We start from the raw sequence: 72089 nt of genomic DNA, 5'->3' as shown, positions 1-72089 counted from the left end.
CTACAGAGACCTCCACTCACTCTCATAGAGATCTGTGAGCTACAAAGACCTCCACTCAGTCTCATAGAGACCTGTGAGCTACAGAGACCTCCATTCACCCTCATAGAGATCTGTGAGCTACAGAGACCTCGACTCACTCTCATAGAGATCTGTGAGCTACAGAGACCTCCACTCACTCTCATAGATATATGTGCGCTACAGAGACCTCCACTCACTCTCATAGAGATCTGTGAGCTACAGAGACCTCGACTCACCCTCATAGAGGTATGTGCGCTACAGAGACCTCCACTCACTCTCATAGAGATCTGTGAGCTACAGAGACCTCCACTCACTCTCATAGAGATCTGTGAGCTACAAAGACCTCCACTCAGTCTCATAGAGACCTGTGAGCTACAGAGACCTCCACTCACTCTCATAGAGACCTGTGAGCTACAGAGATCTCCACTCACCCTCATAGAGGCCTGTGAGCTACAGAGACCTCCACTCACTCTCATAGAGACCTGTGAGCTACAGAGATCTCCACTCACCCTCATAGAGACATGTGAGATACAGAGACATCCACTCACTTTCATAGAGACATGTGAGCTACAGAGATCTCCACTCACCCTCATAGAGGCCTGTGAGCTACAGAGACCTCCACTCACTCTCATAGAGATCTGTGAGCTACAGAGACATCCACTCACTTTCATAGAGACATGTGAGATACAGAGACCTCCACTCACTCTCATAGAGATCTGTGAGCTACAGAGACCTCCACCAACTCTCATAGAGATCTGTAAGCTACAGAGACATCCACTCACTCTCATAGAGATATGGGAGCTACAGAGACCTCCACCAACTCTCATAGAGATCTGTGAGCTACAGAGACCTCCACTCATTCTCATAGAGACCTGTGAGCTACAGAGACCTCCACTCACCCTCATAGAGACCTGTGCGCTACAGAGACCTCCACTCACTCTCATAGAGACCTGTGAGCTACAGAGACCTCCACTCACTCTCATAGAGATCTGTGAGCTACAGAGACCTCCACTCACTCTCATAGAGATCTGTGAGCTACAGAGACCTCCACTCACTCTCATAGAGATCTGTGAGCTACAGAGACCTCCACTCACTCTCATAGAGATCTGTGAGCTACAGAGACCTCCACTCACTCTCATAGAGATCTGTGAGCTACAGAGACCTCCACCAACTCTCATAGAGATCTGTGAGCTACAGAGACCTCCACTCACTCTCATAGAGATCTGTGAGCTACAGAGACCTCCACTCACTCTCATAGAGATCTGTGAGCTACAGAGACCTCCACTCACTCTCATAGAGATCTGTGAGCTACAGAGACCTCCACTCACTCTCATAGAGATCTGTGAGCTACAGAGACCTCCACCAACTCTCATAGAGATCTGTGAGCTACAGAGACATCAACTCACTCTCATAGAGATCTGTGAGCTACAGAGACCTCCACTCACTCTCATAGAGATATGTGAGCTACAGAGACCTCCACCAACTCTCATAGAGATCTGTGAGCTACAGAGACCTCCACTCACTCTCATAGAGATCTGTGAGCTACAGAGACCTCCACTCACTCTCATAGAGATCTGTGAGCTACAGAGACCTCCACCAACTCTCATAGAGATCTGTGAGCTACAGAGACCTCCACTCACTCTCATAGAGATATGTGAGCTACAGAGACCTCCACCAACTCTCATAGAGATTTGTGAGCTACAGAGACCTCCACCAACTCTCATAGAGATATGTGAGCTACAGAGACCTCCACCAACTCTCATAGAGATCTGTGAGCTACAGAGACATCCACTCACTCTCATAGAGATCTGTGAGCTACAGAGACCTCCACTCACTCTCATAGAGATCTGTCATCTACAGCCACCTCCATTCGCCACTTATCGCAGACGTTCACGGTTCGAATTCACCGGCCGCCCTGGTTATCACTGCAGTGGGCATTCACCGTCAAACGTCAACAATTGAAAGATTCTCCCGCAAAATACCCAGCACACCACCCTCCTCAAAAAGAGTCGTGAGACTTGAGTGATGCTGAAGAAGCTTAATGATGATAACAAAAAAAAGATGATCATTTAACGCCACTTGCCCCCCAAAAAAGTCAGTTAATGAGGGGGTCTTTGTCTGGTGTGGTGCAGTTGGGATCGGTAGAGCCCACTGCGCTCGGCAGCCAGCGACCAGAGTTCCAAGTCGCGCTCCTGACTAATAACAGTGACGCATATTTGAGCCTGTCGTTAGCCTCCTCTAGGTCAACTCAGCCTTAAAATAATTATAGGCAGCTGGTGCGGTGCATAAACATCATCACTTGAGGTGACAAAGGCGAGCCGGGTGTGGTGCTGCTGGCCACCCACCCGCCCGCCGTGTCGGTCTTAATAGGTGCTCGCTAACAGCACTTGCCCCGACAGTCTGTTAGAGGCTTAACAGGTGGGGGGGCTAGGGCGGGGGCTAGCGGGAGACCTGTGTCTTCGTACGTGTCCGCTATAATGAGTCAATGATTCATGCGTCTTAGTGAATCTCTCCCGGGTGCAACACGCGCACAGGAGTAGACACGTGTTGTGTGTTGTGTGTGTGCGCGCCTTGTGGTTTTGTTGTTTGTAACTGTTGTGGCATTACTGCTGCTGTTGTTGCTCAGAGATAGATAGGAGAGCGCGGAGAGAGAGAGAGAGAGCTGATGCGCCAGTGTTCTCCCCGCAGCTTCTGTTGTTGTGATTTGCACTCATTTCCCTATCGCAGACAGACAATTGGAGTTGGCGTTTTTTTTTTCTCGTTTCGTTCGCGATGGCTTCTGTTTCGACTAATGTCATTGCGCATCCGTGTACAGCCCGACGTCCTTATGTTCATACCGTTGTTGTTGTTGTTGTTTTTGTGAGCGTGTTTGTTGTTGGGGAATTGTGCCGTGTGATGTAACAACGCCCCGAGACTTGCGTTTGTCGTGTGAGTGCGGCGCGAGTTTGTTGGGTGGCTGAGTGAGTGCCCGCCGGGCAAGACGTGTTGTGTCCGTGTGGGGTGGACTGATGTGTGGGATGGACCGATACGTGTGGTGGACAGATATTTTGGGTGGATTGATACGTGTGGTGGACTAATTTACGACGTAGACTAATATGTGAGCCGGCATGATGTATCGGGAGTCGATCTCGGGGGGCCAAGTTCGTAGTGCGTTGCGCTAACTGCTGCACTACCACACACACAAACAGACTGTACACAAAGGGAACAAAATAATAATCTGACGTTCGTTTTAAATTTCGTATCTGACAACGCTCAGGGCTGGTGATGAACGTGTAATATTGTACAAGGGTTGACGTGTGTGTGTGTGTGCGTGAGTATGGGGAGCGGTGGCGCAGTGGTTAGCGCACCACAGCGCTCTCGGCCAATCACAACTCAGCCTAAACATGAGTACCCGGTGCGGTGTGAAGTTAACATCATCACTGGGGAGACAAAGGCGGTCGGGTGTGGTTCTAGCCACCCACTCCTTCGTGTGCCGTTCCGGCCTTCATAGGGGCTCAATAAGAGCCCTTGCCCCAACATTCTGTTATGGTTATACAGTATTGCGATGGGTTACGACATCACTTAAGGCTGAGTCGACCTGGGTGAGGCCCAGAGCGAGTATCGGACATCACTCGCACCGGAAAACCTCATCGGATCGCCGTAGTTAGTAGCGTAGTGCGCTAACCGTTGTGCCACCGCTCCCCACACAAACACAAAGACACCCCATCTCTCTACTCGTACAAAACTCCCCCGTTTAGCCTTCGACTATTAGCGAACACCGAAGTCACGGACCGTCCGCCTTTGTCTCCCGAGTGGCGATGTTTTACACAAGTAGCCACTTGAGGCCGAGCCGACCTAGGGGGAGCCCCAGGACCGGTTCGGATGATGCGTCACCGGCGTTGGCGGCCGTGAGCGGGAATCGAACTTGGGTTCGGCGGACTCGTACCGCTTAACGCGCTCACCGCTGCGCCACCGCTCCCCACACTCACACACGCGCGCACGTAGACATCACATCACAAGACGCAGCATGGCTAGAGAATTCATTGTTGCTGCTTCATGACCTTTTAGTGAGGTTGTGGTGGAGGCAGGGGGAGTGGGGGGAGGCGGAGGAGCCGGGGGGGAGTTGGGGGGTGAAGAGAGAGAGTTCGTCCTAATGAACTCCCTGTTCGGCGGCGTTATTGCTGTTATCGTTGTCGAGACAATGGGCCCGCTAAATGGGTAACAGATGAGGCGGTAAGATGATGTTAATTGTGGTGGTCGTCTGGTGGTGGAGTGGTGATGGTGGTGGTGGGGAGCGGTGGTGTAGCGGGCAGCGCCCTCCACTACGAACCCGGGGACCCGAGTTCGATTCCCGCTCACGGCCAGCATCGGTGACGATTATCTGAACCGGTCCTAGGCCTCCTCCCCTAGGTCGACTCGGCCTCAAATGAGTACCCGGTGCGACGTGTAATCATCGCCACTGGGGAGACAAAGGCGGCCGGGCGTGGTGCTGGCCACCCACCCCCTCGTGTGCTGTGCCGGCCTTCATAGGTGCTCGCTAACAGCACTTGCCCAAACAGTCTGTTGCAGGCTATACGGGGGATCGTTGTCTTTGGTGTTGGTGAGTGATGGTGGTGGCTGGAGCTGTGGCGCAATGGTTAGCGCAACGCGCTAGGAACCCTGCTGCTTCCAGAGTTGTATCTCCAGCCACCGAGTGTGTTGATTTTCTGTTGATGATGATGATGGATATTATGCTGATCATGCTGATGATGATTGTATGACGATAACGCGTGGCGGTAGTAGCAGGTTATCCCTGTTTATCATCATCGGTGCGATGATGATGATGGTGGTGATTCTGACTATTGGGCGATAACGCTGCTGATGATGATGGTGATGCTGACGATGCTCCTCGTGATGATGATTCTGATGATATTCATTGTATGATTATTCGGCGATGATGCTGCTGACGATGGTGGCGATGATGATATTATGCTTGTGATGATTTTGATGCTATTGCTGCTGCTGATGATGACGCTGACGATGATGATGCCGCTGCTGCTGATGATGATGTTATTGCTGCTGATGCTGCTGCTGATGATGATGCTAGTGATGCTGCTGCTGCTGATGATGATGATGATGCTAGTGATGCTGCTTCTGTTGATGATGATGCTGATGACGCTGATGGTGATGGTGCTGATGATAATGATGCTAGTGATGTTGCTGCTGCTGCTGCTGCTGCTGCTGCTGCTGTTGAAGCTGCTGATGATGATGCTGCTGCTGATGATGATGATGATGCTGGTGATGCTGCTGCTGATGATGCTGATGATGATGCTGATGATGATGCTGGTGATGCTGCTGCTGTTGAAGCTGCTGATGATGATGCTGCTGCTGATGATGATCATGATGCTAGTGATGCTGCTGCGGCTGCTGATGATGATGATGCCAGTGATGCTGATGATGACGAGTAGTGGCAGCCACCGTTCATCTGTTCGCGTCTCCGTCGCCCCGAGGCGCCGCAACAAACTCCGCGCGGAGGAGCGGAGCGGCGCATGCGCCTATCGCTCGTGACAGGAGGCGCACAGACAAAGGTGGCCCGTGTAGCCTCGGACAAGCTGTCGGGCGGGGGGGGGGGCAAGTGCTGCGGCGTTGTTACATACGCGGGGTCTGTTCTGCTGTGTGGACGCTGAAGGGTTTTTATGCGAGTCTATGGGTTTACGTGGGTGTCTCTAGCTTTGTAAATACCCTGGGTCTTTGTGTCAGAATCTGGAACTCTATGGATGTCTATGGGTCTCTCAATGCGAGTCTATGGGTTTACGTGGGTCTTTCTAGCTTTATAAATACCCTGGGTCTTTGTGTCAATATCTGGAACTCTGCGGATGTCTCTGGGTTTCTTTATGCGAGTCTATGGGTTTCTGTGGGTGTCTCTAGCTTTGTAAATACCCTGGGTCTTTGTGTCAATATCTGGAACTCTATGGATGTCTATGGGTCTCTCTCTGTGAGTCTATGGGTCCCTGTGGAAGCTGGACAATTACCCAGGCCCTCCAGAACAGAACATAGGCAACGTAAATGTGGACTTGTGCAAGGAGGATGCTACACATTTCACGGGCACAAGATGAGTGACGTAATTATGCCATGGATATCGGATAGTGTAACACAGCCAGCAACACAAACGAGCGAGTGATGAGACGAGGCCAGTGTTGGATTCCTTGGACGTGCGCAATGATGAGAACACGAGAGACGGAACGTGGATGTTGTATTGACGTGGGGCGATTATAGGAGCGGCAAAGAGGCCCCGGGGGGAGAGAGCGAGTTGAGTTCCCCTCCCCCCTCCTCCCCTCCCCCCTCCTCCCCCCGCCGCGAGCGATGAGAGTGACGGGGGATTGCGACTGCGAGGGGGTTCTGATGCCGAGTTGCTGAGTGGAGATCGTGGGGAGAGCTGAGCGCAGGGAAGGCCACGTCTCTGATAACGGCACGGCTCAGAGAGAGAGAAATACACTGACACTGCCCATAGACTAACATTGCCCATATACTAACATTGCCCATAGACTAACATTGCCCATAGACTAACATTGCCCATAGACTAACATTTCCCATAGACCAGCATTGCCCATAGACTAGCATTGCCCATAGACTAACATTGCCCATCGACAAACATTGCCCATAGACACACACTGCCCATAGACTAACATTGCCCTTAGACTAACACTGCCCTTAGACTAACATTGCCCATAGACTAACACTGCCCATAGACTAGCATTGTCCATAGACTAGCATTGCCCTCAGGCTAACACTGCCCATAGACTAGCATTGCCCATAGACTAGCATTGCCCATAGACTAGCATTGCCCATACACTAACATTGGCCATAGACTAACAAATGGTGCTCTCATTTCTACCGTGCACCCTCTCCATGCTGTTATAAGAGTAATGTTATAAGAGTAATGTTATAAGAGTAATGTTATAAGAGTAATGGTATAAGAGTAATGTTATAAGAGTAATCTTCGTGTTATTTTGTCTGCGTGGACGGAGGTTGTGGAAGCCGCGTCTGTTGGAACGATGTCAGCCACACACAGACACAGACACCCACACAGACACACAGACACACAGACACCCACACAGACACACACACACAGACACACACACACCCACACAGACACACACACACAGACACACACACACACAGATACCCACACAGACACACACACAGACACAGACACCCACACAGACACACACAGACACCCACACAGACACACACACACAGACACACAAACACACACAGACACACACACACAGACACACAGACACACAAACACACACAGACACCCACACAGACACAGACACACAAACACACACAGACACCCACACAGACACACACACAGACACACAAACACACACAGACACACACACAGACACACACAGACACAGACACCCACACACAGACACACAGACACACACACACAGACACACAAACACACACAGACACACACACACAGACACACAGACACACAAACACACACAGACACCCACACAGACACACACACAGACACACACAGACCATTAACATCGGCTCGGCACGTCCGAGACCTCCACTGGCGCTCTGACCTACGATGGCAATGGAACGCATTCAGAGCGCCGTGAGTCGTATCTGAGCGTGTCTCCGTGTGTCTCCACGTGTGTCTCCGTGTGTGTCTCCACGTGTGTGTCCTCGTGTGTCTCTGTGTGTCTCCACGTGTGTCTCCGTGTGTGTCTCCACGTGTGTGTCCCCGTGTGTCTCTGTGTGTCTCCACGTGTGTCTTCACGCGTGTCTCCGTGTGTGTGACCGCATGTCCCCATGTGTCTCCGCGTGTGTGTGTCTCCGTGTGTCTCCGCCTGTCCCCTTGTGTATCCGTGTGTCTGTCCACGTGTCTCCGCGTGTGTCTCCGTGTGTCTCCGCCTGTCCCCGTGTGTCTCCACGTGTGTCTCCGTGTGTGTCTCCGCGTGTCCACGTGTGTCCCCGTGTGTCTGTCCGCGTGTCTCCACGTGTGTCTCCGCGCGTGGCCAATGGCTCTAGCGCCCAGTTGTGGTTGGGTGCGTGTGCTCTGTGCCGCAGTCTCATAAGGGATCGGGAGCCAAGTTAGACTCCTCCTGGTCAAGGTCAGGGTGCCCTGGTGGCGAGATGTTAACACCCTCGCCTGGTATACAGGAGGTCGTGGGTTCGATCCCGACCATGGCGCCTGCTGCATATTTGGAATTTGAATGTCTATCTCTCTCTCTCTCCACGTGGTCGCGTTTATCCCTCAACATTTAGAATCAACATCACGCGTTTAGAGTCTGTTTGGCTGCTCTAAATGGGCACTTTGTTGAGCTAGCGTTCGTGACAGTCAGGTAGCTACTGAAAGAAGAGCAATATGTAGCTCAATGGGCCGTATCTGGAATTATTTTCAGAAGTTAAATAGTCAGATATTCATCACAAGATGTCCATGGATTATGACAGCGACTGCCGCCCTAAATTAAACAAAAATGTTTGCTGATCAACGAATCAGGGAAGAGACTGGTAACGAAATGGGAGCCAACGGCCCGGAGAACAACGGCGGGCAGGCACGTTCCTGTGCGGAGATGGAGCGATGAAAATGAGTTGATGGATTGATGATGGGTCGTTGGAAATCGGCGAGACTTTGCAGGATAAACCGGGTCTCGTGACCATCCTATAGATAGACCACGTCTCACTGTGTGAATTATGATGATGATAATGACGCTGGTGATTAGGTAATTCACGGCTCCTCTATCTGGGGAATAAATGCAACCCGCCAATTAAGAGACATGTTTGTCCATTCTTGATTTATATATCTGTTAATAATACTACTTAAAAAATAATAATCCATTTATTGTTACTACTATGACGGCGAGTCTTGCGTTATTTTCGGAACTCGCGGATGCGGCTGCATTATTAACGCGGCTGCATTATTGATGCGAACACAGTCGAGATCATTGCAAAGTTTAGACGTCAGCCTCGCGGCGCTGCTGACTCGAGGGTTGTCTGTCTGTCTGTCGGCCTCGCTCGCTCGCTCGCTCGTACACGCACCACCACACACAAAGACAAAGATCCCCCAGGTAGCGTTTAACAGACCGTAGGAGGCACGCGCCGTTTTTGAGTAGCACCTGTGAAGGTTGGCACGGCAGACGAGGGGGGTGGGTGGGTGGCCAGCACCACGCCCGGCCACCTTTGTCTCCCCAGTGGCGATGTTTTACACATCGTGTCACGTGCCTCTTTTAAGGCTGAGTCGACCGAGGGGGGGGGGGGATCCCAGGACCGGTTCGGATAATAATAGTAATAATAATTATCACTGATGGTGCCGGCCGTGTGCAGGGATCGAACTCGGATCATCGGGTTTCGCTCTGGCCACAAAAGACAACAATCCCCCGTATAGCCTTAACAGACTGTAGGGGCAAGTGCTGTTAGCGAGTGTCACCTATGAAGGACGGCACGGCACACGAGGGGGTGGATGGCCAGAACCACGCCCGAATGCCTTTGTCTCCCTAGTGGCACAATGTTTACACACCGCACCAGCTACTAATTTGAGGCTGAATCGACCTAGGGGAGGCCCAGGACCGGTTCGAATATCCATCACTGGTGGCGTCGGCCGTGGGCGCGAATCGAACTCGCGTGGCCGGGTTTGGTAGCGCGGCGCGCTAACCGCTACACCCCACACACACACACCACGGACCCCACGTACAGTGTTGCTTTGAGTGAGATGAGATCCATGGACAGCGCCTGCACATGCGTGACAACACGGACGTTGCAATGCTGGATCCGACCAGCTACACAATTCGCTGTCCACGGTGCTGAGTTCATTTCAACGAAATAAAACCAAAGACAAAGATTCCCCGTGTAGAAATTCACGGGCTGTAGGGACAAGCGCCGTCATAGCGAGTAAGCAGCCGAATAAGGCCGACACGGCGCACGAGGGATTGGGTGGCCAGCACCACGCCCGGCCGCCTTTGTCTCCCGAGTGCTGATGGTTTACACTCCGCTTCAGCTACTCATTTGAGGCTGAGCCGACCTACGAGAGGCCCAAAGAATGTCCACTGTTATTGGTCGTGCAGAGGGAATAGCTCTCGGGGCCCCCCTGTTCGTAGCGCATTGCACAAAACCACTGCGCCACAACTCCCCACTTAAATCACACACCGGCACACACACACACACACAGGCACACATGAACGCACACACAAACACACACACGCGCGCGCTCGCGGCGTTAATATTTAAATTCTGCGGCATTTCAAACTCGGGGCGTTGTGTGTATGGGGTGGGGGTAAGTTTGGAGACACGGACCATGAATACGCCCCACCCCTAACCTCTCTACTCCCCCCCCTCTATGCCCCCCACCCTCGCCCACTCCTCTCGCACCCCCAACACGTTCACCCCCTGCGGTGATTGCTCGTCGACTTGCCGAGCCGCGTAATAATTTTACCCTGGCCGCAGCAATCAGCTGCGCTCACGTGACCTCTTCTTGCTGCCACTAGAGGCGCTACGATTCACCGGCGGGTTTTTCTTTTATTCTTCTTCACGAAGCGAGCGGTCTGCACGCTCCCGTGTCCCTCTCTCCAGCAAATCCAGCCAGCCAGCCAGCAAGCCAAACTCGTGTTTTGTAAAATAGTTATGAGACGTAATGTCGTGACGATGCTGCGTTGGCAGTGGTGCACAACGCGACATCACCACGACACTTACTCGAACAGCGACCGTCAATACCAACACCGTGTGCGTGAGTGCGCGTGTGTGTGTGTATGTGTCCTTAACCGTGCAATAATATAAAATAAATACATTTTCGAACGATGGCACCTTTCTTCAGAGCACGCGACGAAGGGTCCCCCACAATCGGGTGCGGAATTTCCTTTTGGCGTCTATCAAATCGGTCCTCGGAATTTTATTCGAGACTCCGAATCGCGACGTTTTTTGTTTTGTTACCATCGAGTCGAAATCGGTGGAGGAAACGGGGGGGGGGTGTGAGGAGAGGGTTGGGTGCTGTTTGTTACTGGCCGCTTGACGGTTTTTTGTTGTTGTTGTTGTCGTCCCGACCTTCATGCCTGTGTTCAGCAAAGTTGTATTCACCGTTTAAAGAAACAAATCACAATTGTTAACAATCTTTACATTTTAATTTAAACCGGTTATTGGGCGAAACTGCAGTGGTGGCAGTGGTGAGCAAGCAATGTGCTACGGAGAAGGACCATTGCCCGAAACGTTGCCTATTATATGTTTTTATAGATTATAAAATCGTTTTACGTATATATTCACTTTAAGGCCACACTTTATATTTTGGTTATCATTTGTTATCGATATATCTATTAACGTGATATACACACGGCGCTTTGTAAATGCTGCGTATTATTACAGCAATAATTTTATGAAATCACAAAAATACGTAAAGCCTCAACTTCGCCGTCTCTCCCGTTTGCACCGCTCCTTGCCCCGCTGTTCGTTGCCAGGAGCAGTTGAGATGTTGCGTGCGCGTAATAATTTGCATGCAATTTGCGTTCATTGTAAATAATTAATTCTTAAGCACATGCTTAAATGCGCGCATCAATTTAGTGTTCAATGAGGCGGCGGAGACTACATTTGGTGGCTGGTGATGGTGGTTGTGATTACCACCGCATGCCCAAGCAGCTTCTGTTCGGCCGGATAGAGAGGGGGGGGGGGGGGGCGAGGGCTAATTGTGCGCGGCACTGGGCCAGAGAAGATAATTAGCTGATGCGGTACAGGAGGATGTGGAGCTGAGTGGATGAGCCGATGGCTGGTACCGGTGGTGTCGAGATCGGCCTCTGTGGAGGCGGTGGCTCGCGAGGAACGCTTCTGGGCAGTTGGAGGCAGTCGTCCTCCAGCAACAGCGGAGGGTGGAGGAGCGATGCTCACAACAACGAGCGGTGGCGACCGGGGGGTTAAAACGCAGCGGGCTGGCACAGCGGGGAGCAGAGGTGGTGCGTATGCCAGTGGTCATCTCAGTCAGTAAAACCCACGGCACCTGGGTCTGTCCTGTGACCTGTAGCGAGCACGCAGCCTGGCACAGACGCTGTGGCGACGTCACTGCCACTTAGTGGCGAACGGCGGTCGTCGCTGTTGTGATTGTGGTGGTGGTGTGATGTTGATGTCCGTTCTCGACAGCTCTGAGGTGGTCAGGAGATGGCAGTGCAGGAAGTGGGATCGTGAATCTGTCTGTGCGGAGTTGTCTCGGATTCATAAACCTCGCGCGCGTTTGTCTGCTGGGGATTTTGCTCTGGGATTCTCGGATTTTTCCTCCACCACACGAAGCCAAACTCTCATCACTCAGGGAATGCATGGCCCACACATCCCACTGTAGCAGCACCCTCCTGGGCAATGCATCAGAATGTGCATTTATTCTGGAGGAATCAGATGAGCGATGAAGCCATTTTTTCACAGATGTCCACTGGGGGCACGGGGTAAGAACGTCACAACACTGAACAATAATAAAACATATACGATCGTAGTGCAAAGTACAGGTAAGGTAAACAAATCCCCCAAAACACATACGAATAAAACTAAACCATCCCCATCCTACCAGGCAAAGCCCACTTCGGTCTTAAACAATTTTTTTATAAGCGACCTGGCCACACATTATAGCTCCTGGGACTCAGTGAGGCTCTCCTGGGGAACTAAATATGCACGTTTATAATATAACTTATTATCGTACACTCTGTCACGTGGGCATACGTATAAACAAATACAGCGTTGGGAGTTGGTGGATGACACAGGGATGGGAGTACAGTATCTCAGGTTCTAGTTTTAAGGGTTATTATGACACAGGTGGTGATGATCCTGATGCTGCTGCTGATAGTGATGATGTTGCTGATGGCGATGCTGCTGCTGCTGCTGCTACTAATGATGGTGGCGAACTGCTGCTGTTGCTGCTGATTGTGGCCTTACTATACGTATGTTGAACTTCGTTCGCACCGCACGTAGCCAACCGCGTTAATCGGAGGTGCGATGATGATATTGCTGCTGCTGATGATGCTGCTGATGACGAAATTGCTGCTGCTGATGATGATATTGAACCACTGCCATCCCTGTTGTTGCTGCCTGCTGCTGCTGCTAGTGCCACCGCTGTTGCTGATGGTGATTCTGATGGCGACGCTGATCATTATTCTCGCTCTCGCTCCCCCCAACCGCCAGTGAATTCCACGACCGTCAAATTCAAAGCTTCCCACAAGCCCGCCTGCTCGTCAGCAGCCGCGGGTCCTCGTTCTCCTCTACCACCACCAAGATCATCATCATCATCACCACCGCCAGTGAATTCCACGACCGTCAAATTCAAAGCTTCCCACAAGCCCGCCTGCTCGTCAGCAGCCGCGGGTCCTCGTTCTCCTCTACCACCACCAAGAGCATCATCATCATCACCACCGCCGCCCGTATTGGAGCACGACATATCTGGCTACAAGAGAGATGCGTTCGCCCGGGTTCGACCTCCCGCTTCTCGGGGGAGCTGTCCTTTTCCTTCTCGTCGTCGCCCTAGCCCCTCTCCAGCCAGCGACCGCAGCCTGGCAGGCGATCCAGCCAGGTCAAGGCCAGGCTCAGGGTCAAGGTCAAGGGCATGACTTGGGGCTGGCTCGGAGGAGCAAGCGGAGCTGGGTGTGGAATCAGTTCTTCGTGGTGGAAGAATTTAAAATGCCCGAGCCTTTCAAGATCGGCAAGGTGAGTCGGTGTGAGTGCGAGATGTTAACTACCTCACCTGGTATGCAGGAGACCGTGGGTTCTATTCCGACCCTGACGCCTGCTGTATATTTGCAGTTTGCATGTTAGTCTCTCTGCACGTGGTCGCGTGGATTTTTGCTCCGGGCCCTCTGTGTTTTTGTTCATTCCTTCCTCCACATTTAGAATCAAAGTGCTTTTGACTCTAGGCGGGGTTGATAACTGGCTGGGGCATCTTCTTGGTTCTTTCGGTAAAGTCACGAAGAAGGGAAATAATAAAATAATAAAAATAAAACATAATAAAATAATATAATATAATAAAATAATATAATAATATAATAATGGCTGGGTCGTGTCTAGTAGGCAGGGCTGAACGCACGTGTCCTGGTTGAGCCTCCAAGCAAAAAAAGCCCAAATCTTTGCCCCTTCACGACTCCTACTTGTCGAATGTCAAGACACGTGACACAACCTCTCTCTCGCTCTCTCTCTCCTCCACCCCTCCCCCCACCCCGGCCCCTCCCCTCAGCTCCACTCTGACCAGGACCCTGGGGACGGATCAGTTCTCTACCTGCTCACGGGGGAGGGAGCAGAATCCCTCTTCACAATCGACGAGCACACGGGCGACATCCGAGTGTCCCAGGCTCTGGACCGCGAACAACAGTCGCTCTACACTTTGCTCGCGCAGGTAGAGGGGGGGCGGGGGGTGGGGGGTGGGTGTGGGGGGGAGAGGTGGGGGGGGGAGAGGTGGGGGGGAGAGGTGGGGGGGAGAGAGGTGGGGGGAAGGTGGGGAGGGAGGGAGATGTGAGGCAAAGGGGTGGAGGGGTGATAGAGAGAGAGGGAATGAACAGGGAGAGTGAGGGAGGGAGGGCGCAATGGGTGAAGTGAAGGAGGGAGGGAATAAGTGGAGGGAGTGAGTGGAGGGAGTCAAAGTGAGTGAAGGAGGAGGGGGGTAGAGAGGTGGGGGGGAGTAGGAAACGGGGGGTGGAAGGGGAGGGTGGGGGGGGGAGAGAGGTGTGGGGAAGGTGGGGAGAGAGGGAATAAGTGGAGGGAGGGAGAGAGTGGAGGGAGGGAGTCAAGGTGAGGGATGGAGGAGGGGGGGGAGAGGGGTGGGGGGGAGTAGGTAACGGGAGGTGGAGGGGAGGGTGGGTGGGGGTAGTCCCGGGTGACAATCCCGAACCAATCATTCCCTTCCCTAGCAGCCCCAGGGGCAGCACTTCTCCACGCACCCTGCTGCTACACAGAGGAGCATTCGTCGCATGGCAGCCAAAACCGATATTTTTAATCCTCACGTCTGGAATTTAGCCAAAACGAAGTGCAGTGCCTACATTTAATATGACAGGGGTTGGTTTCGTATGCCTGTGTGCAGTGATTGTGATGCGATTCTATATAGTTCTCTCTGTGTAAGTCTATATGTGTCTATGTAAATGTGTGGTTTCTGTTTGGGTCTACGGGTCTCTATGTTGTCTATGGGTCTCTATGTTGTCTATGGATCTATATGTGAGTCTTTGGGTATATCAGTGAATCTATGGGCCTCTATGTGAGTCTATGGTTTTCTTAGTGCGTCTATGGGTCTCTCTGTGAGTCTATGGGTCGATGTATGAGTCTATGACTTTCTGTTTGAGTCTATGGGCCTCTATGTGAGTCTATGGGCCTATGTGTGAGTCTATGGATCTCTATGATAGCCACTGGTGCCCGGGCTTAGGCCATCAACTCGCTACACTAAGAGACCCACGCGCAAACGCTGCGGTTGTGGCCGAGACCTGGAATGGAACCAAGGCTTTGCAGCGGCGACTGATTCTTGTCTCTTTCCTCCGGGCTGCCACGCTCACACCCACCTCCTCCTGTGACAGACGGACATCCTCCGCCATGGTTACGACGTCCCTGCGTTGGTTGGCGTGGTTGTCTCGGAGATGCGATGTGGCAGCCTCACGAGCGATGCGGTTCACTCTAGAGTGACGTGGTTGTGACGTGGTTGTGACGTGGCCGTGACGTGGCTGTGACGTGGTTGTGACGTGGCTGTGACGTGGTGCAAGGTGGTGGACGCGGTGACCAGACAGCCCCTGGAGCCGCCCACGCAGTTCGTGGTCAAAGTTCAGGACATCAACGACAACGAGCCGCGCTTCCCCGACGAGCCGTACCTCGCCAGCGTGCCCGAGATGTCTCCCATCGGTGAGCCGCCGCTCACCACCGTTCGTTGTCCTTCCCCCCCTCTCACCTCCCATCAGCGCGGTTGGCTACGTGTGGTGTGAAAGAAGTTCAACATGCAATCATGCACACCACGCACCACACTCTCGGACCCACATTCGTTTGAATTTCGTCCAACGTTGGACCAATGTCGGGCCAACGTTGCGCCAACCACATTCCCAACGTTGCCCCAGCGTCGGCGTGTTCACCTGGTTTATCCGTGCGCATGATATTGAAACGCGTCTCTGCAGCTCCTTGGTGCAGTTCAGGTCGGGGCGGAATAAACGGAGTGAGAGACGTCCGCGCGGGCTCGCGTTTTTGAGGGAGGTAAATAGATAAATAAAGAAAAAGGGAACATTTTTAATTCGGCGGAGTGAAATATTTTGGGCGGAATAAATTTCGGCCGAGAGCGGCGGTGGGTGATGATGAATGCCCGGGCTCCGTGCTGGGGCTGCATTGCTGGATTCAGAGCGAGCAAGGAATATCGGAGAGATTATGCGTGATTGAGATGAGCCCAAGTGGGGAGTGTCAGTGCAGGTGATGGAGTGAGTGAGGGTTGAGGCGGTGGCGGTGTGTGGGGGAGCGGTGGCGGCAGCGGTTTGCACGCTGCGCTACGAACCCTGCGAGCCGAGTTCGACTCCCGCTCGCGGCCAACGCCGGTGACGATTATCTGAACCGGTCCTGGGCCTCTCCCCCCTAGGTCGACTCAGCCTCGAATGAGTACCTGGTGAGGTGTGTGAACATCGCCACTAGGGAGACAAAGGCGGCCGGGGGTGGGTGGTGTTGGCCACCCCACCCCCGTTGTGTGCCGTGCCGGCCTTCATAGGTGCTCAGTCTGTTAAAGGCTATACGGGGATCTTTGTCTTGAACAGGCTGTTGGGACACGTTCTGTTAGCAAGCACCTATGAAGGCCGGCACGGCACAGGAGGGGAAGGGTGGTCAGCGACACGCCCGGCCGCCTTTGTCTCCCTAATGGGTAATGTTTACTACACATCGGACTAGCTATTCATTTTTGATGCTGAGTCGACTTAGGGTGGCTCGGGATGGTTCAGATAATCGTCACGAATGTTGGCCCTAAGCGGGTATCGAACTCCAGTCGCCGGGTTCGTAGCGGAGCGCGCTAATCGCTGCACTTCCGCTCCCCTATTTAGCAACCACCCGCAACACCACATTTAAGGCTGATTCGACCAGTGGGAGATTGAGGATTGTTTCAGACATCCTCCACTCGACATCGGAGACCTTGAGCGGGAATCTAACTCAGGTGGCCAGGCTTCGTAGCGCAGTGCGCTAACGACTGCGCCACTGCTCCCCCACTCTGCCCCGCCCCCCCCCCCTCCCCCAGCCTCACCCCTCCCCCAGACAATTCACAAATCCATACCCTGCTCCGTTTATTTATTTACCGTTGCGTTCAATTAATAACATTTGTGTCGTTACGGGCCCGGAGATGATTGAGCAGAGACATTCACGGGTCCCCACTCTGCGTGTGGGCGGCGATGCTAAATTGTATAACTAAACGTTCGTCCAACGTTCGTCCAACGTTCGTCCAACGTTGGAACAACGTTCGCCCAACGTTGGTACACTGGAAAGACAAAGGCGTCCAGGTGTGGTTCTAGCCACCCACCCGCCAATGTCGGGTGCCGAGCCGGCCTTCGTATGTGCTCGCTAACAGTGCGTGCCCCAACGGTCTGTTAAAGGCACTAGGGGGATATTTGTCTTTGTAACAACAGCAATGATGATAGCGACTGATTTTATTTATTCGGCAAACCCTCGCCTAGTCTCAAGACGATCGTTTCAGGAGGGTCCCTCCAAATCGGCACGCGCGCTCAATTCTACCAATCAGTGTTTGGCTCCACGATCGTCTCTTTAAAGCAGCTCAATCCTCCCGTAAACCACGTGGCTTGTGTGACCACACCCCCCCCACACTCTGAAACCCCTCCCCCTCTCCCTGCCCACGGTGAGAACAGACGCCGCTCCACGCAGCAGCCTCTTCCTCCTCCCTCTCCGCATCTCTCCCGACCCCTTTCGCTCTCCCGCGTCTCCGTTCACTTTCCACCCTCTCCCGTCTGATTCATCATCTTTCTCTCGTCTGCTCTATGCACGTCAGACTTCTTTCGCACCGCACCTTGGCCAACTCTTCGTCCCTTCCCCCGCTCCTCTCCATCTCCCCATGAACCACCGCATCCTTGACTCTACTCCCCTTCACGTGGTGCAGTCACGGGTGCGACAGTGTTCACCGTAGTGCATATGCGATCGTCAATTCTTGAGCACCGCTATTGATTCTGGCCAGCGCCACAGCCTGCTGATTTCGTTTCTCCACTGCTGATGTTTACACTCCACACCAGGTACTCATCTGAGGCTGGGCCGACAGAAGGAGAGGCCCAGGACAGAATGTCTTTGTGTGTGTCTCTGTATCCCCGTGTCTCCTTGTTCCAATGTCCCCGTGTCCCCATGTTCCCTTTTATCCGTATCCCCGTGTACCCGTGTCTCACACGTACCCGTGCCCCCATGTCTCCATGTCCCTATGTCTCCGTGTCCCCATGTCCCCGTGTCTCACACGTACCCGTGCCCCCATGTCTCCATGTCCCTATGTCTCTGTGTCTCCGTGTCTCCGTGTCCCCGTGTCCCTATGTCTCGGTGTCCCCGTGTCTCCGTGTCTCCGTGTCCCCGTGTCTCACACGTCCTCCCGTGTCCCCATGTCTCTATGTCCCTATGTCTCCATGTCCCCATGTCCCCGTGTCTCACACGTCCCCGTGTCCCCATTTCTCCATGTCCCTATGTCTCCGTGTCTCTGTGTCCCCATGTCGCCGTGTCTCACACGTCCCCGTGTCTCCGTGTCTCCGTGTCCCCGTGTCCCCGTGTCTCACACGTCCTCCCGTGTACCCCAGGAACGTCCGTCACTCGAGTCACGGCTACGGACGCGGACGATTCTTCGTATGGGAACAGTGCGAGGGTCGTCTATCGGCTGCTAGAAGGACAGCCATACTTCTCCATCGACGCCAACACCGGTGAGACAAGCCCCCTGCTCCCCCTCCCACCCCCCGTGTCTCCCCCCGTGTCTCCACATCTCCCTTGTCTCCCATGTCCCACGCCCTGTCTCCATAATTGAGATGATTTTGCTGCTATGAATGTCCACGTGATAAGACACTTTGTTGAGCAATCATTTGTGGCCAGGTCGCTTCTGATAAAGAAGCTCATAATAGCTCGGTGGGGCCTCACCTGGTTAAAAAAAAGTGTTTTTTTTATTTGTATACTTTTCAAGTGATGTGTTTGCCTTTCCTATACTTTGCACTCCGATTGTTTGTTTAAGCGTTGTTTGTTGTTGTAACGTTCTGATCTGCCCTCGAATGGATAACTGTGCAAAAGAGCTGTATAGCTTGTCGGATTCCTCCAGTATAAATATTATTACGACGAATCTCTCCCTGCTGCATCCCAACGTCCCACCTCCCATTCCTCCCCCCGTCTCTCTCCGTATCTCTCTGTGCGTCTCTCTGTCACCATGCGTCTCTCCCCATCTCTGCTCCAATCTCCCCGTGTGTCTCTCTCGATCTCTCTCTGTCTCTCTTTTTTCCCCCCCGATGTCTTTCCATCTCAGCACGTCTCCAGATCTCTCCCCAAACCCCTCCCTCTACTCCGTCCCCTCTCTCCTTTCTCTCCCTCCCTTCCTTCCATCCCTCCCTCTCTCCTGCCCCATCTCCTCCCATAACCCCCTCCTCCTCCTGAATTCCCTCCCGGCTCCCCCTCCCTCTCCTCCTCGCCTTCCGTCTCATTAATCAATTACAGCTCCTCACTTAATTAACGCGTGTTTCGTCACCTCCATGGGTGGCTGATGTTAAATTATCAAACGCATCCGCACGGTATGGATCCTCGATAGGACACAGCCAGGGATGTTACCGATCCCGCTGCTGCTGCTTGATTGATAGCAATCATAAGCACGAGCACTCCTCGCAGACGGTGGCAGAGAAGGCGCGGAGCCTCGGCCGGACCCGCGCGATCAGAGCTCACAACGGGGGCAGTCGCTAAGACACTCACTGAGTCGGCTGCCCAGAGAGTGGTGGTGGGGTGGGGTATGGCCCTCCCCCCCTACCCACCCACCTCCCCCCACCCACCCACCTCCCCCCACCGTTTCGCTCATGTCCCCCTATCCCATACCTCGCCCCCCCCCACCCCACCTCCCTCCCCCTGTTCACCTATCCTTCCTGCCGTACCTCCACAAACACCACTTGCCCACCCCCACATCCACCCCCACCCCCCATACTTACCTCCATGCTGATGATGCTGAAGATGATGTTGATGACAATGAGAGTGTAACGCTGGTGACGATGGCACTGCTGCTGCTGCTGACGATGATACTGCTCCTCATGATGCTGCTGATAATGCTGATGATGCTGATCATGATGCAGAGGATGATGATAATGATGCAGGTGATGTTGATGATGACAATGAGAGTATAACACTGGTGACGATGACACTGCTACTGATGATGCTGATGATGTTAATGATGTTGATGATGATGATGATGCCGAGGATGATAACGCCGAAGATAATGATGCAGATGATGCCGATGATGACAATGAGAGAGTAACGCTAGTGACGATGGCACTGATGATGATGACGATGGCACTGATGATGACGATGGCACTGATGATGATGACGATGGCACTGATGATGATGACGATGGCACCGATGATGATGACGATGGCACCGATGATGACGACGATGGCACTGATGATGACGATGGCACTGATGATGATGATGGCACTGATGATGATGACGATGGCACTGATGATGATGACGATGGCACCGATGATGATGACGATGGTACCGATGATGATGACGATGGCACTGATGATGATGACGATGGCACCGATGATGATGACGATGGCACCGATGATGATGACGATGGCACCGATGATGATGACGATGGCACTGATGATGATGACGATGGCACTGATGATGATGACGATGGCACTGATGATGATAACGATGGCACCGATGATGATGACGATGGCACTGATGATGATGACGATGGCACCGATGATGATGACGATGGCACCGATGATGATGACGATGGCACTGATGATGATGACGTTGGCACTGATGATGATGACGATGAGAGAGTAACGCTGGTGACGATGGCACCGATGATGACGACGATGGCACCGATGATGATGACGATGACACCGATGATGACGACGATGGCACCGATGATGATGACGATGGCACTGATGATGACGACGATGGCACCGATGATGATGACGATGGCACCGATGATGACGACGATGGCACCGATGATGATGACGATGGCACTGATGATGACGACGATGGCACTGATGATGATGACGATGGCACTGATGATGACGACGATGGCACCACTGCTCACGCTGCCGCAGGAGAGATCCGCACGGCGCACTCCAACCTGGACCGGGAGGCGCGCAGCTTGTTCCGCGTGGTGATCGAGGGCAAGGACATGGCGGGCCAGAAGGGTGGCCTCACGGGCACCGCCACCGTCACCATCACCCTGGAGGACGTCAACGACAACGCGCCTCTCTTCCCACAGGGTGACGAGAGGCGGGGGAGGGGGGCTGGGGGGGGGGGAGATGCGGGGGAGATGCGAGGGAAATACGGAGGGGGGGTATAGGGGGGGTATGGAGGGGATATGGAGGAGATACGGGGGAGCTATGGGGAAACGGAGCGGGTGGGGAAGACGCGGGAGAGGCATGGGGGAGATACGGGGGGAGATACGGGGGGAGATACGGGGGGAGATACGGGGGGAGATATGGGGGAAGATAGGGGGGAGATGGGGGGGAGTTGCGGTGGCGATATAGGTGAGACGCGGGGGAGACGCGTGGGAGGCACGGGGGAGGCACGGGGGGGGGAGACGTGGTGAGAAATATGATTGGCTGAACACCCCCAGACGATTCCTAATACATAAATATACAAATGTTATATTTGTTTCCCACCCCCCCCCCCCCCCCCCCCCCCGTGATGGCCATTCCCACGTGTGCTCTCTTATTTGCCGGTATCAAAGGGCAAACTTTTAAAATACAAGAATCATTGACCACAGCGACTGTGCGGCTATGATGGGCGTTTCTGCCAATATTTGGAATCTGAATTCTCGCGCTATTGACCCGAATCCTGGGCCGGCAGTGACCCAGGCAGCAGCAGCTCAAATAACGCACCAGATGAGTGGGTGGGGGGCCGAGGGGGGGGGGGTGGAGGGGGGAGGAGGGGGGAGAGAGCTTGTGTACGTGTGTCTGTGGAGGCAGAGCACTTCATAGGTGCTCGCTGACAGCACTTGACCCGACAGTCCGTGAAGGCTGTGCGTGGGATCTTTGTCTTTGTGGAGGGAGCGAAGGATGCATGAAGGGAGGGATGCAAGGAGGGAGAGTGGTGGATGGAGAGAGTGGTGCAGAGAGGGAGGGATGGATGGATGCAGGAAGGGAGTTGTGTGTATATGCAACGTAGAAGGGCAGAGATTGTGTTCGTGAATGAAGGGAGGGAGGGAGGGCGGAATCATTTAAAAGAGCGAGGAAGGGAGTGAGGGTTTAAAGGGCAGGCAGGGATGGATGACGACGGGGAGAGGAGGGAGGGAGGGAGGGAGTAGGGTGGGGGAGGGATTGGTGTGGTGTGCGATGAGAGACCGGGAGTGAGGGAGGCGGGGAGACGGAGGAGAGAAGTGAGCGAGAGGCGAGGGAGATCGGGGAGAGAGAGGAGGCGGAGGAAAGAGAGAGAGAGAGAGAGGGGAGATGGAGGAGTCAGAGGCGAGGGAGTTGGAGGAGAACAAGAGAGCGAGAGTGGGGGTGGTTGGCGGGGAGATGAGGGAGCTGGAGATGGACGGAGGAGGGAGAGGGGGTAGGGAGTTGGAGGGGAGGGGAGGGGCCGATGCTGGAGGGAGATGTCGTAGTGGTGGGGAGTGGAGGGACACGCGTTCCCGCTACGGGTGCGGCGTTGCTTGATATTTTACTCGCAGCGTTTACCAATTACTCTTCGGAGGAGGGAGAGGCGGGGGGGGCGTGGGGGAGGAGGATGGGGTGGAGAGGATGGGGTGGAGAGGAGGAGGATGGAGGACGAGCGAGGTTGTGATGGCAGTGATGTTGATGATGATGGTGCTGTCGGTAGCGTGAGATGTACGTTCGCAGAGCCCTCCCCTTAAGGGTGCGGTGAGTCGGGGCGACCGCCCGGGGCCCCGCGCTTTGATGGGCGGGGAGGGGGGTAGGCGTGGCAGGGTGTAAACACTTCACCGTCACGGTATCATCAGATGTAATACTTTCCCTGTTTAGTCTGACGGCGCTGGGGGGAGGAGGGGGGAGGGGTGGAGGGGGTGGGGGCCACACTGTGGAAGTTCCCCCAGGCACCCCCCACACCGCCCACTCGTCTGTGGACGCCTCTGGCAATGGGATAAGCAACGTTGACGCTGCGAGGGGGACCCACGTGGGCGAGTGGTTTGAGCTTTCGAGCGCAGAGATGCACGAAAACGCCCACGCATCACCCTTAGGCGTCGTCACTCCACCGCTGGATGACGTCGAGCCCGCTGGATTTGCGGGGGGCGAGGGGAGGGGTTTTCGTTATTGTACATACTTCACCACGATGGTCGGCGTGGAGGGGGGGTGTGGGTGGGTTTTTGCGCACCGGCTTTTTGGAGCGCCGCGCTAACGGTCAAGGAGGGGCGCTGTTAAATTTCTCCGCACGGAGAAATAACCCCGTATTCTTGTACAAGGGAAATTGAGTTTTCAGGTCCATACGGCGTACAGCGGTATCAAGACCGGCAAACGCATTTTTTGTTTATTAGTTTGTGTTTCCCCCTTGTGATGGGACTTTGTAGGATGAACGTTGAAGTGTATAAAGGGCACCCGGTGACCAATAAGGTCTGATTTGGTCTGTAATAAGGTAAGATAAGGGCTTGGCAGGTTTGCTTTTACTCAGCCTCATCGCTGTTTTCAAGAGGGTCCTGTTTCGGGATATTGGGTCAAAATGATTCGTTTCAATGTCTACCCCTTACAGCGAGCCCGAAATCCGAACCCATCGCCAAAACCCTAGACCCAGCTCTAACTGTGCTCACATTCTCCAGTCCGTGTGACCTGTCTGTGTGTGAGTTGGCGTGTATGAGGGTTGTGTGTGTGTGGGTTGTGTGTGTGTGGGTTGTGTGTGGGTTGTGTGTGTGTGGGTTGTGTGTGGGTTGTGTGTGTGTGGGTTGTGTGTGGGTTGTGTGTGTGTGGGTTGTGTGTGGGTTGTGTGTGTGTGGGTTTTGTGTGTGTTGGTTGTGTGTGGGTAGTGTGTGAGTTGTGTGTGTGTGGGTTGTGTGTGTGTTGTGTGTGTGTGGGTTTTGTGTGTGTTAGTTGTGTGTGTGTTGTGTGTGTGTGGGTTTTGTGTGTGTTGGTTGTGTGTGGGTAGTGTGTGGGTTGTGTGTGTGGGTTGTGTGTGTGTGGGTTGTGTGTGTGTGTGTTGTGTGTGTGTGGGTTGTGTGTGTGTGGGTTGTGTGTGGGTTGTGTGTGTGTGGGTTGTGTGTGTTGTGTGTGTGTGGGTATTGTGTGTGTTGGTTGTGTGTGGGTAGTGTGTGGGTTGTGTGTGTGGGTTGTGTGTGTGTGGGTTGTGTGTGTGTGTGTTGTGTGTGTGTGGGTTGTGTGTGTGTGGGTTGTGTGTGGATTGTGTGTGTGTGGGTTGTGTGTGGGTTGTGTGTGTGTGTTGGTTGTGTGTGGGTTGTGTGTGTGTGTGGGTTGTGTGTGTGTGTGGGTTGTGTATGTGGGTTGTGTGTGGCTTGTTGTGTGAGTTGTGTGTGTGGGTTGTGTGTGTGGGTTGGTGTGTGGGTTGTTGTGTGAGTTGTGTGTGTGGGTTGTGTGTGTGGGTTGGTGTGTGGCTTGTTGTGTGAGTTGTGTGTGTGGGTTGTGTGTGTGGGTTGTGTGTGTGGGTTGTGTGTGTGGGTTGTGTGTGGCTTGTTGTGTGAGTTTTGTGTGTGGGTTGTGTGTGTGGGTTGGTGTGTGGGTTGTTATGTGAGTTGTGTGTGTGGGTTGTGTGTGTGTGTGTGGGTTGTGTGTGTGGGTTGGTGTGTGGCTTGTTGTGTGAGTTGTGTGTGTGGGTTGTGTGTGTGGGTAGTGTGTGTGGGTTGTGTGTGTGGGTTGGTGTGTGGCTTGTTGTGTGGGTTGTTTGTGTGGGTTGTGTGTGTGGGTTGTGTGTGTGGGTTGTGTGTGTGGGTTGTGTGTGTGAGTTGTGTGTGTGGGTTGTGTGTGTGAGTTGTGTGTGTGGGTTGTGTGTGTGAGTTGTGTGTGTGGGTTGTGTGTGTAGGTTGTGTGTGGGTAGTGTGTGGGTTGTGTGTGTGGGTTGTGTGTGGGTTGTGTGTGTGGGTTGTGTGTGGGTAGTGTGTGGGTTGTGTGTGTGGGTTGTGTATGTGTTGGGTGTGTGTGGGTAGTGTGTGGGTTGTGTGTGTGGGTTGTGTGTGTGGGTTGTGTGTGTGTGTTGTGTGTGGGTTGTGTGTGTGGGTTGTGTGTGTGGGTTGTGTGTGTGGGTTGTGTGTGTGAGTTGTGTGTGTGGGTTGTGTGTGTAGGTTGTGTGTGGGTAGTGTGTGGGTTGTGTGTGTGGGTTGTGTGTGGGTTGTGTGTGTGGGTTGTGTGTGGGTAGTGTGTGGGTTGTGTGTGTGGGTTGTGTATGTGTTGGGTGTGTGTGGGTAGTGTGTGGGTTGTGTGTGTGTGGGTTGTGTGTGTGGGTTGTGTGTGTGGGTTGTGTGTGTGTGTTGTGTGTGGGTTGTGTGTGTGGGTTGTGTGTGTGGGTTGTGTGTGTGGGTTGTGTGTGTGGGTTGTGTGTGTGGGTTGTGTGTGTGCGTTGCTACATTTGTTCAATCTCAGAACCGCTCCGCACTCCGTGGGTTAACACTCTGCGTGTGATTTTCGCTCACAGCTCATTCGGGACACGCGCTGCACCTGATATCTCGCTCACCACTATCACCACCTCCACCATCACCACCTCAACCATCATCTCCCCCATCACCACCTCTGCCATCACCGCCACAATCACTATCACAACTGCCACCAATCACCACCACCGTCATGATCATAGCCATCGGCATCATTATCGACTATCACCCACCACTTCCCCTATCCCGCACACCACCACCAATGCCATTACCACCACCACTATTTCTACCATCATCATCTCCACTACCCATCACCTCCGCCATATCCTCCACACCACCACCACCACCGCCATCTCCGCTATTCAACATAACCACCACCACATACACCAAGATCGCAACCCTCTTTCATCCACGCACCACCACCATCACCTCTCCTATCATCCCCACCACCACCACCGAATTCCCCCCCCCCAAAAAAGCCACGCGGACGGGTGATTCAATGCGCCGGTCCGGTCTCTAGGCAACACGAGCGAAGAGGAGGAGGAGGAGGCAGCGAGTGAGCCGGAGGGAGGGAGGGAGGTGATGACAAACAGAGATTTATTTGTGCGACTTGTGATGAGGTGTGCGCGTGTGTGCGGCATCAGTAATAGGGGGGGGGGAGGGAATTCCTATCGGGAGGGAGGCCCCTGACTATGGTGATGAAGGTGGTGGTGGTGGTAATGATGATGACGTTGCTCCGACATCGAATCGCCTTGTTGGGTGAGCGTGCGTGCGTGACGGAGTGGGGAGCCGTAGTGGTAACGGTTAGCGCGCCGCTTGACAGAACCCACGTCCCGAGTTCGATTCCCGCTCAAGGACAAACATCGGTGGTGGATATCTGATACCGGTCCTGGGCCTCCCCTAGGACGACTCAGCCTACGATGAGTACTTGGCGCGGTGTGTAAACATCGCCACTCTGGGTAAACAAAGGCTGTCAGGCATGGTTCTGGCCCACCAACCCCCTCGTGTGCCATAGGTGCTCGCTAACAGCACGTGCCCCAACAGTCTGTCAAGGCTAGACGTGGGTGGGGGGGCATCTTTGCCTTGTGTGTGCGTGCGAGTTTGTGTTGCGTGCGTGAGCGTGCGATGGAGTGCGAGCGGTGATGCGGGCCGACTCGAGATTCCAGCGATGAGTCTCATTCGCAAGAGTGACCTGGGTTTGTGTTGTGTGCACGTGAGTAAGTGGGGAGCGGGAATGTAGTGGTTAGCGCACTGCACCGCGAACCTGGCGAGCCGAGTTCGATTACCCGCACACGGCCACCAACTCACGTGACGAATATCTGAGTCGGTTCTTAGGTTTTTTCGGTAAAGTCACGTAGGTAAAAAATTAAAATTAATTAAAGTAAAATAAAATAAAAAATAAAATAAAAATCACGACTTTTCGGAGGCAACACAAGCTTCCGTCTTGTGTGTTGCCTCCGAAACGTCGTGATTTTTATTTTATTTTTTCTTTTATTTTACTTTTATTAATTTAAATGTTTTACCTACGTGACTTTACCGAAAAAACCTAAGAATATGAATCCTTGCAGTCACGAAAGCTTCAAATCTAGAATCTGAACCGGTGTTGGGCATCCCCCTAGATCGACTCAGCCTTAAGCAAGTACCCGGTGCAACAATGTGAACATCGTCACTTACGGCGAAAGACAAAGGTGGCCAGGCGCGTTTCTGGCCACCGACCTCCCCCCACCCCAACTCGCGCACCATTTCGGCCTTCATCAGCGCTGCTAGCTGCCAGGACTTGCCCCTGACAGTCTGTTCAAAGGCTACGCGGGTGATCTTTGCCTTTGCGCGTCAGTGTTTTCGCCGCGTGCGTCCGGGTGCACGCATGCATCACCAGGGTCGGCCATTTCCACCCACCCTGCCCTAATTGCGCGCTAATTACCGGGTAATTAGAAGCAGGGAGGACGAAGGGGGAGGGGTGTCTAACACATTTTGCGGGTCGCAGAGATGCTCATGCGCTTTGCGGGGGGGCGGGGTACTCTAGATGTAGATGACTCCAATCCCCATCCCCTCCCCTCTCACGTTCTCCTCCCCAGAGAGAGCAGCAGCAGTAGGAGCATCATCAGCAGCAGCCCACGCTGCTGTACGCTGTGGATAGCCTCACGGGCCGGAAATGCTTGCAGGCAATTATTGGTTGAATCACAGGCACAGCGCAGTGGCTAAGTATTTGCCATTGGTAACGAGCGCTCACATATATCTATGAGGGTGAATGGAGGTCTCTGTAGCGCACAGATCTCTATGAGAGTGAGTGGGGGTCTCTGTAGCTCACAGGTCTCTATGAGAGTGAGTGGAGGTCTCTGTAGCTCACATGTCTCTATGAGGGTGAATGGAGGTCTCTGTAGCTCACATGTCTCTATGAGGGTGAATGGAGGTCTCTGTAGCTCACATGTCTCTATGAGAGTGAGTGGAGGTCTCTGTAGCTCACATGTCTCTATGAGAGTGAGTGGAGGTCTCTGTAACTCACAGATCTCTATGAGGGTGAGTGGAGGTCTCTGTAGCTCACATGTCTCTATGAGGGTGAATGGAGGTCTCTGTAGCTCACATGTCTCTATGAGGGTGAGTGGAGGTCTCTGTAGCTCACATGTCTCTATGAGGGTGAGTGGAGGTCTCTGTAGCTCACATGTCTCTATGAGGGTGAATGGAGGTCTCTGTAGCTCACATGTCTCTATGAGGGTGAATGGAGGTCTCTGTAGCTCACATGTCTCTATGAGGGTGAATGGAGGTCTCTGTAGCTCACATGTCTCTATGAGGGTGAGTGGAGGTCTCTGTAACTCACATGTCTCTATGAGGGTGAGTGGAGGTCTCTGTAGCTCACATGTCTCTATGAGGGTGAATGGAGGTCTCTGTAGCTCACATGTCTCTATGAGGGTGAATGGAGGTCTCTGTAGCTCACATGTCTCTATGAGGGTGAGTGGAGGTCTCTGTAGCTCACAGGTCTATATGAGGGTGAATGGAGGTCTCTGTAGCTCACAGGTCTCTATGAGGGTGAATGGAGGTCTCTGTAGCTCACATGTCTCTATGAGGGTGAATGGAGGTCTCTGTAGCTCACATGTCTCTATGAGGGTGAGTGGAGGTCTCTGTAGCTCACATGTCTCTATGAGGGTGAGTGGAGGTCTCTGTAACTCACAGATCTCTATGAGGGTGAGTGGAGGTCTCTGTAGCTCACATGTCTCTATGAGGGTGAATGGAGGTCTCTGTAGCTCACATGTCTCTATGAGGGTGAGTGGAGGTCTCTGTAGCTCACATGTCTCTATGAGGGTGAGTGGAGGTCTCTGTAGCTCACATGTCTCTATGAGGGTGAATGGAGGTCTCTGTAGCTCACATGTCTCTATGAGGGTGAATGGAGGTCTCTGTAGCTCACATGTCTCTATGAGGGTGAGTGGAGGTCTCTGTAACTCACATGTCTCTATGAGGGTGAGTGGAGGTCTCTGTAGCTCACATGTCTCTATGAGGGTGAATGGAGGTCTCTGTAGCTCACATGTCTCTATGAGGGTGAATGGAGGTCTCTGTAGCTCACATGTCTCTATGAGGGTGAGTGGAGGTCTCTGTAGCCCACAGGTCTCTATGAGAGTGAGTGGAGGTCTCTGTAGCTCACATGTCTCTATGAGAGTTAGTGGAGGTCTCTGTAGCTCAAAGGTCTCTATGAGGGTGGGTGGTGGTCTCCATAGCTCACAGATCTCTATGAGAGTGAGTGGAGCTCGCTTGTGACTATCACCTGAAGCAAGGCCGTAATTATAATATATTTTGGAGGGGACACATCCCTTCCAATATTCAAATATGCTCAAAATGTCCCCCCCCCCCAATATATTGCTATAAAATAGATTAATGTTTATATGATTGTGGTTATGGTTGTACTTTATTAATCACTAATCTCTGCCATTACATACAATGAAACAAGAAAAGGTTTAAAAGAAAAAAACGGAGCAATGTAATACAATAACACTATTAGACATTATTAAAAAAAAAAAGTTAATCCTATGTGTTAGTGATTTTTTGTTATATGTTGGGCAGGAAATGAGTTTTCAAATTTAGATTTTTTTTTCTGGGGGGTCGACCCCCAGACCCCCTGGAAGATTTGGTCCCCCACCCCCAATGTTGACTCCATGGCTACGCCTTGACCTGAAGTCATTGTGCGACTGCCCTTTACCTATCACGGAAAAAAACATACCGCTCGGGTGCAGGTGAACGAGTAAGCGATACCTCTCTCTGTTTCTCTCTCGCACTCTCTCATTCTCTCTCTCTCTTTCTTTCTAACTCTCTCTCTCGCTCTCGCTCTGCGATCCCTCCAAAACCCCCCTCCTTTGTTAACCGGTGCCGGGGTCTTGCCGTCAGATTTATGAGTTGGCGCGGAATCGTATGATGAATAGGAAATCAAATAATTATAAGCTCGCTCTCTCTCTCTGTGCGTGTCTCTCGCCGATGATGGATCGGACTAATCTTTCTGCGTCCACGCTGCTCGATATATCGGCGCCCGGATCGCAAAGGGCACGCACAGCCTCGGCAGCTGGAGAACACGGGGAGAGGAGAGGGGAGAGAATGCGGGAGATGAGAGAGAGGAGGTCGGAGGTGGGAGCGGTGGGAGAAATGGGATAGGGGAGAGAGACTGATAGGGAGAGGTGGGATAAATGGGCGATAGCAGGAGTGGAGATAGTTGGGAGATAGGAGAGGAGAGGGGGGTGATGAGAGGAGATATGGAAGAGGTGGAAGGGACAATGGGAGAGAGGAGAGGAGTTTGGATGTATGGGGGATGTGAGAGAGTTGGCATAGGGGACATATGGGAAATATTGCAGAGATGGGAGAGAGGAGGAATGATAGGAGAGAGGATGAGAGTGGAGAGATGCGAGCGGAGATATAAGAGAGTGGAGGATTTGAGAGAGATAGAGGAAAAAGGAGGTGTTGGAAAGAGGGAAGATCTTGGAGAGAGGCGAGGAGGAGAAGAGTAATGGGAGGGGGTTAGTGTGGAGGAGGCGTGGGGGGGGGGGGCTCTTGGATAGAAGGATGATGGAGGGGGGGGCCGTTGTGCTGAGCGCTGAAATCGGTTCGGTACGAGGAGCGGACGACTCATCGTGGGAGTGGCGGGTGATGGGTGACCCCTCGCGGGCCACGTGCGTGATCCACCACCCAGCATCCACCGCCGCCCATCGCACGGCGAGCTCGCAACCTCGGGGAGACAAAGGTGGCCGGCGCGCCTTATTCGCACCACTCTGGTGGCGATGGCGGTGACGGTGGCGATGGTGATGGTGGCGATGGTGATGGTGGCGATGGTAACTCTTCACAGCACACAGAGAGGCAATGCATGACCCAACCGGTCTGACACCTCTCTCTATGTATTGTGATGTAGGCCCCTTGCCTGGAAATGTCGCCTCCATTTATTATTAATTTAAATCTAATTCATTATTAACTTTAAGGTCTCACACACACACACGGAATTATTTTTGTTAATTGTGCTCATGCACCGCTGCAAGCGTAGTCACATTATCAAGTAATGTCTTTATCATTATACCCTTTAATGGGGCAAGTGCTGTTAGCGAGGACCTAATAAGGACGGCACGGGTCGCCTTTGTCTCCCCAGTGCTGATGCTTAATACACACCGCACTAGGTTATCATTTTAGGCTGAGTTGACCTAGGGGAGGCTCAGGACGGGTGCAAATATTTACCACTGTTTATTGGTCGTGAGTGGGAATCGAACTTGGGTCACCGGGTTCATATCGCAGTGCGCTAGCCACGACGTGAACAAATACACCAAGAAACCTGCGGTGTCGTCATCACGGTAGCTTGTGCCAGGCTAGGTGCACCTTGAGGTCGTCACGTGAAGTGTCGAAGCCTCGGTGCTGACAGGGGATCACGCCACAGACCCAGCAGGTGCCGTGGGTTGACTGCCCGAGATGACTGACAGATGCACCACCTTTGCTCCCTACTGTGCCAGGCTAGGTTCAGGAGGTCTCGGAACAGATGCCGTGGGTTGACTCACTGAGATGACTGGCAGACGGACCTCCCCCCCCACCGCACTGTGCCACCTCGTTGCGTTTTATCCGCCCGGTTCTCCGCTCGTTGTTGTGAGCGTCACTCCCTCTGCCCGCTCCGCCGCCGCCGTTTCAGGAGGGCAGCTGCCTACGACTGCATCCCATTTCCCAGCCCGCCTCTACGTGCACCTAGCCTGGCACTGCCCACTAGCGCCTTTGAACGAGCCTCCCGTGGAGGAGACTCGTGAAGGGCACGCGCAGAGCCACTCGTGCACCGCGAGCTGTAAAGTCTGAATGCAGCAGGCGACAGAACAATGCGAGTATCTTAATGCGCACAGTCTTCTCGCATCCCCCACCCCCACACCCCCCACTCCATTAGCCCCCCCTCCCACCTCGCCCAGCACGGCCTCCTGCACAACGGAGCAATTAAAAATCTTCGCACGATCCTCACATCTCGGTGAAGTGAACGCGGGACGCTGGACGCTGTGTCGCCAGACGTCTTGGGGAACCAAACGTCCCGGCGCTCCGAGGAGCCGTCGCGACGAGTTTGGATTTTGATGCCGGTTTTTGATCCTGGAGTTTTTAATTGCTGGGGTCTTGATTCCGTGTTTTGATCCTCGGCTTTGACTCCAGGTAACGATTCCGGATTTTTTTTATTTTTTTATTTAATCCCGGGTTTTGATTCCGGTTTTTTTTCTTCTTCTAATTTAATCCCGGGTTTTGATTCCAGATTTTTTTCAGGGGTTTGAATTCCGTGTTTGGATCCTCGGTTTTCACTCCAGGTAACGATTCCGGATTTTTTATTCCCTTTTTTAATCACCAGTTTAGATTACGGTTTTTTTTGCGGGCTTTTTGATCCCGGGTGACGATTCCGCGTTTTTGATTCCGGCTTTTGATCCCGGGTTTGTTTTATTCTGGATTTTGATTCTACTGCAAACAGAAGGGCCGCCACGTAGCGATGAGCACTGGAGAGCAACCCTCCTTGAAGGGAACGTCTTGGAAGACGTGGGAGTTACCCACACCTTACCCCAGCACACACGAACCTCCGACTTACTGTGCTATATACACTATTTTTTTAATGGAAAAATAATGGATAATACACTGTAACATGATAACAAATGTCATGTTAATAGCTTCAAAAAGTCCAAGAGTTTCCACGTGTTCGCCATCGTTGTCAACGCGTGCCTGGAATCATCTCCAGGCGGTCTCCAGAGCCCGGAGGGCACGTTTCTTGTGGTCTTGTTGGAAATTTCTCAGAAGTGTTAAAAACATGTTTTGAAGCACCCTGTATATAACCCATTTACACCGATGGTGCGAGCCAGATGCAGTAGTGGGTTAGAGAAAGATACAAAACAAAAAACGTAGCCTCACATTTTCATCAAGTCCAGTTCCCTGACCATCACAGCTCACGCGAATGCCCTCAGGGCATCGCAAGATCGTGAGAGACGGTGCTTATTTGCCGGGGGCCGCCATCCAGCGGTGAATCGACTGCAGCTGCTACTGCTGCTGCTGACGATGATGCTGATGATGATTGTGGTGGGAACATGCAATTGTAGCTATTGATGCAATTGAGAGCTCCAGTGTCTATCCACTGCTGGATGAAACGATGGATTAAGTTTATTCAATCTCAGCCCCTCCCCCCTCGCCAGCCCAGCCGCCTCTGTCCACTCAGCGGTAGAAATGGGTCCAGCATCGGCAGTTCGGCGATGGGGCAGATGGCGTCTGGTGGGGTGAAGTGTGGGTACTCTGAAATATTCCGCGACGACTGTAGTCGTAGTGGAATGTGGTTCGGCTAAATACCGGCTGCATCGCACGCGCGCGTGTGTAGTTTGTGGATTTTAGCAATGGGAAGAAAGATTATAGCCCTGAGAAAAACCATGCAGAACTGGGGGGGGGGGGGAGGATACAACACTTCACACTGAGACAAAGACCCCCCCCCCCTCCCCCGTGTAGCCGTAACAGATTGTTGGGGCAAGTGCTGTTAGCGAGCACCACGCAGTCACACGCTCACTCACAATCTTGCAGAGCAGGGGGAGAACATACAAAGGTCCCCCGTATAGCCATGACAAACTGTTGGGGCAAGTGCTGTTAGTGAGCCCTTATGAAGGCCGGAACAGCAAACGAGGGGTGGGTGGCCAAAACCACGCCTGGCCGCTTTTCTCTTCCCAGCGGCAATGGTAACACACCGCACCGGGTACTCATTTAAGTCTCAGCCGATCTAGGGGAGGCCCAGGACCGGTTCAGATATTCATCACTGGTGTTAGTGGCCGTGAGCGGGAATCGAACCCGGGTCACCAGGCTCGTAGCGTAGCGCGCTACGAGCCTGTGCCACCGCTCAAAAGAACCAGCAACCTCTTGTGAACGGTCCGAACGCGTTTTATTTTTTTCGTTTTCAACAAAGCACTCCGCTACGTCGAAACTCTTCGCTCCGCTCCCAATTCATTCCTTTCGACGCCGATTCCCCATTCAACAAAAGCGCCCGGCGGTGAAACGAATAACTTGGTGGTGGTGCTGCTGCTGATACTGCTGCATCTGGGCGGGCAGCGGTGCACAAAGTGCCGTCAGCGATTTGGTTTATTCCGTCGCAGCGGCGGTCGGTCACTCGTTGAAAGGCCCGGGAGGTCTCCTCTCTTTGTTCGTCGTTACTTTTGTCGTGCGATCGACTTTTCGATCCCATCTCCCAGTTGAAACTATGGGGGTTACGTTTCTTTCCGTGGGGAAGGGGGGGGTGGGGGGGCGCCACGGTGGCGAAATGTTAACCACCTCGCCTGGTATGCAGGAGGTCGTGGGTTCGATCCAGACACTGACGATGCCTGCTATATATTTGGAGTTTGCGTCTCTCTCTCATCATCATCACGGTGGCTAGGAGATGTTAACTTCCTCGCCTGGTATACCGGAGGTCGTGGGTTCGATCCCGACCCTGACGCCTGCTGCTGTATATTTGGAGTTTGCGTGTCTCTCTCTCTCTCTCCCCGTCATCCCGTTGTTTTTCTCGGGGTCCTCGGTTTTTTCCCCTCCACATTTAGAATCAACATCACGCGTGCATAGTTATTTGGCTGCTATGAATCTCCACATGATGCTGCTAAGCCACTTTGTCGAACTATCATTTGCGATAGCGAGCTGGTAAAACAAAAAAACTAAAAAAAAACTGTTTCAATAATATTCAAGAGCTGTCCAGCCAGCGTGGACAAGTAGCCTCAAGAGCTGCCTCCTTGGCGGGAGGGCCTTCCACCAGCAGCAAGCAATTGCAGGGCTGCACCTGTATCCTCGGCCCGAGGGGTAGAGCTTTAATATTTGACGGGTTAAAGGGTTGGGCTTAAGGGTGGGGGGTAAGGGGCGACATGTGGAAAGGGGCTATATCGAGACTCGCGTTGTGCTCCCCCAAAATTACAATAATATTTATTTACAAATTGTCCCTCCCCCACCCCCCCACCCACCCAGGCACATACCGTGCATCGGTGAGCGAAGCGGCGGTGCCGGGCATGACGGTGGGGCGAGTGCGGGCACAGGACGCGGACGAGGGCGACAACGCGAGGGTGGACTACCGCATCGTGGCCGGGGACAGGGCCGGGGCCTTCTCCATCGCCACCGACCCCTCCACGCAGGATGGGGTCGTGACCCTCGCTCAGGTGAGAGGCAGGGGGGGGGGCGGTGATGATGACGCGGGGGTAATGATGCGGTGTGGTGATGATGATGTGGGGTGATGATGCGGTGTGGGGGGAGGGGGGGTGCTGATGGTGGTGATGGTGAAGGGGCGTGAGAGTGAATGGAGGTGGCGTCGGTAACCGGATCCATTCGAGCTGTCAGAGGTCTGTTGGCTACATCGGGTCGTAGGTTGACGCTGAGGTTTACCGTCGGTGAAAGTTGAAAGTTGCAGGCAACCCAGTAGAAGCGTCCTTCGTAACGGGCCCCACGACATCGGCATCACACCTCCGATTAGCACGGTTGGTTACATACGGTTGCGAAAGAAGTTTGTGTAACATACATGTTACGTGTATGTTGAGCTTCGTACGTAGCCAACCGGTGTTAATCCATGCTAATCAGAGGCGTGGCATCAATCCCCCTACCCACGTGACCGGGAGTAACCCCCTCCCCCCCGCGCCGTGTGACAACCCGCGATTTGGTAGCTGCAGGTTAGGAGACAGGGACGAGGGGAGGTAGGAGGGCACGACTGGGAGAGGGGAGAGGGGCCATGGGGATGAGAGGGGGACGTCGGAGGAGTGACGGGATGAGGAGCGAGCTGCGGGTGAAGGAGGAGAGAGCTGTGGGTGAAGGAGGAGAGAGCTGTGGATGAAGGAGGAGAGAGCTGTGGATGAAGGAGGAGAGAGCTGTGGATGAAGGAGGAGAGAGCTGTGGATGAAGGAGGAGAGAGCTGTGGATGAAGGAGGGAGCTGTGGGTGAAATAAAGGGACTTTAACCCACACTTTGGTGAGGAGAGTTTCCACTCGACCTGGAGTCAAATTGCACAATGCAATTTCATATTATGCTGTATTACACCAATGCTGATTATACTGCTGCTGATGATGAAGATGCTGCTGCTGCTTCATCGGCTGCCACAGATGATGGTGCTGATGATAATGGTGACGATGTTGAGACTTTGCTTGTGATGGTGCCCTGGGGATACGACATTCCCACTTCGATAGGACAAAAGAAAATCCAACTCCCCACCATCGCTCGCCTCTCCGAGACATCATTCCTGCCGCTAATTAACTCGCGAGCCAGAGATGCCGACCTCGCTAATTGCCAATTAAGACTTCCGAGCACCACACACGCGTGCACACACACGCACATGCACAGACACACACACATGCGTACGAACACAGACAAAAAACAAAGATCCCCTTAAAGCCTTAACAGACTGTGGGGGGCAAGTGCTGATAGCGAGCACCTATGAAGGCCGGTGTGGCATACGATGGGGTGAGTAGCTAGCACCACGCCCGGCCGCTTTTGTATCCCGAGTGGCGATGTCTACACACCGCACCAGCTACTAATTCGAGGCTGATTCGACTTAGGGTAGGCCCCAGAACCGATTCAGATAATCGTCACTGGTACTGGCCGTGAGCGGGAACCGAACTCAGGTCTGTAGTGCAGCGCGCTAACCGCTACACCACCGCTCCACGCATAGGCACACACACACAATACGCACATACACACACACGCACGCAGGCTCTTCAAAGGCGGCACAGAGTACATGACACGCACTGAGGTTGAGTTTCTTCCGGGGCAGCCTTGTGGCTCGGAGATGTTAACTGCCTCACATGGTTTGCAGGAGATCGTGGGTTCAATCTCGACGCCTGACGCCTGCTGCTGTATATTTGGAGATTGCAAGGCTCTTTCTCTTACTCTTTGGTTCTTTCGGTAATGTCACGTAGGTATAAACTAAATTATATTAATTCACGACGTTTCGGGCGCAACACAAGTGTCCATCATCAGGTGGGAAAGCCTGGTCTGCTGCCGAGGCAGACTCCGGGTCCTCTGGTTTTCCCCTCCGCATTTAAAGATGAACATTCGTTCCGAGTAATTGGCTCCTGTAAATATCCACGTGATGATGATGATGAGCCACTTTGTTGAGCTATCATTTGTAATGGCCACATCGCTTCTGGAAAAGAGCTATTTAGCTCAGAGGGACTTAACTGGTAACATGAAAAAAGATTAGTTTTTAATGGTAAATGTGGCGATGTCTCTGACATGCCCGCTACGTACATTCCTCTCATCGTTGAGCTCCTCCGTGCTCTCGCTAAGCACCATTCCGGCTTGCGCCGCTTTCTGCTCCGGCGGGAATTTTTTTATATCGGCACGTGTCCGCGAATAAAAGGGCATCAATGATGCCCCGGCACACAACATCCAGTATGCCTCTCCCCAATATCCGTGGTCACTATGGTCACGTGTCACCCACGCTCGTTAGCCGGAGACACCCCAGAAATGTTCCCATTCCCCGGCACACACCATCCAGTATACCTATCCCTTTATGCCCGCGGCGATTCGTCTACTCCGGTCAATATTCGTTGTATGCCGGTGTAGAGCGAGCGGCTCGCAATCGGAAGGTTGTGAGTTCAACTTCAGGTTCTGTTGGGGGGGGGGGGGGCGGGGGGTGGGAGATGGAGGAGGGGGGTGGTGGTGGCTGATTCAGCGCCGTCACCGATAGAATGGGGCACCGTTTTTGGGGGGCCGGGGTTGAGGGGTGGAAGTCAACAACAACAGCGACTGTCTTGCGGATGTACTCGGGCTCCTGCCATGGGAACGTGACATTTCCCACCACTCTCCCGACACGGCTCAATGTGCACCAACGCCTCTCTCTCTCTCTCCACACTCGCGTCGCAGCCGGAATCACTCCGCGAGATGAACCCGACTTAGTCACGCGGCGAAGCAGGCGGAACTTGGAACGGGTTAATCTTGTTCGGGGTGGCAGGGTTAATACTGATTAGGGGGGGGGGGTGGGGGGTTCACGAACGCCACTACGACTATTGACGTGACCAAGGTTAACCGACTTGCGCTCATTTTACGGTTCTACATGCGCATGGAGGTTAAACGGCCGTCGGATAGTTACGGCGGCGGAGGGCTGCATTGAGGGTTAATGGGATGAGTGCTCCCGTTGTTATTGTGCTTGTGCAGTAGATTTAGAGCCACTGGGATGACCTGAACGTTATTGGGGTTGGGGGCCGAGGGGGAGGGAGCATGGGAGAAGGTTGATGGGTGGGGTGTTCCGGAGATGATCTCCACGGAACCTGCACTGGCGGTGTTTGTAGGTTATTGGTTGCGGCGAGCGGGTTAGTAGCTGCTGGGGTCGTTGGATCGCGTAGGGATTTACGAATGTGTGTGGTGCATTGCTGCTTCATGTAACAAGTGATGGTGATATTACAATCCTATGATTATGATGGCTTTAGTATGAGATGATATCGTTGGTGCTGATGATGATTATGGTCATGGGCTTGTTGGTTCTGCTGTTGATGGTGATGATGCTGCTGCTACGTTTGATGATGATACTAAAGATGATGATAATCAGCTGGGTATGCACCGACCAATTAAAGTCAGGCTAATGGGCTTCGAATGCATTTGCATTCGAAGGATGCTAGGATTTTTATGGCGAGATATAGGGTGAGAAACTTGAAGGTTGGGAGTAGGAATTGAAGATTCTGATTAGTGGGTCACGTGGTGTAGGGTGGAGGAGGAGGGGATAGGGTGAGCAACTTGGAGGAGGAGGTTGTGATGGGTGGGTCACGTGGTGCAGGGTGAAGGAGGAGGATGTGATGGGTGACGTCACGTGGTGCAGGGTGAAGGAGGAGGATGTGATGGGTGGATCACGTGGTGCAGGGTGAAGGAGGATGTGATGGGTGGATCACGTGGTGCAGGGGTGAAGGAGGAGGTTGTGATGGGTGGGTCACGTGGTGCAGGGTGAAGGAAGTTGTGATGGGTGGGTCACGTGGTGCAGGGTGGAGGAGGAGGTTGTGATGGGTGGGTCACGTGGTGCAAGGTGGAGGAGGAGGTTGTGATGGGTGGGTCACATGGTGCAGGGTGGAGGAGGAGGAGGATGTGATGGGTGGGTCACGTGGTGCAGGGTGAAGGAGGAGGTTGTGATGGGTGGGTCACGTGGTGCAGGGTGAAGGAGGAGGATGTGATGGGTGACGTCACGTGGTGCAGGGTGAAGGAGGAGGATGTGATGGGTGGGTCACGTGGTGCAGGGTGAAGGAGGAGGTTGTGATGGGTGGGTCACGTGGTGCAGGGTGAAGGAGGAGGATGTGATGGGTGACGTCACGTGGTGCAGGGTGAAGGAGGAGGATGTGATGGGTGGGTCACGTGGTGCAGGGTGAAGGAGGAGGTTGTGATGGGTGGGTCACGTGGTGCAGGGTGAAGGAGGAGGATGTGATGGGTGACGTCACGTGGTGCAGGGTGGAGGATGAGGTTGTGATGGGTGGGTCACGTGGTGCAGGGTGGAGGAGGGGGATAGGGTGAGCAACTTGTAGGAGGAGGTTGTGATGGGTGGTTCACGTGGTGCAGGGTGAAGGAGGAGGAGGAGGACGAGGAGGAGGAGGGGGGGGGTGACCCAGACCGGTATTGGAGGGGCACCCTCGGCATTGCCCTAACGAGCAATCGAGAAACGTCGTCACCGAGCCTCCGTCGCGAGCAATCTGAGCACCCGCGCGGCTGCTCGGGTGGTCCCCGATACCTCGTTACTGTTGTTGTTGTGTTTTTTTACTCGTTCCTCCCGCGCGCGCGCGCGAGAGTCGGGACAATAAAATTGAGCGAGGTTAATTCGAAAGAAGCGAACAAATTGCCGGGCAAAAGTCGATAATCGCTTGGAATTCAGCACCCCCATCCCCCCCCCCCCCAAACGCACACACTCCGCTCCCACCCCCATCTCTCTCTGCCTCCCTGCCTCTCACCCGCTGTGTGTCAACTCGTGTTGGGCGTGTGTGTGTGTGCGTCGCAATTCGTTTAACCTTTACGGAGGAGGTAGACATAGGCGGCGCTTTTGGACGCGGAGTTTTGATGTTTGTTTCATGTTGATTGGATTCGTTATACGGCGAACGGGGGCGTAACTATATTATTCATGATAATTGGTTCTTTACCCTTCTATCTGGCAACAAAACTGACACCTTTTTACAAGGAGTCATGTTTGCATAGACCGCAATACCTGCAGTCATAATACAAACAAAAGAACATAACTCTGATAATGTGCACTGTCCTTGAAGTTGATTGGTCCACACCCGAGACAGCTTTCCTTAGAGCCTAGTCTCATATGGGTTGGACCAGATGACGCCAAAAGGCGTCATCTGGTCCAACCCATATGAGACTAGGCTCTAAGGAAAGCTGTCTCGGGTGTGGACCAATCAACTTCAAGGACAGTGCACATTATCAGAGTTATGTTCTTTTGTTTGTATTATGACTGCAGGTATTGCGGTCTATGCAAACATGACTCCTTGTAAAAAGGTGTCAGTTTTGTTGCCAGATAGAAGGGTAAAGAACCAATTATCATATTTTTACTGGCAAATGAGGTTCCCAAAGTATATTATTCATTTAGAGTTTAACTACATACAGGATCATAGACTTACAAAGTCAAAGATCCCCCGTATAGCCTCAACAGACTGTTGGGGCGAGTACTGTTAGCGAGCTCCTATGAAGGCCGGCGCTGTATGGGAGGAGGTGATTGGCTAGAACCACACCCGGCCGCCTTTGTCTCCCCGGTGGTGATGCTTACACATCGCACCAGGTACTCATTTGAGGCTGAGTCGACCCGGTTCAGATAATCATCACTGGTGTTGGCCGTGAACGGGAATCGAACTCGGCTCTCTGCCCGGTTCGTAGCGCAGCGTAGCGCTAACCGCTGCACTACCGCTCCCCACTCGCAACAACAACCGCCACTCGTCACTAAGTGACGGTGACGTCACCACGGCGCCTGTGCCAGGCTAGGTGCACTTTGAGGCCACGTGAAGTGTCGACACGCTCGCTGGCAGGAGGTCACGGGGCAGACCCAGGTGCCACGGGTCGACTGAATGAGATGACTGAGCCGATGCACCACCTGTGTCCCCCTGCTGTGCCAACCTGCCGCACTTTACCCGCCGCGCGCTGTTGTGAGCGTCGCTCAACTGCCCTCCGCAGTCGTTGGAGGGCGACCGCCTCCAACGGCCCAGTAGAGAGCCCTTCACGAGCCTCCCCGCTTAAACAAAGACAAAGAACCCCCGCATTGCCTTGACAGACTGTTGGGGCAAGTGCTGTTAGCGAGAAGCTCCCCGTGAAGGCCTGCACGGGCACACGACTGGGTGGGGTGGCCAGCGCACCACGCCCGGCCGTCCTTTGTATCCGCAGCAGCGATGTTTAGGCTGAGGTAACCTAGGGGAGGGCCCGAGGATTTGTTCAGATAATCGTCGTTGGCATTGGGTTTCCGCCGTGCGTGGGAAACGATCTCGGGTCGCTGCCGGGTTCGGGTTTAGCGCAGCGCGCTAACCACTGTACCCCCGCTCCACACACACACAACGCCCTAACCACTGCGCCACCACTCCACGCACACAACGCGCTAACCACTGCACCTCCACTCCACGCACTACACAACGCGCTAACCACTGCACCACCGCTCCACACACACACAATGCGCTAACCACTGCACCACCACTCCACGCACACACAACGCGCTAACCACTGCACCACCACTCCACACACACAACGCGCTAACCACTGCACCGCCGCTCCTCGCACACACAGAGAAACACGCGCGCGCACAACGCTCATTACAACCTATGTCAATTCAAGAGTCATTTTCCCACCTGGAATTATCACTGGGGGGTGGTGGGGGTTGGAAGTTAAGTATAGAAATGAGCAACCGCTTTGTGGATCTTTGAGGAGTCCCCACCCCCCCCGAATCGATGATAATTTAATTACAAGACTAAATTGAGGGTGATTGAGGCTTTTGTGGAGTTGACCTTTGGATAATGTTGTTTGTGTGTGTGCGCATGTTGGGGTTAGGCTATCGGGTGCGGTGTTCGTCACCCCCCCCCACCCGTCCCCTCGCCCCCCCCCCGTCCCCTCGCCCCCCCCCCGTCCCCTCGCCTCCCCCCCAACCCCGCCCCCCCCCCTCGTGTGCCGTTCCGTTCTTCATCGGTGCTCGCGAACGGCGATTGCCTCACTCAGTCTACCTAGGCACGAGGGAGTTCTTTGTCTTTTGGAGCTGTGGTGCAGCGGTTAGCGCGCTGTTCTCCCATCCCGGCTACCCGAGTTCGATTCCCGCTCACAGCCACCAACATTGGTAACGATTATCTGAAACGTTTCGGGGCCTCCCCTAGGTCCACTCAGCCTTAAATGAGTACATGGTGCAATATGTGGGAGCGATACGTCTGTGCACGTGTTTATGTAAATCTATGAATCTGTATGCGAGTCTCTAGTGCTCTCCGTGAGTCTGCGGGTCTCTATGTGAGTCTGTGGATGTTTTTGTGAGTCTATGGGTCTCTATGTGAGTCTATGGGTCTCTATGTGAGTCTATGGGTCTCTATGTGAGTCTGTGGGTCTCTATGTGAGTCTGTGGGTCTCTATGTGAGTCTGTGGGTCTCTATGTGAGTCTGTGGGTCTCTATGTGAGTCTGTGGGTCTCTATGTGAGTCTATGGGTCTCTATGTGAGTATATGGGTCTCTATGTGAGTCTATGGGTCTCTATGTGAGTCTATGGGTCTTTATGTGAGTCTGTGGGTCTCTATGTGAGTCTATGGGTCTCTATGTGAGTCTGTGGGTCTCTATGGCAGTCATTGATGTCTGGGCTGAGGTCATCAATTGACTACACTCGAGCTCCCGGTTTAAATCGCTGTGGTTGAGCGGAGGACACCCGGATCGGAACCTAGGCCTTGAGAGAGTTCCAGCTCCCCGTCTCTGACCTCTCGACCACCCGACCCCCTCCCACTCCACAGACTTGATTGGTGAATGAAGATTTGTGAATGAAGATTTGTGAATGAAGATTGGTGTGTCCATGACGCTCTGTGTGCAACGAGAGGAAAGATCAGAGTTAGATGTTAATCCACCACTAAATCAATTATCAAATAAGCATCCCCCTCCTTCACTTACTCCCTCCCCCTCGTCCTCGTCTCCCCCTCCCCTCCCTCCTCCCTCCCCCTGCTCCCCCCCCCTCTCCTCCTCAACATCTCCCCCCTCCTACTCTATCTTCTGTGTGTCCCTCGCATCGAAATAAAATACGTGTCTTGACTCCGTTGGCTCTCGCTGTGTTATAAATAATGGTTTAATTATATTTAACAAATTACGACTTGGGAAAGACGCCAGGGTCTTAAACTATATTATATTTTTTAATTAGCACTATAAATCGAGAGTGAAACGTAATGTATTAGGTGGTGGTGGTGGTGGTGTAGTTAATGGAGGTGGTGATGATTGTACTTGCGATGGTGGTCATGGCGGTGATGATGATGTAACTAATGAGAATGTAGCTGATGATGTTGGAAATATGTGTACGTGATGTGTGCATGAATGCATGCAGACTGCATGTCTGTGTATACGCGTTCGTCGCTTACGTAGGTGCTGCTCGCTAACAACACTTGTCCCAACAGTCTGTTAAGCTCCGCGGGGGATGTTTGTTTTTGTTTGTCGAGTACACACGCATGCAAGTGAGTGAGTGAGTAGTGTGTGTGTGTGTATTCTCGTGTGCCGTGCCCGCTCACAGCAGAATCAGAATCCGTATTTTCACTCGAGGAATTCGACGAGCTATGAAACTATTTTTCACAGATGTCCAGGAAGGAACCTAGGGTCAGAAAGTTACAACAACAAACAATTCGAAAACACGATAGGAGTGTAAAGTATAGGCAACGGTAAACAAATCACCTAAACACATCTGTTTATCTTCTTGGTTCTTTCGGTAAAGTCACGTAGAATGGAAATAATAAAATAATAAAAATTATTTCTGAATGAGAATTGTAAAATAAGAATTGTAAAATAAGAATTATTTCATCATGTTTTATTTTTATTATTGTATTATTGCCATTCTACGTGACTTTACCGAAAGAACCAAGAAGATGAATCCCTGCAGTCACGAAAGCTTTAAATTGAAACATCTGTTTCTTTCAGCAGGTAAAGCCCCACTAAGCTACAGAGCTCTTTTTCAAAAGCGACTTGGCCACACATTAATAGCTCGACGAATTGGCCTTAACCACGTGGAATATACACATAGCAGCCGAACAATCTCAAAGCGCTTGCCCCAACAGGAAAGGCTACGCGGGATATCTTTGCAGTTTGTGCGTGAGCGCACGTGGTCAAACGGTTGCAAGAAATATCGATGCATGCGTGCGTGCATTTGGACAAACGTGATTTAATGCGCGCCTAATTCATAAATCAGGTGGCCCAGGAGCGGCGAAAACCACACCGGGGCCGCGTTTGTCTCACCGGTGTCAAATTATTACACAGCACACTGGGTACTCATTTAAGGCTGAGTCGACCTAGGGGATGGCCTAGGGAACGGTTTAGATGCTCGTCACTGGTGTTGGTGGCCGTGACCGGGGAGTCGAACTGGGAGTCATGACAGCCGCAACGACACTACCGCTCCTCACTTCGAAAAATGTGCTAACAGCACCTGCCTCCGACAGTATGGCAAGGCTGTGTGGGTCACCTTTGCCTTTGTATGTGAACAAGGACAACTATTTGTCCGTACGGCTTTAACAGACTAGGGGCAAGTGCTGTTAGCGAGCACCTATGAAGGCCGGCACGGCACACGAGGAGGTGGGTGGCCAGCACCACGCCCCACCGCCTTTGTCTCCCCAGTGGCGATGTTTACACACCGCACCAGGTACTCATTTGAGGCTGAGACGACCTAGGGGGTGGCCCAGGACCGGTTCAGATAATCGTCACTGGGTGTTGGCCGTGAGCAGGAATCGAACCCGGGTCGTTGGGTTCATAGCGCAGCGCGCTAACCGATACACTATCACTCCCTCCTCCACGTACACACTCACAAACACGTGCATCTCCTCTCCACAGCTGTAACCGCACATGACCCCTGATGACCTCTATTCTCGAGCCACTCCACCACCGCAAGCTCCCTCTCTCTCTCTCTCCCCCTCTCCATCTCTCTCCCGAGTGAGCCCCGTGTATCTGAGACGCTCACTAAAGCCTTTGATGTTAATTACCCCTCTCCCCCCCCCACCAACCCTCCCCCCCCCTTCGTTAACTAGACGCACAACAACTGGGCTCTCCGCAGGCATCAGCATAGCCCGATAACCCCCACCTCAATCCCCTCGCCCCCCACCCCCCCAAAAAAAAAAATCCCCACGCACTCCCAAGTCGCGTTTCTCACGCCGATATGTAAATGTCACGCGGTAATATTTAATGACTGGTATTGCGGATACAACGTGTCACCAGCGTTGCTGTGCCGCAGGCTATGGGAGGGATGGGCGGGGCGGGAGGGGTGAAGAGGGGAGAGGAGAGGGGAGCGGAGGAGGAGGAGAGAAGGGAAGAGGGAGGAGAGGGAGGGAAGGTGTTTGTAGGGCAAGGAGGCAGCAGGGATGTTGGTCGTTCGGACAAGGTGACATGATTAGACAAGGACGATAGGTTGATGATGATGACGGTGGTAAAAGACAGTGGTGCTGATGATGATGATGACGGTAATGCTGATCATTATGGTGATGGTAAAGAATGGTGTTGCTGATAATCATGGCGATTGTGATGGTGACAGTGATGATGATGATGATGTTTATGAATATTCTGTGTTGCTATTTTCTGTCCCCACTTACCACAAACTCATGTCCATCACCAACCACTGCCAACCACCAACAACATCAACCACTCCGAAACATCAACAACCACTGTTAAACCCACCACCCCCACCCACCCCGCTCCACCTCCTCCCCACAACCACCGCCACCACCTCCCACCACAACCATCTCCTCCCCATCACCACCACAACCACCCACCTGCTCCCACCACAACCATCTCCTCCCCACCACCAACTACACCACCTCCACCACCTTCTCTCACCACAACAATCTCCTTCCCACCAACACCACCACAACCCACCGTCGCCACCCACCCACCCACCCACAGCCGCTCGACTACGAGCGCAAGCACGCCTACACGCTCACCGTGGAGGCGTGGAACCCGGTGGCGGGGGGCAGCAGCTCCACGGCGATGGTGCCTCTGGCTGGCTCCACGCGCCTCCTCGTGAGCGTGGAGGACGCGGACGAGGGCCCCGTCTTCTCTCCGGCCGCCTACGAGTTCGAGGTGGCCGAGAGCCAGGGGCCACGGCACCCCCTAGGCACGGTCACGGCCCTGGACCCCGACGCAGCGGCCAGACCCGTGCGGTAAGCGGAGAGAGAGAGAGAGAGCGGAGAGAGTGGAAATCGAGAGGAGAGAGATTATGGAGAAATAGCGGGGAGAGGAGAGGGGGATTGGAGAGATTTTTGACTTTGAAACAACTTATATTGCCGCCAGCAGCAACAGCGCTGGAGGCGATTCCGATAGGAAATACACAAAGTCACCAGCAAACAAATGAAAACAAACGCTACAAATCCACGCGCTGTGGCGCTAAATGCACCGCACACAATACGAAAGAAAAGTCACGTGGTGGTGGTGGTGGTGGTCATCGCGCACGCCACGGTGACGAGCGAGCACTTGAGAAGGTGAACACGAGGGTGCCGTCCACGCTGGTGCAGAGAGGGGCTTGTCCTGCTCCCCAGCGTTCGAAGAAGACGCGCTGCACATCACCGACATGTGTGTGGTACATGGCGTGCTCAGAGAGAGAGAGAGGAGATGAGAGAGGAGATGACAGAGAGAGAGGAGATGACAGAGAGAGGAGATGAGAGAGAGGAGACGAGAGAAGAGATGGATCTCGCCTCCACTTCAAAAGGGGATGACTCCGCCAAACAATATCATGGCGGCGTTGTGCAAACACAATTAACACCAACAATAACAACACGTTCCGTATCGAACAGCGCCGTGTGTGTGGCTCTAAAATGAAAATCATTTATAATACACGCCGTTCCGTTCCTTCCCAGCACACAGAAAGGTCACTACCGCTATGGGTCTCAATGTGAGTCTATGGGTGTCTTTGTGAGTCTATGGGTCTCTATGTGAAATATATGGGTGTCTTTGTGAGTCTATGGGTCTCTATGTGAGTCTTTGGGTGTCTTTGTGAGTCTATGGGTCTCTATGTGAGCCTATGGGTGTCTTTGTGAGTCTATGGGTCTCTATGTGAGCCTATGGATGTCTTTGTGAGTCTATGGGTCTCTATGTGAGTCTATGGGTGTCTTTGTGAGTCTATGGGTCTCTATGTGAGTATATGGGTGTCTTTGAGAGTCTATGGGTCTCTATGTGAAATATATGGGTGTATTTGTGAGTCTATGGGTCTCTATGTGAGTCTTTGTGTCTTTGTGAGTCTATGGGTCTCTATGTGAGCCTATGGGTGTCTTTGTGAGTTTATGGGTCTCTATGCGAGTCTTTGGGTGTCTTTGTGAGTCTATGGGACTCTATGTGAGTCTTTGGGTGTCTTTGTGAGTCTATGGGTCTCTATGTGAGCCTATGGGTGTCTTTGTGAGTCTATGGGTCTCTATGCGAGTCTTTGGGTGTCTTTGTGAGTCTATGGGTCTCTATGTGAGTCTATGGGTGTATTTGTGAGTCTATGGGTCTATGTGAACTATATGGGTGTCTTTGTGAGTCTATCGGTCCCTATGTGAGTCTATGTGTGTCTTTGTGAGTCTATGGGTCTCTATGTGAGTCTATGGGTGTCTTTGTGAGTCTATGGGTCTCTATGTGAGTCTTTGGGTGTCTTTGTGAGTCTATGGGTCTCTATGTGAGTCTATGGGTGTCTTTGTGAGTCTATGGATCTCTATGCGAGTCTTTGGGTGTCTTTGTGAGTCTATGGGTCTCTATGTGAGTCTATGGGTGTCTTTGTGAGTCTATGGGTCTCTATGTGAAATATATGGGTGTCTTTGTGAGTCTATGGGTCTCTATGTGAGTCTTTGGGTGTCTATGTGAGTCTATGGGTCTCTATGTGAGCATATGGGTGTCTTTGTGAGTCTATGGGTCTCTATGCGAGTCTTTGGGTGTCTTTGTGAGTCTATGGGTCTCTATGTGAGTCTATGGGTGTCTTTGTGAGTCTATGGGTCTCTATGCGAGTCTTTGGGTGTCTTTGTGAGTCTATGGGTCTCTATGTGAGTCTTTGGGTGTCTTTGTGAGTCTATGGGTCTCTATGTGAGCCTATGGGTGTCTTTGTGAGTCTATGGGTCCCTATGTGAGTCTATGGGTGTCTTTGTGAGTCTATGGGTGTCTATGTGAGTCTGTGGGTGTCTTTGTGAGTCTATGGGTCTCTATGTGAGTCTTTGGGTGTCTTTGTGAGTCTATGGGTCCCTATGTGAGTCTATGGGTGTCTTTGTGAGTCTATGGGTCTCTTTGTGAGTCTTTGGGTGTCTTTGTGAGTCTATGGGTCTCTATGTGAGCCTATGGGTGTCTTTGTGAGTCTATGGGTCCCTATGTGAGTCTATGGGTGTCTTTGTGAGTCTATGGGTCACTATGTGAGTCTTTGGGTGTCTTTGTGAGTCTATGGGTCTCTATGTGAGCCTATGGGTGTCTTTGTGAGTCTATGGGTCCCTATGTGAGTCTATGGGTGTCTTTGTGAGTCTATGGGTCTCTATGTGAGTCTTTGGGTGTCTTTGTGAGTCTATGGGTCTCTATGTGAGCCTATGGGTGTCTTTGTGAGTCTATGGGTCCCTATGTGAGTCTATGGGTGTCTTTGTGAGTCTATGGGTCTCTATGTGAGTCGTTGGGTGTCTTTGTGAGTCTATGGGTCTCTATGTGAGCCTATGGGTGTCTTTGTGAGTCTATGGGTCCCTATGTGAGTCTATGGGTGTCTTTGCTAGTATATGGGTCTCTATGTGAGTCTTTGGGTGTCTTTGTGAGTCTATGGGTCTCTATCTGAGTCCATGCATCTCTGCGTGAGTCTATGGGTGTCTTTGTGAGTCTATGGGTCTCGACAAGTTTGTGGGTCTCTATGTGAGTCTATGGGTCTCTATGCGAGTCCATGCATGAGTGTCTTTGTGAGTCTATGGGTCTCGATACGTTTGTGGGTCTCTATGTGAGTCTATGGGTCTCTATACGAGTCGTTGGTGACCAGGCTGCACCTGTACACACGTGCCATCTCTGTGGTGCTGCTGAGACGTGGCTCAGCGTCTCTGATGTCTGTACCACCAAGGCCACCTCTAGACTAATACCCATCACTGCAGCAATGTAATTCAACTGGAACATCACTGACATGATAGATCATTCGTTTCCCTTCGCTATCAATGCCGCCCACCCACCAACCCACTCACCCACCCACCCATCCACCCACCCACCCACCCACTCACCCACCCACTCACCCACCCAATCATTCACCCACCCATTCATCCTCCTGCAGCTACTACCATGACGACTGTTCCCGTGAACTTATCTCACCGATTCACTCCACTCACACACTCACCCACAAACCCACTCACCCATCAGCCCACTCACCCACTCACTCACCCACCGACTCACTCACCCACTCACTCACCCACCAACCCACTCACCCACCAGCCCACTCACCCACTCAATCACCCACCAGCCCACTCACCCACCAGCCCACTCACCCACCAGCCCACTCACACACCCACTCACTCACCCACCGACTCACTCATTCACCCACTCACTCACCCACCTACCTACTCACCCACTCACTCACCCACCTACCTACTCATCCACTCATCCACTCACCCACCCACTCACCCACCCACTCACTCATTCACCCACCCACTCACTCACCCACCCACCCACCCACTCACTCACCCACTCACTCACCCACTCACCCACCCACCTACCTACTCATCCACTCACCCAATCACTCTCCCGTCGCTACTGCATGACACCTGTCCCCTTCGAACTGATCTCTCTGATTCTCTCCACTCGCTATGTATTAGAACCTCGTGTTTATGTTATAATAGGCAGCGTGTAGTGTATGAGTTATAACACGTAGCGTGTAGTGTATAGGTTATAACACGTAGCGTGCAGTGTATGAGTTATAACACGTAGCGTGTAGTGTATAGGTTATAACACGTAGCGTGTGCTGCGTAATTGCTGAACACGCAGCACACGAACCCCCACGGTTACCGCAGCGTGATCCCCTCTCTCTCTCCCTCTCCCATTTATCTCTCCCCCAGCCACGCTCCCTCTTCTCGCCCCCCCCACCCCCCCGCTGGTGCTCCCATGGCCATTTCTCAAGCCCGCAGCGACAAATTGCTCCAGCAAGTGTAGCCGCATTCCGATTAATTAGGCAGATACTGGGAGGCTGTCCCACAACAGCATCTCGGCAAACCTCGCTTTGATGGCAGCGCGCACCGCCCTCCCCCACCACACCTCTTCGATGTGCGTCTGTGCGCGCGCGCGCGCGTGCCTCGTGGTGGTATGCGCGCGCGCGCGTGTCCGTGGTGGTACGTGCGCGCGCGCGTGTCCGTGGTGGTACGCGCGCGCGCGCGTGCGTACACGTCTAAGGCGCCACGGTGGCTATGAGATTCTAGATTTGAAGCTTTCGTGACTGCAAGGATTCATACTCTCAGGTTTTTTCGTAGGTAAAAAAATAAATGTTGTTTTTTTCCTACGTGACTTTACCGAAAAATGTTTTAATTTTATTTTTTTACCTACGTGACTTTACCGAAAAAACCCTGAGAGTATGGCTATGAGATGTTAACTACCTCGCCTGGTATGCAGGAGGTCGTGGGTTCAATCTCGACCCTGACGCCTGCTCTATATTTGGAGTTTCCGTGTCTCTCTCATCATCATCACGGTGGCTAGGAGATGTTAACTCCATCGCCTGGTATGCAGGAGGTCGTGGGTTCGATCGCGACCCTGACGCCTGCTGCTGTATATTTGGAGTTTCCGTGTCTCTCTCTCTCTCATCATCACGGTGGCTAGGAGATGTTAACTACCTCGCCTGGTATGCAGGAGGTCGTGGGTTCGATCGCGACCCTGACGCCTGCTGCTGTATATTTGGAGTTTCCGTGTCTCTCTCTCTCTCATCATCACGGTGGCTAGGAGATGTTAACTACCTCGCCTGGTATGCAGGAGGTCGTGGGTTCGATCGCGACCCTGACGCCTGCTGCTGTATATTTGGAGTTTCCGTGTCTCTCTCTCTCTCATCATCACGGTGGCTAGGAGATGTTAACTACCTCGCCTGGTATGCAGGAGGTCGTGGGTTCGATCGCGACCCTGACGCCTGCTGCTGTATATTGGGAGCTTGTGTGTGTGTCTCTCTCTCTCACGCTACCCGTGGTCGCGTGGATTTTTCTCCGGGTCCCCCGGTTTTCCCCTCCACATCGAGAAACATGCGTTTTAGAGTATTTATACATTTCCACGTGATGAGCCACTTTGTTGAGCTGTCATTTGTGGCCAGGTCGCTTCTGAAAAAGAGCGATATAGCTCAGCGGGCCTTACCCGGTAAAATAAATAAAATAAAATGTTTAGTAGTTTCTATGCGTGGGGAGCGGTGGCGAAGTGGTTAGCGCACCGCGCTACGAACCCGGCGACCAGAGTTTGATTCCCGCTCACGGCCACCAGCACCGGTGACGATTATCTGAACCGGTCCTGGGCCTCCCCTAGGTCGACTCAGCCTCAAATTAGTACCTAGTGCAGTGTGCGAACATCGCCACTGGGGAGACAAAGGCTGCCGGGCGTGGTGCTGGCCACCAACCATCTCGCTAACAATACTTAGACTCCTATAACATTAAAAAAAAAATGTTTTTACCTGGTAACGGCCCCTCTGAGCTATGTAGCTCTTGTTCAGAAGCGACCTGCTCGCGATTGATAGCCCAATTAAGTAGCGTATCATCACGTGGACATTTGTAGCAGCCAAATACTCTGAACGCGTGGTGTTCTCATTATAGATGTGGAGGGTAAAACCCAGAGGACCCGCAGTAAAATCCACAGGACGACGTCGGAGAGAGAGTGAGAGAACACGCAAACTCCAAATATACACAGCAGGCGTCAAGGTTTAGGGCTCGAACCCACGACCTAGTGCGTACCCGGGCCAGGTGGTTAACATCTCGCCACGGCGGCGCCGAGATGGTGGTAGCGATTCGTCTGTCCTAAGTGTCACTCGGCCTCTCGCTTCTGGCCCCGCCTACTTATATAGCCTCCTGGCATCTCTCCCACTTCATTAACACATTCCTGCGGAGGGAGCTGGTAGGAACGTTGGGTTGCTCGGTCAATGGCCAGGGTCAACGGCGGCGTGGTGTATTCCGCAAATATGCCCGACTGTGAGGGCGGGCACAAGCCGGCGTGAGTAGGTTAAACGTTGAGTTTTATAAGGGCACCACGGGGTGACCAACCCCTCCCCACCCCTCCCACCCCCCACCCAGCCCCACCCTCCCCACCCGCCCTACCCAGCCCCTCCCCACCCAGCCCCTCCCCACCCAGCCCCTCCCTGCACGACGGACGGACGGACACAATAATCTCCTGTGGGCTGGTGTAACCAGAGGTTCCTACCAGTATACATTTTCTTGCTGTGGTGTTCACACCTGATGATGATTGCTTGTGTTGCAATCGAAACGTCGTGATTTTAAAAAAAATTATTGTATTTTTTATTTTATTTGTTATTTTCTTTACCCACGTGACTTTAGCGAAAGAACCAAGAGTGTATCTGTTGAGTTGATGCTGTAGTTGCTCAGGCAACCAAGTGAGAGAGCTCATGAGAGACCGCAAGAGTGACCCCTACCCCCTTCTCTCCTCCGCGGGGTTGGCATTAGCCTGCCGTCGGTAGGGGGACGATGATTTGAAGTTTTCGTGACTGCAAGGATCCATACTATTTGGTTCTTTCGGTAAAGTCACGTAGGTGAAAAAAGAATAAAAATAAAATAATAATAAAATAACAATAAAAAATAAGAATAAAATTTAAATAAATGTAAAAATAAAAATTATAAATAACTAAATTAAATCACGACGTTTCGATTGCAACACAAGCAATCCTCACCAGGTGTGGAAATCACAGCTAGAATTTTTTAAACTAAAGTTTAATTTTTTTTTTCTTTTATTCTATTTTTTTTTCACCTACGTGACTTTACCGACGATTACTGTGTTTGTACTCCGGGTTGTGATGAGTGTTTGTAATTAATATTTAATAACACCCGCTGTCACGTGTCCGCTGGGTGAGTCGAAGTGGAGTTGACGCCGCACTTAGCCGCCCGCCAGTACGGATGTTCGTTTGACATTTCGATGTGCCCTGAAGGAGGGGCATTATCCGAAACGTCGCCAACTATATCCGGTTTTTTTTTCTTCTATCTTTTGAAAGCCACGTGCAAAATTATTGACGATTATGCTGTTGTTGTTGTTACATTCTAAATGCAGCTCTGGAAGGGTTAGAGAGCCGATATACAACTGATGTATGTTTCCCCCTTCCGTGTTCGTGTGTGTGTGTGTGTTCGTGTCGGTGTGTGTGTGTTTGTCTCGGTGTGTGTGTGCGTGTCGGTGTGTGTGTGTGTCGGTGTGTGTGCGTGTCGGTGTGTGTTTGTCTCGGTGTGTGTGTGTGTGTCGGTGTGTGTGTGTTCGTGTCGGTGTGTGTGTTCGTGTCGGTGTGTGTGTGTATATTTGTGTCGGTGTGTCTGTGTCCGTGTCGGTGTGTGTTTGTGTCGGTGTGTGTGTCTGTGTGTTCGTGTCGGTGTGTGTGTGTGTTCGTGTCGGTGTGTGTGTATGCATCGGGGTGGGTATGCGTGTCGGTGTGTGTGTGTGCGTGTGTGTGTGTGTGTGCGTGTTGGTGTATGTGTGTATGTCTCGGTGTGTGTGTGTGTGTGTGTGCGTGTTGGTGTGTGTTTGTGTCGGTGTGTGTGCGTGTGCGTGTGTGCAGCTACTCGATCGATCGCAACACCGACGTCGACCGTCACTTCGACGTGGACCCCCTGACGGGCGTCCTCACCGTCGCTCGGGCGCTCGACCGCGAGTCCACCGAGCTCTTCAACATCACGGTGATCGCCACGCAGGCCGGTGAGCGTCACCCCGCCTCGCAGGGTCACCCCGCCTCGCAGGGTCACCCCGCCTCGAAGGGTCACTCCGTCTCGCAGGGTCACGCCACCTCGAAGGGTCACTCCACCTCGCAGGGTCACGCCACCTCGAAGGGTCACGCTGCCTCGCAGGGTCACGCTGCCTCGCAGGGTCACTCCGTCTCGCAGGGTCACTCCACCTCGCAGGGTCACGCCGCCTCGCAGGGTCACTCCGTTTCGCAGGGTCACGCCACCTCGAAGGGTCACTCCGCCTCGCAGGGTCACTCCACCTCGCAGGGTCACGCCACCTCGAAGGGTCAATCCGCCTCGCAGGGTCACGCCGCCTTGCAGGGTCACTCCGTCTCGCAGGGTCACGCCGCCTCGCAGGGTCACTCCACCTCGCAGGGTCACGCCGCCTCGCAGGGTCACTCCGCCTCGCAGGGTCACTCCGTCTCGCAGGGTCACGCCGCCTCGCAGGGTCACTCCATCTCGCAGGGTCACCCCGCCTCGCAGGGTCACTCCGCCTCGCAGGGTCACTCCTTCTCGCAGGGTCACTCCGTCTCGCAGGGTCACTCCATCTCGCAGGGTCACTCCGTCTCGCAGGGTCACACCGCCTCGCAGGGTCACTCCATCTCGCAGGGTCACTCTGTCTCGCAGGGTCACGCCGCCTCACAGGGTCACTCCGTCTCACAGGGTCACGCCACCTCGCAGGGTCACTCCGTCTCGCAGGGTCACTCCGTCTCGCAGGGTCACTCCGTCTCGCAGGGTCACGCCGCCTCGCAGGGTCACTCCATCTCGCAGGGTCACTCCGCCTCGCAGGGTCACTCCGTCTCGCAGGGTCACTCCGTCTCGCAGGGTCACTCCGCCTCGCAGGGTCACACCGCCTCGCAGGGTCACTCCGTCTCGCAGGGTCACTCCGTCTCGCAGGGTCACACCGCCTCGCAGGGTCACTCCGTCTCGCAGGGTCACTCCGTCTCGCAGGGTCACACCGCCTCGCAGGGTCACTCCGTCTCGCAGGGTCACTCCGTCTCGCAGGGTCACTCCGCCTCGCAGGGTCACTCCATCTCGCAGGGTCACTCCGCCTCGCAGGGTCACTCCATCTCGCAGGGTCACTCCGCCTCGCAGGGTCACTCCATCTCGCAGGGTCACTCCGCCTCGCAGGGTCACTCCATCTCACAGGGTCACTCCGCCTCGCACCACCCTCACGCCTCATCACAGGGTCACCCGTGGAGAATCACACTCTCTATCACCACACTCACTCTCGCACACTCACTCTCTCTTGCACACTCACTCTCGCACACTCACTCTCGCACACTCACTCTCTCTCGCACACTTACTCTCGCACACTCACTCTCGCACACTCACTCTCTCACACTCACTCTCGCACACTCACTCTCTCACACTCACTCTCGCACACTCACTCTCGCACACTCACTCTCTCACACTCACTCTCGCACACTCACTCTCGCACACTCACTCTCGCACACTCACTCTCTTGCACACTCACTCTCTCACACTCACTCTCGCACACTCACTCTCGCACACTCACTCTCTCTCGCACACTCACTCTCGCACACTCACTCTCGCACACTCACTCTCTCATACTCACTCTCGCACACTCACTCTCTCACACTCACTCTTGCACACTCACTCTCTCACACTCACTCTTGCACACTCACTCTCTCACACTCACTCTCGCACACTCACTCTCTCACACTCACTCTCGCACACTCACTCTCTCACACTCACTCTCTCTCACACTCACTCTCTCACACTCACTCTCTCACACTCTCTGTCACACTCACCCTCTCACACTCACTCTCATACTCTCTCTCGCGCTCACTCTCTCACGCTCACTCTCTCGCGCTCACTCTCTCGCGCTCACTCTCTCGCACTCACTCTCTCACACTCACTCTCTCACACTCACTCTCTCTCACACTCACTCTCTCTCACACTCACTCTCTCTCACACTCACTCTCTCTCACACTCACTCTCTCTCACACTCTCTGTCACACTCACTCTCTCTCGCACTCACTCTCTCGCACTCACTCTCTCGCACTCACTCTCTCGCATTCACTCTCTGTCACACTCACTCTCTCTCACACTCTCTCTCTCACACGCACTCTCTATCACCACACTCACTCTCTCACACTCACTCTCACACTCACTCACTCTCTCACACTCTCTCACACTCACTCTATCACCACTCTCTCACACTCACTCTCACTCACACACTCTTACTCACCCTCTCCCACTCGCTTTCTCACACCCGCTCTCCCATTCACTCTCCCACCCACTCTCCCCCCCGCTCTCCCACCCACTCTCCCATTCACTCTCCCACTCGCTCTCCCCCCCGCTCTCCCGCCCACTCTCCCGCCCACTCTCCCATTCACTTTCCCACCCACTCTCCCATTCACTCTCCCACTCGCTCCCCCCCCCGCTCTCCCGCCCACTCTCCCGCCCACTCTCCCATTCACTCTCCCACTCACTCTCCCATTCACTCTCCCACTCGCTCTCCCACCCGCCCTTCTGCTCCCTCCCCCAGACGACCAGGCGCTGGTTGGCCGTGCCCCCGTCACGGTGCGGGTCCTTGACGTCAACGACAACGCCCCGGAGCTCCTGGGGCCCGACGAGCTTGTGCTGTGTGAGAACACGCCCCCTGGCCAGGTGCGGACCACGTGGTGGGCGGGGCATAATAATAATAGGGGGTGTGGCCGGGGGGGGTGAGAACACGCCCCCTGGCCAGGTGCTGACCACGTGGTGGGCGGGGCATGATAGGGGGTGGGGCAGTGGGGGGGTGAGAACACGCCCCCTGGCCAGGTGCGGACCACGTGGTGGGCGGGGCATGATAGGGGGTGTGACAGTCGAAATCGTGGGGGGAGGGGCTTATATTCTTAGGTTTTTTCGGTAAAAAAACGTAAGAATTTAAAACATTTAAATTAATACAAATAAAATAAAGTAAAATAAAAATAAAATAATTTATTATATTTTTATTTTACTTTTATTAATTTTAATTTTTTACCTACGTGACTTTACCGAAAAAAACTAAGAATATGAATCCTTGCAGTCACGAAAGCTTCAAATCTAGGGGGAGGGGCTGTTGAAGGGATGGAGGGAGAGGAGAAGATGATGGACAATGATAGCAATGAAGGTGGAGGGAGGAGAGGGAGGGGTAAATGTGATGAGATTTTTATGGTCTCTGTGGTGCACTTGGACATATGAGAAAAAGAGCGTAATAGCTCATCGCATTCCTCTAGTATTAATGCAAATTATGATTCCTACTCAAACTAAACTAAACGTTTTATTTTACCAGGCAAGGCCCACTGAGCCTCCGTAGCTCTTTTACAGAAGCGACCGACCTGGCCACAAATGATGGCTCAACGAAACGCGTTTTCATCACGTGGAAATGTACAGCAGACACATACTCTAAGCGTGGCACGTTGATTTGAAATGTGGAAGGAAAAACGGGAGGACCCGGAGAAGAATCCACGCGACCACGAGTTAGAGAGAGAGAGAGACACCGCAAACTCTGAACTCATTCGCATCGTAAGTAGCCAACCGTGCTAATCGGAGGTGCGGGGAAAATTCAACAAACTAAACGCAAAAATAAGTAATTAAATTATTACACTGGTCAACAAAAAAAATAATTCTGGCCTGGACTTTTGCAGCTGTTCTAGACTAATTTCAGGGTGTTGATTCCAAATCTGATCTCAGATTTGCTCTATCACATCTCATTTTTATGCTATCGGCATACCCCATTTTCATTGATTTTACCCGAAATTAACTCTGTCACTTATGATTGCAAGTTGTTGCGAGTCAGTGACTGCTTTAGTGTTAAAATATGGTGCTGTATTTTTAGGATAGTGTGTTTATAATATCATTTTATGTAGATATCCACATTTATTTTATATTTTTCTTCTGCAGTTTTTTTTATTATCGAAAATGCAATATTTGATATCTCAAAAACCTGATGTGATAGACAAAAACTGATGCCAGATTTGGAATCAGCACCCCAAAATTACCTTAAAACCGTTGGGATACCTTATGCCAGAAAAAGTGTGTTGACCAGTGTTATTAGATGGGCTCTCCAGAGACGCAGGCCTTCATCCAGCAGTGGATTGACCCTGGCCGATGATGGTGATGCTGCTGCTGCTGCAGGGAGCATGCGGAGAGAAGAGGCGGAGGGATGGGAGCGATGGAGGGAGGGATTGAGGGATGGAGGGTGAAGGAGGGCGATGGGGAGGGCAGGTATAGCAGGTGGCCTCTAACAGCACTCGGCTCGACAGCCTGCGTAGGCTACACAAGGGGATCGTTGTCTTCGTGTGTGCACGTGCGCGCGCACATGTGTGTGTGCGTGCGTGTGGGTGCGTGTGTGTGTGTGCGTGCTTGTGTGTGTGCGTGCTTGTGTGTGTGCGTGCTAGTGTGTGTGCGTGTGTGTGTACGCGTGCGTGCGCGCACGTGTGCGTGTGTGCGTGTGTGTGCGTGTGTGTGCGTGGCCTCAAAGTGCACATGGCCTGGCACAAGCGTCGTGGTGACGTCCCCGCCACTTAGTGGCGAATGGCGGTTGTTGTTGTTGTGTGCGTGTGTGCGTGCGTGTGCGTGCGTGTGTGTGGTAGTCCAAGCGGTGAGCGCTCTGCGCTACGAACCCGATGACGAATTTGATTCCCGCTCGCGGCCACCAACAGCCGGTGACGATTATCTGAACCGGTCGTGGTTCTCCCCTTGGTCGACTCGGCCTCAAAATGAGTACCTGGTGCTATGTGAAAACATCGCCACCGGGGAGACAAAAGCGGACGGGCGTGGTGCTGGCTACCCACCCCCTCGTGTGCCGTTCGGGCCTTCATAGGTGCTCGCTAACAGCACTTGCCCCAGCAGCCTGCGAAGGGGCGATCTTCGTCTCTGTTGCGCGCATGTAGCGGCGCACTGTTCATAAGCCGGTTCCGCTTATCGGGGTGGGAACTCGCGAGATTGGGACAGGGGGTGTCGTCGTCTCTCGCGATGGGAGGGCGATGACTGGCGGATAAGGATGTTGCTCACCACACAACATCCTCTTCCTCCTCCCTCCTCCTCCTCCGTTGATCAAAGAAGGGATTGTTGCGATTTCAGCATCGGACGTGGTCTGCGCGAGTGGGTTGGTGTGCATGTACACGAATGAAAGCATGGGTGGGTTGGTGTGTATGTTAACGAATGAATGCATGGGTGGGTTGGTGTGTATGTTAACGAATGAATTCACGGGTGGGTGGGTGTGTATGTACACGAATGAAAGCATGGGTGGGTGTGTGTGTGTGTGAACGTAAGGCGCACACGTCAATTGAAAGTGAAGCTTAAAATGAGATTCCGAGATCTTCATCGGAGTTCACCAGCCCCGTGTGCGAATTGCTTCTTGTTGTTGTCGTTGTTATTGTTGTTGTCGTAGCAGAGAAATCGCAGGGAAGGGTGGCTCCTGTGTGTATGAGAGAAAGGAGCGGTGGCGCAGTGGTTAGCGCGTTGGCGCTACAGACCCAGCGACGCGAGTTCGATTCCCGCGCACGGCCACCAACAAAAGTGACGATTATCTGAATCGGTCCTGGGCCTCCCCTAGGTCGATTCAGCCTAAACCGAGTACCTGGTGCGGTGTGTAGTAACCATCGCCACTCGGGAGACAAAGGCGGCCGGGCGTGGTGCTGGCCACCCACCTGCTCGAGTGCCGTGCCGGCCTCCATAGGTGCCCACCAACAGCACTTGCCCCGACAGTCTGATGAAGGTTATACGGGGGATCTTTGTCTTTTTGTCCATGCACAGGCGGTGCACATCTTCAGTGCCGTGGATCGAGATGAGAATCATGTATCATCTCCGGTCAAAATCTCGCTCTCCGCTCCGTCCGCCAACTCCAACTTCACGCTGACAGACCATCACAGTGAGTTCTGCAGCCACACCGATCATTTTCGAATTTTGACCATCACACCATCATCACACCATCATCACATGATCTCACCATCCCACCATCATCACACTATCTCACCATATCATCATCACACCATCTTACCATCATAACACCATTCCACCACTACGCCATCTCACCATCATCACACGATCTCACCATCATCACACGATCTCACCATCTTCACACCATCATCTTACCATCACACCATCTCACTATCTCACCATATCTCCATCTCGCCAATAGAGGGCGCTCTAGAGAGCCCCTCTGGAGGGGTAATCGGCCTACTCTTCCGCGCTGCGACAGGCGTCGTGGAAGAGTTCGGAGTACCCACACTTTACCCCACCACACGCGACCTGCCCGGTCCCTAAATTGTTGCTGCTGGAACCATTCTACCGCTGGGTGGACAGAGGCGGCCGGGCTGGAGGGGGGGGGGGGTCGGGGGGTGACTACACTGACCCCATCCTTTCATCTCGCAGTGGATAGATACAGGAGCTCTCAATTACATCAATGGCGAGTACAATTGCATGTTCCCGCAATCGTCATCATCATCATTGGCCATGGTCAATCCACGTCTGGATGAAAGCCCTCGTCTCTGGAGAGCCCCTCTGATAATAATGATGACCTCCTCTTTACGCATTCCTCTCCTCGGCTCGCCTCTCTCCCCATTGCTTCCATTGTCCATCCCTCCACCTCGCCCTCCATCCCTTCCCCCTCCCTCCACCACTCACCCCCACCTCCCCTTTGCCCGCTCCCCCACTAACCCCACCCTCTAAACCCACTAACCCCCACCCTCTAAACCCACTAACCCCCACCCTCTCCCCCACTAACCCCCACCCTCTAAACCCACTAACCCCTATCATCTCCTCCACATACCACCCCCCTCCCTCCATTCCTCTATCACTCCCCCTCCCCTCCCACCCCACACCCTCATCTCCATACCTCTCCGGGGCCACGATGTTCTCACTTTCTCCCCGTACCCCCCTTGCGTGCCCCTCCCCCCCCTCCCCCACTTCCGCCTCCCGCCTTCGCCCCCCCCCCCCTTCATCCCACCTCCGTCTTGCCCAAAGATAAAGAACCCCCATATAGCCTTCGCAGACTGTCGGGGCAAGTCCTGTTAGCACCTACGAAGGCCACACGGCACACGAGGGTGAGGGTGGCCAGCACCACGCCCGGCCGCCTTTGTGTCACTGGTGACGATGTTAATACTCATCCCACCAGGTACTCGCTTTCTATGTGTCTACGAATGAATGTTGAACTTCGTTTGCACCGTACGTAGCCACCCGTGCTAATCGGAGGTGCGGGGAAAGGACCACAGACTAAACACGAAAAGCATTTCTAAAAAAAAAATTTCATCGAGATTTGAAAGTGGCGTAGCTCCACTGACTTCCTAATATGGGAAGGAAGAGCGTTCCAGACGGCCGCAGAAGCGCATCTGAAAGCGCGCGAAGCAGTGACCGTCTTTGTTCGATGGCCAGCCAAAAGGGTTACGGAAGGTGCATTTTCCCGCGAGATGAAATCAAAAATGTTGATTAAATATAATCTATCGACGGTGGTGAAGGGGGGGTGGGGGGTGGGGGGGGAGGGCCCAGCACACCGGTTCAGATAATCGTGACCGGCGTCGGCTTTCACGTGAGCCCGAATCGATCTCAGCTCGCAGCACCACACGCTCAACCACTGCACCACCAACTGCGTCCCCACTCCTCTCCCCACCTCAACCAACCCACCCCCCCCCCCCCCCAGACGGCACGGCCTCCCTATCCCTGCGTCGGCGCCTGTCCCGCGGTGGTGCCGAGGAGCTGTCCACCCTGGGCCTGGTGCTGCCGCTGTCCGTGGTGCTGGAGGACTCGGGCTCGCCGGGCGCGCTCAGCAGCACGGCGACCGTGCGCGTGCGCGTCTGCGCCTGCAGCCGCCGTGGCGCCGTCACCGCGTGCACCCTGCAGGCGCTCGCAGTGCTGCCCGCGGGGCTCAGCGTGCACGCGCTCATCGCCATCCTCGCCTGCCTACTCATCTTGCTCAGTGAGTGAGGGGGAGGGCGAGTGAGCGACAGAGAGAGATACAGAGAGCGACAGCGAGCGAGAGAGCGGGAGAGAGAGTGGGAGAGAGAGTGGGAGAGGGAGCGACAGAGAGAGAGATACAGAGAGCGACAGCGAGCGAGAGAATAGTGAGCGGGAGAGAGAGATACAGAGAGCGACAGCGAGCGAGAGAGCGGGAGAGAGAGTGGGAGAGGGAGCGGGAGAGAAAGCGAGCGAAAGATTTTGACTTTTAAACAACTTTTATTGCACGCCAGCGGCAAAAGCACTGGAGGCGATTTTAATATGAAATACAGTCATCAGCAAACAAATGAAAATAAACGCTACAAATCGACGCGCTGTGGCGCTGAAAGCACCGCGCACAATACTAAAGAAAAGTCACGTGGTGGTGGTGGTTGTGGTGTCATGGTGCACGCCATGGTGACGAGCGAGCGCTTCAGAAGGTGAACATGAGAGAGAGAGACACACAGAGAGACAGAGAGACACACAGAGAGAGAGACACACACACAGACACGGAGAGTCACAGAGAGAGAGAGACACACAAGCGAAAGAGAGAGCAGGAGAGAGATCGAGAGAGAGATGCAGCCTGCAAACTACACGTACACGTGTCACATGCACACGAACATGTCCACGTACACCAAGATCAAAACAAGAATGCCTTGAATAGTCTTTAATAGACTGTTAGGGCAAGTGCTATTTGTGTGCACACATATACCTCTTACACTCATGCCTGCAATGACAAAGATCCTCCTTATAGCGTCAACAGACCTGTGGGTCAATTGGTGTTAGCTAGTATTGTATATATGTTGAACTTATGTAGCGCCCGTCCGTAGCCAACCGCGCTAATTGTTGGTGCGCCGATAAAGGCCAGAAGGGTAAGCGAGGGGGTGGGTGGACAGCACCAGGTACTCATGTGAGGCTGAGTCGACCTAGGAGAGGCCCGGGACCTGATAAAATAATCGTCACTGGTGTTGACCGTGAGCGGGAATCGTCCTCGCGTGGCTGGTTTCCTAAGCGCAGTGTGCTAACGATTGCACTAACTACTACACTAACTACTACACTGACTACTACACTAACCACTACACTAACCACTACACTAACCACTACACTAACTACTACACTAACTACTACACTAACTACTGCACTAACCATTACACTAACTACTACACTAACTACTACACTAACCACTACACTAACCATTACACTAACTACTACACTAACCACTACACTAACCACTACACTAACCATTACACTAACTACTACACTAACTACTACACTAACCACTACACTAACCACTACACTAACTACTACACTAACCACTACACTAACCACTACACTAACCATTACACTAACTACTACACTAACTACTACACTAACCACTACACTAACCACTACACTAACTACTACACTAACCACTACACTAACCACTACACTAACCATTACACTAACTACTACACTAACTACTACACTAACCACTACACTAACCACTACACTAACTACTACACTAACCACTACACTAACCACTACACTAACCATTACACTAACTACTGCACTAACTACTACACTAACCACTACACTAACCACTACACTAACTACTACACTAACCACTACACTAACCACTACACTAACCATTACACTAACTACTACACTAACTACTACACTAACCACTACACTAACCACTACACTAACTACTACACTAACCACTACACTAACCACTACACTAACCATTACACTAACTACTGCACTAACTACTACACTAACTACTGCACTAACCACTACGCGAACGCATAAGCATGTCTTTCCCACGTCCTAAATCTCTCTCTCCATCTCTCTCTCTCTCCATCTCTCTTACCTCTCCTCTCTTCCGACTCCCCGCCGCTCTCTGCTTTGCCTGTCAATCGACACGAAATCCATTCGACCTCCGACACAGTTTTCGCAAGTCCTGCCAACACCGGCCCGGCTTTCTTCTGCGCGTGTGTGTGTGTGTGTGTATATATATTCATCATGTTGTCGTTCCAGCAATATATATAGTTTGACCCTTGACGGTCCGTCACATCGTTTACTGCATGTGATGGCCCTGGAGTGAGTTAAGCAAAGACAAAGATCCCCCGTGTAGCCCTTCACAGTCTGCTGGGACAAGTGCACGAAGGTACCCATTCGAGGCTGAGTGGAACTAGGGGAGGCCTAGGGACTGGTTTAAATATTCGCCGCTTTTATTTGGTCGCGAGCGGGAATCTAACTCGGATCGCCGCGCTAACCACTGCGCCACCACTCCCCACAGACCCGGCCACAACAGTCGCCATTCGCCAATAACTGGCGGTGACATCACCATGGTTCTTGAGCCAGGCTAGGTGCACAAAGACAAAGATCCCCCATATAGCCTTTAGCAGACTATTAGGGCAAGTGCTGTTTGCGAAGACCCATGAATGCCGGCACTGCACACACACGTACACACACGTACACACGCACACACTCACGCACACACACACGCACACACACACGCACACGCGTACACACACGCACACACGCACGCACGTACACACACACACGCACACACGTACACACACGCACACACGAGCGCACACACGCACACACGCACACACGAGCGCACACACACGAGCGCACACGCACGCGCGCGCGCGGATAGTCCACCTCTCAGCGAGTAATTACTCGACATTCGAGGATGCCGTTCATCCTTCTCAACGTGGGCGCTCCATCCATCCGTCAAAGCGCGTCGCAGCCTCACATCACATCTCACGTCCGTTCGTCTTGTAATCAATCGTGTTCCCAACGCTTGATCGCTCTCTCTCTCTCTGCTCGCTCTCCTCTCTCTCTCTCTGCTCTCTCTTTTTCTTTTACGATCAGTGGAAACAAGAAGATGCTCGGTGTAGTCGGCACTTTGCTTCGTTCATCATTTCGTAATTTTTTTTACTTTGCTTTATGTAAACCCCCACCTCTCGCTCTCTCTCTCGCTCACTCTCTCGCTCACTCTCTCGGTCACTCTCTCGCTCACTCTCTCGCTCACTCGCTCACTCTCTCGCTCACTCTCTCGCTCTCTCTCGTTCTGCACGCAGCCCTTCACGCAGTCCGACGGCCTCCGACGCGTAGCTCTCTCTCTGCTCTCTCTCCTCTCTCTCTCTCTTGCTCGCATCGACTCGATCTCTGCGCGGACGTTCCCATTTCAGCCTCGTCCGTCCGTCCGTCTCATTCTTTGACGAGTCTTCCGATTTGGTTAATTTTGACACCGAGAACAAGTTTGCAGGAGGTTCCCAGTGCGCATCATCCACACGTCGTCTGCCAGGCTCGCAAGGACAAAGCTCCGACCCATCGCCGTGTCGCCTTTCTAACGGACTGTCGGGGCCAAGCGCCGTTCGCGAGTAGCATCTACGCAGGCGCACACGGAGGGGGTTTAGTGGCAAAGCACAACAATCTGTTGGGGGCTATATACGAGGGGGCGGGGGGTGCATCTTCTCGTCTTCGGAGGAGATTAAACAGCACCGGAGCTTAGTGAGACACGGGGCGGTGGCGAGGGGCGAGCGTTTTGCTGCTGGGTGAAAGGCACGCAGTGATCCGGGGTCGTGCAGAGCAAGCGGCCGTCGGGGGATGGGGGGGGGGGGCAAGGGGAGGGGGGGGGGTGAACAAGGGGAAGTGACCGCTCGGATCTCTCTCTAGATGGGTTCAACAAAGCGTCCCAGAGGAGGGGGCTGCCACGTGCGACGGAGGGAGATGATTGATGGATTGATGGATGGATGGGTGGGATGCTCGGTCACCAGAGGTCTAAATCATCGGCAGCATTCGAAGATTGTTTCGGGTGCTGTGTAAATACCTTCCCGCTTACCCACCGCTCGTGATGAGATGGCCGGTTGAATGATTGTTTCGGAGGTTTGGTGGGTGGTTGAGTGGGTGGGTGGGTGGTTGAGTGGGTGGGTGCGTGGTTGCTTGAGTAGTTAGATGGGGTGGGTGATTGAATAGGTGGGTTGTTGGTGGGTGAGTTTGTCGGTGAGTGGATTGTTGCATGGTTGTGTGAGTGGTTGGTAGGGTGGTTAAGGACATTGGTAGGTGGCTGAGTTGGTAGCTGAATGCTTGGACGAGTATATCGTTGCGTGGTTGAGTGGGTGGTTCGGCAAATTGGTAAGTGGGTGAGTGAATGGGTGGGTAGGTGAATGGTTGAGTGGTGGGTAGGTGGGTGGGTGGGTAGGTGAACAGAATCAGAATATTTTTTTCAGACTCGTACTGGTGGAATCCGATGAGCTAGAACGCTCTTTCTCACAGATGTCCGGTAGACATCTGTGAGAAAGGGCTTAATAGCCTGGCTGGGTGAGTGGCTGGCTGGCTGAACGAACACGTTGGGGTGGGGTAGAAGTGAGGCTCAGGCGAGGTGGGGTGTGTGTGTGTGGGGGGGGATGTCGAGGGTGGCGAAGGCAGGATGAATTGTCGCGTGTCCAACGCTGACCCGCGCCACCTCGGCTGCCCTGTCACGGTCGACCGGGTCACGGTGGGGGGAGGGGGGGGGGGCTTGCTGGCAGAGGAGGGGGGTGTGGGTGAGTGTTTTACCGACCGCAGATGAGAGGTGGGAGGTGGCGAGTGGGGAGAGGAGGGCGGGTGGGGAGTCGGCGGGGGGTGGGACGTGTGGTGGGGGGGGTGTTCGTGATGCGAGCAATGACCTTGACGGATGGAGCGCTCGATCGCTCGCCTCGCCCAGCCGGAGCCTGGCACCATAGGCCGCCTCCTCCTCGATCAGCAACAAATAGAAACATGAGTGCGCCTGGGTTCTTGTATTAGTCATTATTATTCATTATTTTTTTTTATTCACGAATTCATGAAGCCTGTCTTCGTCTGGCAAACGTTTTCAATGAATATAATTAACCCGATGTGATGTTTTATTTTTTTACTATTTTTTATCTACGATCAGACACTAACAACTGCTCCAGAAATGTGGTGTTTTTTCGCAAGAAACACGTAAAAATTGTTGACGACTTGATTTAACTTCTTATATTTAAAGACGTACCCATCGGACACCGCTCAATTTAAATATTCCGTTATATTTGTTTAAAAAAAACATTAATTCATTTGATAATCTGTGTGGGGAAGCTTCTACCTTTTTCTGTTTTCGAATGATTAAATTTTGTACGTCATAAAAATGCGGATGTTTTCGGTCAAAACCGCTTGAATCCGAAATATCTTAAAAACAATAAAATATAGAACAATTGTATTCGCTTTAATTTGATTTGCTGTCGAACGCTCTATCAAATGAAAAAAACCCGCAATCTTATATTTTGAACTGTTTCTGAATGACACCCACACACATTTATGGAGCACTTAAACATCGAGATTTGGGGGCCTTAAAACGAAAAATCTGGGATTTTCAGATTTGTCCTGTTGTTTGTGTCCTTAAAGCTACCTATGTACCACATTTCAGCTTTCTACCTTGTACCCCAGAGGGTTTTGAGACACACAGATTAGAGTCTTTATAGATTTAGGCGCTGTCGTATCGTGCGTGGGCGAGCGAGGCTCTGCAGGGAGTGGTTGGCCGGGGGAGCGGTGATCTTCTTTCACGCCGTACATAGCCAACTGTGCCAATCGGAGGTGCGGTGTTGAGTCTATGGTGTAGTGTTGGCTCTATGGGCAGTGCTGAGTCTATGGGCAGTGTTGAGTCTATGGGCAATGTTGAGTCTATGGGCAGTGTTGAGTCTATGGGCAATGTTAGTCTATGGGCAGTGTTGAGTCTATGGGCAGTGTTGAGTCTATGGGCAGTGTTAAGTCCGTACACAGTGTTGAGTCTATGGGCAGTGCTGAGTCTATGGGCAGTATTGAGTCTATGGGCAGTGTTGAGTCTATGGGCAGTGTTGAGTCTATGGGCAGTGTTAAGTCCGTACTCAGTGTTGAGTCTATGGGCAGTGCTGAGTCTATGGGCAGTGTTGAGTCTATGGGCAGTGTTAAGTCCGTACACAGTGTTGAGTCTATGGGCAGTGCTGAGTCTATGGGTAGTGTTGAGTCTATGGGCAGTGTTGAGTCTATGGGCCGTGTTGAGTCTATGGGTAGTGTTGAGTCCGTACTCAGTGTTGAGTCTATGGGCAGTGCTGAGTCTATGGGCAGTATTGAGTCTATGGGCAGTGTTGAGTCTATGGGCAGTGTTGAGTCTATGGGCAGTGTTAAGTCCGTACTCAGTGTTGAGTCTATGGGCAGTGCTGAGTCTATGGGCAGTGTTGAGTCTATGGGCAGTGTTAAGTCCGTACACAGTGTTGAGTCTATGGGCAGTGCTGAGTCTATGGGTAGTGTTGAGTCTATGGGCAGTGTTGAGTCTATGGGCAGTGTTAAGTCCGTACACAGTGTTGAGTCTATGGGCAGTGTTGAGTCTATGGGCCGTGTTGAGTCTATGGGTAGTGTTGAGTCTATGAGCAGTGTTGAGTCTATGGGCAGTGTTGAGTCTATGGGTAGTGTTGAATCTATGGGCAGTGTTGAGTCTATGGGCCGTGTTGAGTCTATGGGTAGTGTTGAGTCTATGGGTGTTGTGTATATGTGTTGAGCTTCTTTCGCACCGTACGTAGCTAACCATGGCAACCGGAGGTTGCGGGGGGGGGGGAAGACAACAAACACACGAAGCGGGTCGCGGTGACGCTGAGATTCTCTCGAGGGTATTTTGTGACTCTTCCACGCCGGTCAGGAGGTCTCTGGATGAGGTGGGAGTCACCCACACTTCACCCCACCGCGCCACGACCTGCCTGTCTTTGCCAATTGTCCGACGTCACGAACGCCGGTTTAATGTAATTATATGTAAAAAAAATAAAAAAATAAACTAACAACAAAAAATCGTGAGCGGCGTGAATCGAACGACCGCGTGTCCGGGACGTTCTCGCTCAGATCGGCGTGGGGCCTCTCTTAACGATTGTGCTAATTAATTAATTAATCGCTGACGTGCAATGGGGGTCTGGGGGGGGGGGCACGGAGGAGGTCGCCGAGTTAATTGCGTAATTAAAACGTCTCGCGCTGCTCAGCGATGGACTCCGCTGTCACCCTGCTGAGAGGGCGGCTCCTCGCGCCGGAGTCGACACGTGCCGATTTCACCGCGGCAGATGCCGGTGACGGCAGCGTCCCGCGTCTCTTGAATACTGCGCCAGGTCCTACCACCGTGGTCTTTGTGGTGTGTCTCTATCTCTGTCTGTCTATCTCTGTCTCTCTCTGTCCCTCTCTGTCTCTCTCTGTCTCTCTCTGCCTCCCCACGTGTGTCTCTGTGTCTCCATCTGTTGTCTCTTAAATTCTGCACCAGGTCCTACCACCATGGTCTCTGTGGTGGGTCTCTATCTCTGTCTGTCTATCTCTGTCTCTCTCTCTCTGTCCCTCTCTGTCTCTCTCTGTCTCTCTCTGCCTCCCCACGTGTGTCTCTGTGTCTCCATCTGTTGTCTCTTAAATTCTGCACCAGGTCCTACCACCATGGTCTCTGTGGTGTGTCTCTATCTCTGTCTGTCCCTCTCTCTGTCTCTGTCTGTCTCTCTCTGTCCCTCTCTGTCTCTCTCTGTCTCTCTCTGCCTCTCCACGTGTGTCTCTGTGTCTCCATCTGTTGTCTCTTAAATTCTGCACCAGTTCCTACCACCATGCTCTCTGTGGTGTGTCTCTATCTCTCTCTGTATCTCTCTGTCCCTCTCTGTCTCTCTCTGTCTCTCTCTGTCCCTCTGTCCCTCTCTGTCTCTCTCTGTCCCTCTGTCCCTCTCTGTCTCTCTCTGCCCCTCTGTCTCTCTCTGTCTCTGTCCCTCTCTGTCTCTGTCTCTCTGTCTCTCACTGTCCCTCTCTGTCTCTCTCTGTCTCTCTGTCTCTCTCTGTCCCTATGTCTCTCTCTGTCTCTGTCTCTCTCTGTTTCTCTCTGTCTCTCCCTGTCTCTCACTGTCCCTCTCTGTCTCTCTCTGTCTCTAACTCTGTCTAGCACCACAGCGCGTGGATTTGTAGCGTTTATTTTCATTTGTTTGCTGGTGACTGTGTATTTCGAATCGAAATCGCCTCCAGTGCTGTTGCTGCTGACCGCAATACAAGTTGTTTAAAAGTCAAAAGTCTCTCCTCTCTCTCTCCATTTCTCACCACGTTAACCTCTCAAACTCTCCCCTCCTCCACCTCCTCCCTCCACCTCCAGTCCTCATCCTCCTCTTCGTCTCGGTGCGCCGCCGCAAGAAGAAGGCTCCGTCCCTGCCGGAGGACGACGACATCTGCGAGAACATCGTCCGCTACGACGAGGAGGGGGGCGGCGAAGAGGACACCGCGACCTTCGACCTCGTCACGCTCACCTACCCGCACGCCCGCCCGCTCACCTCCTCCTCGTGCAGCGGCGGCGGCGGCGCTCACCACAACAACAACAACCACCACCACCACGGCAACAACAACAGCCACCACCACAACAACCACCACCACCACAACAACAACAACCACGACGGCGTTCGCCAGCCCAACCGCGTCCCGCTTGCCACGGCGGCATCGGCGGCAACAACAACAACAACCGCCGCATCGGCGGCGTCCAACAACCACTACCACCACAGCCACCACAACCAGCAGCAGCAGCACCGCCACCAGCACCACCACCTACCGCCCACAACCACCAGCTGCAGCGGCGGCACAACCGCCGCCGCCGCCGCCAATCACGGCAGCGGCAACAACAACAACAACGGCGCGTCCGCCGCGCCATCCGGCGTTCGCTCGCGCGTGGGCACCTGCATGGACGAGTTCATCCAGGTGCGCCTGCGGGAGGTGGACGCCGACCCGGCGGCACCCCCCTACGACTCGGTGCAGGTGTACGGCTACGAGGGGAGCGGCTCGTCCGTGGCCGGCTCGCTGGGCTCGCTCAGCTCGCTCGGCTCGCTCGGCTCAGAGTCGTCGTCGCGGTCGCAGGGGGCTCCGTCGACGTCCACCGACGGCGACCAGAGCTACGACTACCTGCACGAGTGGGGGCCGCGCTTCCGCACGCTGGCGCACCTGTACGGCCACGTGGCCGCCGCCGCTCCTGTTGCGGCGCCTACGACGGCGGCTACGGGAGCGGCAGCGGCGGTCGGAGCGGCATCGGCATCGGCGGCGGCGGCAGGATCGGGGTCGGCTGCTGCCGGTGCGGCGGCGGCGGTGGGAATGGCGGGGAAGAATGTGGACCGCGGAGGCGGTTAGAATAACGAAGGGAATTGAACGAACCAACGAACGAGAGGAACTCTTGGAACTTTGCGGGGACCGGTCGTCGGTTGCGATCGATCGCCGCTTTTGATCGATGGGGAGGGGGGGTGGTCAGAATCATTGGGACGATGGAGGGAGGTCAGGGGGAAGATGGATGGGGCGGACGGGGGGGGAGGTTGTGGGGCGGTAAATTGCGGATTCGCCCCCCTTTCGCGACGCGATCCGGTGAGCTGTCACGATGAGGAGGAGGAAGGCGATGATGAGTTGCGCTGATTCGGGAGCCTCTGCCGCAGGCGGTGATTGCAGCTTCCCGAGTGGCTGCACGATTTCACGAGAGCCAGTCGCCCTCGTGCTGTAGAGCCAAACGTCCGCATTAGTATTTGTTTTATTTATCATAATGAGCCGTGCTCGATCCACCGCTGGATGAAGGCCTCCCCCGTACTTTTCCACGGGCGGTGCCATGGTCCAAATCGGCTCCTGCGCACGACGCGATCATCATCGCTCCATCTCCACGATGGGCACCCTCGACTCTCGGACGCCGCCTTTGCATCGTCACCGTCCAGCGTTCATCGCCCATCGTCTTCCCAACAGTCGATACGGCGATGTCACTGAACCTGAGTTTGTTAACTAGTCCATGTGATGTACGGTACTGCAACCGAAAGATCGCGAGCTTATGGGATCGGATTTGACTCGGCGAATCGATGCGATCCGCCCCACACATCCCGATTGATCATTGCGATTATTAGCGGTGATCTCCATGATAACATCGTGATAACATCATGAAGAAATTATTCAGTTGATCTGATAAAAGGGGCAAATGGGATGGGACAAAAACACACAAAAATTATGAACGGATCTATTTTT

The 72089-nt window shown here is 53.3% G+C and overlaps 1 protein-coding gene across 1 annotated transcript; it reads left to right on the top strand.

The window, feature by feature from the left end:
* Nucleotides 1-13162: 13162 nt before the first annotated feature.
* LOC144732316 (cadherin-7-like) lies at nt 13163-71280 on the top strand. The gene is made up of 12 exons (XM_078613785.1): nt 13163-13656; nt 14180-14338; nt 15687-15822; nt 18723-18842; nt 21228-21395; nt 35126-35313; nt 46201-46457; nt 53999-54135; nt 56677-56798; nt 59913-60027; nt 61795-62070; nt 70207-71280. Exons 1-12 carry the CDS (start codon nt 13408-13410, stop codon nt 71220-71222), a joined length of 2943 nt encoding a protein of 980 aa, XP_078469911.1. The 5' UTR covers nt 13163-13407; the 3' UTR covers nt 71223-71280.
* The last annotated feature ends 809 nt before the right edge of the window (nt 71281-72089 follow it).

The sequence above is a fragment of the Lampetra planeri genome, chromosome 42 (assembly GCF_965212315.1).
Source record: "Lampetra planeri chromosome 42, kcLamPlan1.2.h2, whole genome shotgun sequence".
In the NCBI taxonomy this organism is placed as follows: Eukaryota; Metazoa; Chordata; class Hyperoartia; order Petromyzontiformes; family Petromyzontidae; genus Lampetra; species Lampetra planeri.
The sequence above is the reverse complement of the archived record's forward strand: the minus strand, read 5'-3'. Positions and strand labels throughout refer to the sequence as shown.

Coding starts and splice junctions, on each gene's coding strand:
- LOC144732316 (XM_078613785.1), top strand. CDS start 13,408: ATGCGTTCGCCCGGGTTCGACCTCCCGCTTCTCGGGGGAGCTGTCCTT. Junction 18,843..21,227: donor CTCCATCGACGCCAACACCG/GTGAGACAAGCC, acceptor ACGCTGCCGCAG/GAGAGATCCGCACGGCGCAC. Junction 35,314..46,200: donor GGGTCGTGACCCTCGCTCAG/GTGAGAGGCAGG, acceptor ACCCACCCACAG/CCGCTCGACTACGAGCGCAA.